This window comes from Cygnus olor, chromosome 1, assembly GCF_009769625.2.
Source record: "Cygnus olor isolate bCygOlo1 chromosome 1, bCygOlo1.pri.v2, whole genome shotgun sequence".
NCBI lineage: Eukaryota > Metazoa > Chordata > Aves > Anseriformes > Anatidae > Cygnus > Cygnus olor.
Window position 1 is genome coordinate 153762656 of NC_049169.1, and position 67859 is coordinate 153830514.

The 67859-nt window shown below is 43.6% G+C and overlaps 1 protein-coding gene across 1 annotated transcript; it reads right to left on the bottom strand.

The window, feature by feature from the left end:
- Positions 1-28478: 28478 nt before the first annotated feature.
- On the bottom strand, positions 28479-60291 carry RAP2A (RAP2A, member of RAS oncogene family). Its single transcript, XM_040538455.1, has 2 exons — positions 59919-60291; positions 28479-32448 (listed from the first exon to the last, which is right to left on the bottom strand). Exons 1-2 carry the CDS (start codon positions 60230-60232, stop codon positions 32211-32213), a joined length of 552 nt encoding a protein of 183 aa, XP_040394389.1. The 5' UTR covers positions 60233-60291; the 3' UTR covers positions 28479-32210.
- Positions 60292-67859: the final 7568 nt, after the last annotated feature.

The window sequence follows — 67859 nt, forward strand, 5'->3', positions numbered from 1 at the left end:
TGTCAGAAGGAAGAGTTGTGAGTGAATGGGATTTAACACAGCGCTGAGCTCAGGCAGCTGGCAGCTGTGGCTGCTCTCTGACACATCCCACAGACAACTGGCCACCAATTTACATCCAAGTAAAGACCTCAGAAACTTCAGGCTCTCTTCTGGCTCAAACATGTCCCAAAGGAAGGCTCTGAAGCGTGGAGATGACCCATCTCCATGGCTCACATTGGTTGCAGCCACCTTACACAGCACTCTGTGAGGTGGCACAACATCTTTGTTCCCTCATCCTGCTCCAGTTCAACTGCTCATGTTCCTTTTTTTGTTTGTTTTGTTTTTGTTTTTAATTTTTAATTTTTAAATTAAATTTAATTTTTGCCCCAAAAGCTCCAGGTGCAACTTCCAGGTTGTAATGGCCCTCCTGCTCCTCATGCCATGGTGGCTGCTTTGTTGAGATAGAAGAAATGGTTTTGATGTAATTGCCTATATTGGTTATTTTTCAAATGACTACTTGAAAGTTTCACAAAATTAAAATAAAATCAGCTTGCTAATGAAAATCAGAACGATGCAAGAACTGTGACCTTGATGAAGTTTTCCATTTTTAAGTATATCTGGTACAGCGTATTTATGCCTAGTTGCAAAGAGTGCCTAGGGAAGGGTGCTATGAAACCATCAGGCATCAGCAACCAGATAAACCACCATTGTCATATTTTGTGCCCACAGCATCCAGAAACCATGCAACACCACAAACTTCAAACCGCTGTTGTCCCATGGGAGAAAAGTGAAAGGGGATGGCTCTAGGGCCTCTGGTAATGGACTAAAAGTGAATGAGAACATCTCCTTTGCGTTATTTTATCGTGCTTTAAATCTGCATGGTGGTCCTCTTTTCCACACAGTGTGATAATTTCGGTGGATTTATGTACTGGCAGCCAGAACACAGAACGTACGGAGAAATTCACAGTGCTTCTTTAGTATAAGAGATATCATGCCTGAACATGCCAGCAGTTATTTTCAACATCTCAGCTCTGACACAGCACTCCTTGAAAGGTGAATCCTACAACGGGCTCCCCACCCAAGCTTGCACAGGGGTCTTTGCTGCTCCACAGCTGCATCGGCACAGCTGCTGCCATCCTGGGTGGAGCAGGGTGAGAAAAAGGAGTTTGGGACGGACAGAGCTGGCTCTGCGTGCTGCAGCAATGCCATACTCTCTGCCTCTGAGTGGGCAGCAACATCAGTGCATGCTGCAGACAAGTGTGGAAGGCAGCTTAGAGGAGCAGGCTGCTTGCGCTGGGGGCAGTGATGGCAGGGTACAGCAGCATGCCTTTTGCTTTGAAGCATTGTCCTGGTTTGTTAATGCATAATTGCAAGTGTTTCCAGCTGCACCCCTGTGTTGGTGGGCATGCTACAATCAGATTTATTTATTTTTTTCTGAATAGAAAGGAAATCTTGCAAAGCCTTGCATTTTGCTGCCATGCACGGGTCGTCACCAAACCACTGCATCATCGTTTACATGCCTAAAATATTTCATCTGTTTCTTGAGTCCTGGCTGGCTCTGCATGCCAGATCACCGAAGATGCACCTGGATCTTTGCGTTCAGAGCAGAGTTAAGTCGCATTCTGTAGCTGAGGTGTTTTAGCTTCTGCGTAGTACTGCTCATGACTTGCAGTCCTTGTAGTCACCTTGCTGCCGTACTCTACAGATTTTTTCAAGTGCTGCAGTGCTGCTTGTTACTAAGTGGAGAACATGGCTGAAAACTGCTTTAAGGAGGGGTTGTTGTAGCTCTGGAGCAGCAGCATCGGGGCCCTGTTTAGATTTTTCCTCTGGTGCCTTGTCTTTGACTGTAGTTATGCAGAGAGGAGCTGTTTACTTATTTTGCATGGCTCCCAAATGTCATTTAAGCTTTATTAACAGGAGGGTTACAACTTCCCAGATTTCTAATTAAGGTCTTCCCTTCAGTCTATTAGCAGTGCTTTTGTGGACATATTCTTTAATTAGTTCTGACTTCCTGACTCCAGTGCAAAGTAGTTTTTAACTACTGTCTGCAATGCCCACGAGTGGTGAGTCAACCTATTAAAAATTAAAAATCAATTTTACCTTCACCCTATAGAAGTTTGCCAAATGAACCAAGCACTATTTCATCTTATTTTCATTATCGCAGCATCTGAGAGTCCGGGTGGTGACAGGAGCTGTACAAGTGGAGACCAAAGGCAGCCACCCCACCACCGAGGGGAGATGGGTGGTAGGAGGAGCTGTGAGATGGGCACCATGCACTTGGTAGGACGGGGATGCTGAAGGCCCTGGGTTTTGTTCTCTGACACAATATGGGTGCTGTCCTGGGCCCAGCAGCCAGCTTCTCTGTGGGAAAGAGACACCAGAGATGCTGACCCCCAGAAGCATCCTGTTTGTTTACAGCCCTAGGAAAACATGTCTTAGAGATGGGCAGCAAAACCCTCTAGATAATGTCTCACCTTAAGCTCAGGTCACCTTTAGCAGGTCACCCTTCAGGGAGCTAGACTGGTAGAAAAGTCCCCTTGTGCTGGCTGGGGACTGGGGCAGGGACATGGCTGAGCATGGGCTAGGGTGAGGAGAGAAAGCTGGGGCTGAGGAGGCCCACCATCCTCCCTTACAGCAGCCACTAGTATTTCATCAGCTGTAATGTTTAGTAAGACTACTCCTTTGCATGGTCACCAGAGTGCCCACAGAGGCTGGAGAGGTGAGGACAACCACCTGCAATGAGGAAGAGGATGGTTTTCCTGGCACATTGGTAGAGGTTGACATCTATGCCCTCAGACTAGGAAAATGTTGAGACACAAAGACGTGTCTGGGCCCTTTGTTCACGCTGCCGTGAGTGGCTCCATGCTGGTTCAGGAATCTGCTCAAAGCCACTTGCACGATCAAGGCATTTCTTTGTAACCTGTTGGGGCCAAAGATGGTCTTTTATATATATATATATATATATATATGTATGTATGTATATATATATAAAATGCTTCATATCCTTGTAGCCACTGCAGGCAGAATAGATGATTGCAGCCCACTGAAATGTTCATGTGAAAACTTTGTTGTTTCAGTCCTGGTATTCACCTTAGTGTTCAGACTTGGTTTTCTGAGTGCATAATTATTAATGTAGTCATTAAGAGCATTTCCTGCTGTGTCAAAGCAAAGGAACAGCTCAGAACTGAGCACAGAACATATCAGAACAGAGAGTCAACTAAACGAATGAGTTAAAAGTGCAAAAACATCTGTAAAAAACAGGTCAAGAGGAGTCTAATAACAGGGAGCACTTCAAAAGAGATTTATTTTTCATTTTGGGGATATAGTTTTAAATAATAATAAAAAAACTGCAATCTTTATTGATTCTGCGTTATCTAGAAGTAAGGATGAGTTAAGGCTTCATAGTCTGAAACATAAAGATTGTGTTATGCATATCATTTAAAACATACTAGATTTTGTCAGATGCTCTTTAAAAATGATAAGTTATTCACAAATATCGACACCATTTGTCAAGATGTAATACTTTAGATAGACAGTCTGCTGCAAGAAGAATAAGAAAGTATGGTCTCATTTGCTTTCTGGATTGTGGCAATAGTCTCCAAGCATTCTTGCTTTCAACAAGTAGAATCTGAATGGTAAAAATTGTTCAGTAAGAAATTATGAAATGCTGGGAAAGAAGGCTTAATTCCAGGGCCTTTACTGTAATTTTATCTGAATGCTTTCAGCTCTAGGATCAGGGCCAGCAAGTATGGAGGACTTTCAGGGCTCTGTGAATGGATTTGAAGAGGGTATAAATGTGTTTGACACTGGAAAATAGCTTGGAAGAAAGACCCTGATGCTGGGGCTGACAAGGAAAAAATGTATGCTGTGAGGATAATAAAACAATGGGACAGGTTACTCTGATAGGTTGAGCAGTCTCCATCCATGGTTTGGATGATGGAAGAACATCACCCAGCGGGACAATGCAACCCGGACTGATGCTGGCATTGACCTCAGTGTGAGGTAGGATGAGAGACCTGAGCTGCCTTCCCACCTAAACGACTCAGTGCTTCAGCATGGATGGGTCCACCACAGCCCACAGTGGACGTGGCCCCATAGCAAACCCCCAATCCCAGCCCCCTGGTGCTGCCAGTTTGGGGTTCTCCAAATCCATCCATCTCATAACAAGCTGGAGCTCCCAAGGGCAGAGTATCTCCATCCCTCACCGAGGCAGGGCTTGTGCATGGCCATCCCCACACTCAGTGGCCACCATTATGTTGCTTCACGTGTCAAATAAGCTCAGCACGCGTTGAATAATCATGCTGTGAGGAAGGGGAAAACCCACCCATCACCTCGCGGCCCGCCAACCGCTCAGCACGGCACTGCTGATTACTCAAGCAGGAGACGCCAGGAGGGTTTTATTGCGCCTCCAAAGCTAAAGCCTCATTTCCTCGTGTCTCCAGCAGAGCATCCCACCCGTTCTGCAGATCCTTCGGCAGTATTACTCATTTGTGGCTATCAGCCACACTTTCCCAGGCCTCCCCTCGCAGCTGGTAACTGGGGGAAAAAAGCATGCTGTAACAGAAACGGCCTGTGTTTCTAAATCACAAACATCACCGTTGTGTTGTGCTAACAGCCATCATCTTTATTTTTAGGATATTTAATCAATTTGGATGGTTTCAGGTATATTTTAGTCAGACCAGCCTGCTCTAACTTACCTCCTAGTTCTGGTTGCCATGGCGTAACGATGCTTTAGCTAAAACGACTCTTTTAGCTAAAAATAAACCTTCAGCAACAAATGTATTAGCCATGCACATGCACACCCAAAACAAAAACAAAAAACAATCCTGAAGCACTTTTCTATGCACCGATTTGTATCCTGCCCAACTGGGGCTCCTTGGGCATCAGCTGTAGAAGGCCCTGGAAGGGTGCTCCCCGCCTCCCCTTCCCTACTTATGGACCTTTATATTCTGTCTAATGAAAGAAATGCCTGCAACAGTGCAAATATTTTTTCTACATGGCATCAAAACTGAGAGCATCTCCACTAAAACTACTGCAGGTGGTAGCTTATAGGTGCAGCATGCCACGGGGATGTTCAGCTTGTAAAAACGGCGCTGGCACGTTCAGAGGGGTGTTTTCTTTGGCTTTGGAGTACCGACACCTCTTCTGCTGCTGGCAGCACTGCCGTGGGCTCTCAGCAGTGGGGAAAGGGCAAGTCTGGCCAGGTTTGTCCTGCCCTGCCTTTCTGCCTCCCCGCCGAAATGAGTTTGCAAGCCGCTGACAGGGCCCTGCCAAGAAGCGCTTGGGCCGCGTCAGCCCAAGCATGCCCGTACTGTGGCACGGGGGAGAGCGGGCGGCTTGCTCAGCTCCTCTGCCAAAACCCCACAGAAAGGTAACGCGGAAATTTCCGACGCTCAACCAGAGAAGCAGGACAGAAGCAAGGACACCGTTTCTCCGCACGCCTTTGTGGAAGGTTGGGCTCTCACCCAAGCGGCGCGTGCTTGCTGAGTCCCTGCACTGCCAGTTCTCACGCTCCCGTTTTCAATATGCTGCGAGGCCGAGCCTTTCTGGGATCTTGGCCTGGTTTTGTAAACACTGCCTCACTTAACACAGTTAAACACAGCAGGGGCAGGAGGGACTCCTGCCCCCGAGGGTGGCTGCGGCTGAACAACTCCTGTCCGTGCAGCAAGGCCACCTGGGCTTGCATCAGCACCGTACCGCTAACTATATTTATTGGTATATAAAAGAAAAAAAATACACATATCTAGTCACATATATACATACATAAAAGTATATATATGATGTTGCTGTCCTCTTTTGTATCTGCTTTAACAGCAGAAAGGTTGGTGTCACTGTGCCTGCTCACCCCAAGTCCTCAGCTCTTGTGGTGGCAGCCAGCAGGTGGATGCTGATGGTCCCATGGTTAAAGCCCAACAGGTTTGGGGCAAGGAAATCTCTTTCCTCCAAGGCATTTGGGCTGAGGCTAGGTAGCTCAGTGAGTGCTTCCCAGCCTGTAGCTGAGGCACATGCTTGCAGTGTGCTTGTGATGGGTGCCCAGTGCCTCTCTGACAAAACCAGATGGAAAACAGGAGTTTTCTGTTGTTACCAGCTCTTTTAGTCCGTGGGGTGCCCTGGGGCTCACCACTGGTGTGAGATGCCTGACCAAGCAGGCTCACCAGCTGAACTCCTTGTTTGACCTGTTGCTAATGGCAGCATTTTAATAAAAAATACCCAAACCCTACCTGTGAGAAGAGTGAAGCGTTGCCAAAATAGGGCTGGACTGAAATCCCACAATCCAGGCCCTCACTTTCCTACGGTTCTTCCCAGAACATGACCCTTGGGCTTGGAGCTTGTATTTGGGTAAGAACTCAGGCATTTAGGCAGCCACCTCATTCCTGCAGCCTTTGGGCTTCTGCTGCCGCTGGGGAGTGCTCTCATCCAGCATGCGTATACGAGGACAAGGCCGTGCTTTGCTTTAGGTGTGTTGGTCTTTCTGGCATTGTCACTCACCACACCACGGCTGGGGCAGCATCGCCACTGGTGACCTGGAAGGCTGAAGGTCTGGAAATGCTCTCCAGAGACATACTCACTGGTCCGTTCTCCCCCAGCCCTCAGGCTTCGATGCTTGCCCTGCATCTGAGCAGACCATCCCCTGTCCTCACTACTAACAGCAGCCAACCTCATTACTTGTGGTGATGAGCTCTTTGAATACTGCCTTTTCTCATGTCTTATCGTCACAGGTCCGGCAGAAGGAATGGAAGAGCACAGCGGCTGCTTACCACCCGAGTGGTGCTGCCAGGCTCATGGTGGAGCTGAGCAAAGATGCAGGAGAAGATGGAGTAAGTGCTGGGGCTGGGGAGCCTTATTGCACTTCTTGTACCAGCCCCGTGATAATGCCACCACCCTCCCCAATGAGGTAATGGGATCTCATGAAGCTTCTTCCTCCTCTGAGCCCTGAACACACAAAAGGATGTTTGTGATGCCCAGATCTTTGCAGACCTTTGCTGAGCATGTGCCAGAGGAGTCCATGGCTGCCTCTTCCCCACATGGCTCCTGCAGTGGGTGGGCACCAGCTCAGCTGCAGGGAAATTTCTGGCAGGGCTGGTTAATCTTGAAATTGCTTTTGGGAAAGACAATGAAAAAATGCAGATCCGTTTTCTGCCCATGCTCAGCAAAACTGTCGGGCTGGGCTTACAGAAATACTCCTCTGCTGCTCTGCTTGGGTTTCTGTTTTCCTTCAGAGCTCACATTTTTTCCTTCTGCTTCACCAGGTCAGCCTGCAGTTTAACACGAGCTTCAAAACCCCCAGTGCGGCATTTAATGGCTTTCCCAGATCATCTTTCCTATCTTTTATTCCACTCTTCTCTTTGCTTATCATATCCCTGGTCTTTTCCAGAGTAAGTCTCACATCCATCGCAGAAGTCCCTTCCCTGCTGCAGTTGTTTATCCCTGGTTCCTCATCTTGGAGCCAACTGTTTTCTGGATCAGCTTTCAATAGGGGAAATCATCTCCCTTTGCAGTGCCCCAAACCTGAGCTTGTGAAGACAAAAATCCTTTTGTTGATTATCAGCACTGTCATTGTTTGGGCTTTGTTTTTAGGGTTTCTTTCTACCTTTCTGCACAAAGAGAGGCTAAACCCACTCTGATGTGCTGCCTGCCACTACTGTTGACCGCTGGCACAGTCATGAGTTTCACTGCAGCCAGAGATTTCTCTGCATTCAGCTAAACGCGAGTGCATGTATTTGCAGGCTTGAGAACAGAAAAAAAAAAGACAATATCTCATGATAACTTACAGATATAGATTTACATATCACTAACATAATCCCTGGGGAGGGTGAAACAAATTTCCATGGGTCTGGAATGAGGTCATGCAAGCTAAAAGAGCCCTGTACTTCCCCACTCTGAGCTGCCCATCAGTTTCTGCTGCCACCTGACCAGTGGACCTAAAACAGCAGGAGTGCCTCAAAAAGTGGCACACTCATGGACAAAAGATCCCTCAAAGCTGTTTTGTGAGCCTCCTGCTTGGTGAGCATTTATTCAACCTCTGTTGCCTTCTAAGCTTTACAGTTTTACCATAGAAGAAATAAATCTTCAGGGGAAAAAGAATGAAACAAAAGCAGTTTGGAAATACAAATATTCAGTGCTTTCCTCTAGCACTGAGAAACAGAAATAAAAGGACACAGAAAAGAAACCAAGCTCTCAGGTAAATACAAAGAAAAGAAGGTGTTAGGAAGCAAGAAATATATTTATTTGAGTTTATTTAAACAAACAAACAAAAATCATCCTGATTGCTTCTTCAGTGAGCATGGCAGTGTGTGAAAAGAAGCCATACACTGGTGCATGCTTGGAGATCCCTCTTTGCCAGCAGTAGCCACATTAAAAGGATATTATATCAGGTCAGAAAGACAGCAAACGTGTGTTAGAGTCTCACATCGGCCCCAGCAGGGCAGATTCTCAGGATTTTAATGACTTCCTCCTTCCATGAGCCACTCATGTATTCACAAAATTGTGCTCCTGCTCCTCATCCATCACCCAAGAAATGTTCGGCCCCCGGCATGCTCCCAGGATGACACTGCCCCCTTGGTCAGCACGTGGCTGGTTCAGTGCCCAGGCAGCTGCTTGGACAAGCTGGACATCACCTAGAGGCTGCTGGCTGAGGATCGAACCTCTGAGTGAAATACCATACTTTGTTGTTTTTCCAGTGGCCTAAATACTCACGGTTTTATCTGGTTGCTGGTATTGTTCTTTTTCCTTTGGTTTCACTCAAAGGCCCATATTTCTGTTAAAGGCTGTCAGGGAGATGCTTTCTTTAGCCTAGCACTGTCCTTTGTAAAATCATATCCAGAACAGGTATCTAATGAGGTCAGGCAGAATACAAGTGTATTCATGTGCTTGTGACTCACCCTGACCATTACTGAGACGGTGTTTGCTCAGGGTGTGACTGCGCTTAAAACTACAGGTAACAAGCATTGAATGTGTATATATATATATATATATATGTATATATATATGTAAATATAAGTAAGCATGTTTATATGTATGCATATGTGTATATATATACATGTATAAAATGCATAAATACCTATTTACATAAACCAAATATATATGAGACAGGGGTTTGGTAGCACCACAGGCAAAGGGATTACAGATCAGCTGCAAAAGCACACATTGCTGTCTGCTGGTACTGTGAGTAGGTTGGCTATCAGTTGGACAGTTTTGTGCTTAGCTGCCAAATTAAGAAAGCTGCTGTTTTCCCTGCATAAAAGTGTAAGTAAAAAACACAGAATGAGGGATGCTCTGATGACCTTCATCAGATACCATTGAACAGCATCTGTCTGGTGGCACTTGCACAGGATACCCGGTACCCAGGGTGCCTGAGTCTGCCATACCCCATCTTCTGCACCAGCAAATGCTATTTCTGAAAGACTGATGAGCTCCTGGGAGACCTCAGCTCTGCCTGTTCACCCCCCTTTGTGTCTTAGAGGTGGCAGAAGGGAAGAAGGCAGCTCTCCAGCAAAGACCAGGGCCATAGTCTCCATTGGTGTGGTGGGATGTCAACACTGGCCAATTTGAGAATCTCAGATGGCATTAATGCATCCAGAAGGTTAGGGAGGGCTCCTGGCCAAGACTGATGCCCCCACATCCTGTTATCAGGAGGTGGCAGCAGTCACGGGTTTTCAATTTGTCTTTTTCCACCTGGTATGGTGCCAGAGTCTGGTGCAGGGCAGAGCAGCCCTATATGACCCAGCATGCTCACGGGGGAGAGAAGTCTCCAAACTTCTTTGGGGGAAGTCCAAATTTCCAGCTTGTGACAGATTCCAAGATTTTTGACATTGTTCTCATTCCAAATTGAAGCGAGTTTGAAATTTCCCCAGAGATCACATAACTGGTGGAAAAAGAATCTCTTTGGGGTCAGAGAAAGAAATCATTTCAGTTCAGAGCTGGGATCTTTTCCATCAGAAAAAGATTTTGGAGCATAATTTTTGGAAATATATGTCAGAAAATATCTGTTTCTCTACACATCCCCATAGTAAAAGAAAATTTATAAGGAGGTAACATTACAAGCTGCTCAAAATGTTTATTTTTAATTTTTTTTTTTACACCCCCCCCCCCCCAAATTAAAACCAAAATCAGCATGTTCTAAGAGCACAGCATTTGCAGCTTGTAAGGTAATCAAAATATTCTTATAACACAGACACCTTGACGAGCATCATCCTAACTTCAGTGAGCAGTTCTGGTGAGTGCACACACTCTCTTGAGCTCTTTGAGCTGGGTGCAACAAGGGCTCTGCTGTTAAAATAAAGTAGTAAAAGCACAAAAAGTATTGAAGAACAAGGGCAGAGATTCTGAAAAATGCAGCATCTGGAGTGAGGAAAGGAAGTGAGGGGATATGGGAAAGCAATCCCACAGAGAGCCTTCTTCCAGCTGTCCAGGTCTACGTGAGGAACTATTGTGTGTGTTTACAGAGATTGGGGTGGAGATGGAGATGTCTGTAATTTTTTTTCTCTTCTGAGATCGTGGATCAGTCCAGAAAAAGAGTGGGTTTGGAGAAACAGCCACAGCAATACTTTCTAATATTTTTTGCCTCTTTTTCCTTGATCTTGCTCTAATTCATCTTTAGTAGTAGAAGTAATGCAAGACTAAAGCCTTAATTCTCTGCATACCTATTGGCTTCAGTAATGCTGTCCATGGAGGAATTATGGACGGGCTAGGAAGGAGCTACAGAGCTCAGAAATAATTGAGTGATGTAGCAGCAGAAGATCTCACAGTTCATTTTGGCTTGCACGTTGCTAAAAGAGGGCCAAAGTGTTTTGGCAGTAACGTGCAATGAGGTGTGGGACAGTCAGGAGGATCAGCCCTGTGGAAATGCTGTGACATACCGACAGTCTCTGTGCATCCACTCCAGGCTGTCAGTACCATTTTCAGTCAAGGTTTTCCTGCGAGGACTTATAAGACATGGAAAATCTTTTGTTCAGATTGAGACTGTCTTGGGCAATGACCAAAACACCCCCCAAAATGTCACCGTGTGGCAGGGACGATACAAGTGGACGTTACTTCACCTCCTCTCCTTCTCCTGTCACCCCACCTGCCACCTCCCAGCACCGGTATCTGTGTGGCCCTGCCGTGCCATTGCTCTCACAGGAGACCAGACATGGGGACCATTTCTAAAGGTACAATAGTTGGGTGAAGAAAAAAAAAAAACAAAAAACTTTCCGTAAATGTTCTCTGTTTATAGCTTCCAAAAAAGCAAGAGAAGAAAAATCACTCTTTGTAAGCTACAGTAAAAGGAAGGTACAGTTGCTAATATTTATGCTAGTCTTGCATTAGAAATCTGTATTTTTTTTGGCAAACACCAATACTGTGCATGTCAACAAAGCCATTCAAAATTAAGTTACTGAGCACCAAAAATAAAAATGGTCCCTGATGACAGAGCAGGGCTCAGCCCTTCCTCCATAAGCTTGAGGCCATACAGTTGCCTGCTTGTTATGAATACAAGCCCTTGATTCCAATACCTTTGCTCTTTAAAAAAATAAATAAATTACTTTTGAGATGGGCTTATTTAAAAAAGCTTGCAACAGTGCCTTCACGCTCACCCACTAAGCCCCAAATACCCATGAGTTTTCTGACCAAATTGCCTCTTTTTTTTTTTTTTTTTGGATGCTAGTTTTCTCCAGGCCTGGATTTACTGGAGGGAGGGAGCTGCTCATCTGCAGAAGGTGACGTGCTTGGACCACATCAGAAGTGGTTGAAGTAGCCTTCTCTTGCTTCTCAGGTGCCAGTCAGCAGGCTGTAGGAGTTGAGGGAGAGGCAACAGGCTTGCTCCCACATTTACAGCCAGTAACCCGTAGTTATCCCACGGGCCTACGGACACCAACCGCTGGAGCCAGGAAGCCTGCCCTCTGGCCATCCCTCGGCTGGCTCATGCTGCATTTTAGCCCTGCTTTCTTCCATGTCTTCAGCTATTTGGTTCACTCAAAATTTGTTTTACAGGGTTGTAAACCTCTTAGGTTGGATTACTGAGTGTGTAGACAGCTTGGGTCACTCTCTCCCATTTCTTACAATTGCTGGATTCCCATCTTATAGTATCTATCTCCGATTTGACAGATCAGAAATCCTTACTATCAGGCTGGCAATTTCATGGGCCAGTTCCCTCAGCATTGGGAATGGAGATTATCTGGTCTTTTTAGCTGGAATATATTAAACTCTGAGTTTAGCTTCAGTCTGCAGCAGGGTAATTTCCATTTCTCTAAACATTTCCATTAGTCATCCTGGCTCTGACCCTACAGTCTAGATAATTATTCTTATTGAATTGCAGAGGCAAGCTAGTCTCTTATTTTTTGAGACCTAAATAAATTGTTACTCCTTTTAACCTGAGCAGGAAGCTGAATGTCAGGATCTCACAGATAATTTCATTTAGGAGGGGAAATCAACGGGTGAAATTGAGTGGCTTTGATACAGTTTTGTTTGACTGCTCGAAGGGATTTAGTAAGTCCAGGACGAAAGGCTCTACTGGGTTCCTGGCCAGGGGCTGCTGCCACTGCGGCCACCCCACCCCAGCAGCAGCCAAGTGCCATGCCTCCAGCCCAAGCATTGAAGATCCTGCACAACTTCTTTTTCATCTTTGAGAAAACGAGATTATGATGGTTGGACCAGATGATCTTGGAGGTCTTTTCCAACCTTAATGATTCTATGAACTTCTTTCAAGTCCCTTAAATGAAAGGATAAGCTGCTGGTTTCAACCTTGGCTCAGCAATCCTACAACCTTAGCTTTCCTGTGATCCCACCCTTGCTGCAAATGCCTCCCACTTCTTCTTGCCCTGGTTGTATGTGGCATATGTGACACCTTCCCTGGCCACCACGTGCTGTTCCTCAACCTCTCCTGGCTGCCAGAGCCAAGCCATCCTCCTTAGCCTCTCTCTGCCTGCTGAGCACTCTTCTTCACCATGCTGTCCCCCTGGTCCAGGGCCACCAGGAGAACGTACAGACGCCTGCATCAATCCTTTGACTTGAACCCAATCAGCTCATGTCCACTCGGTGCAAGGTCATCTTCTATTAGGAACTTTTCTATAACCTGCAGTATATCTAACTACAACTAACAAGCCATTTATCTGTCTTTAAAATAGCTGAAAGTAATGTCACCCTTGCTTGGCTCAAACACACGTGAGCTATTGCATCTGAGAATATTTGGTGCTGCTTATTATTGGTAGGGCTATTTTCCAGTTACTAACTGTGTACTCCAGCTCTCTGTGAGGATGCGACTCCCAAAATCATCTCTTCCTAATGAAACCACAGAGCTCTCTCCCACTTCTAACTAAATCCAGCACTAGGAGTGTGCAGCAGAGCCTTTTTCACAGTCCCTGTTTCCTTAATCTCTTGCAGAACTAGCAGGTAGTAACACACTCCTCTTTCTACTTTGGTTTCTGTTTTCTTTACTGTTCACAGATTGGTCACCTGTTCTTTCTATCTATCCACCTGGCATCTTCTATCTACCTGATTTATTTTTATTTATTTATTTTTTTTGAAACCCTTTGCTCCTGGAAGGAGTCCTGCTCCTGGAAATGCCTACTCTTGCAGCAAGACTGGCGATGTTCAGCTCATGTCCTGCTACCAGAAGGGCTAATATGTGTTCTCTTTTTCCTGGCTCCCTGGGGAAGTGCAACCACTCCTTTCCGATGTTATTATCAATAACTTATAAGGAAATGCTGATTATCTGGTGCGAGCTAATCAAGCTGAATAGTAGATTAACTATGTTAATTCACTTTCATTTAGATTTTATTGGAATTCAATCCTGCTTAAGCACTTAGCTGCTGAACTTGAATATTGCCTACTTCAACCTGTGAGCAAACTGCTGTTTATGATCCACTGGTGTCCCTGGCTTTTCAGGTTCAAGGCCATGGAGGCAGGTGAATCCAAGGAGAGGTGAGTAAGAACAAAACTGGTGTGGCGATGTGAAAACAACACTTCGGGACAAAAGGCTTCTGCAGACACCAATGATTTTGTTCTTAAATCCCTGTGGATGTTGCATTGGAATAGGGCAAGCGTGCTCATATGATCCTTAGCAAAGCTGCCTGCGTGGTTTCCTGCCAAGGGACAAAAAGGGGTGTCTGGGCTGGGATTCACCCTCGGGGGTGGTCACCTAAATGCACATCTAAATGTAGGCAGCAATGGGTGAGCCAGGTACCTACACCCTCACTGGGGTTAATGGAGCCTGGAGAATGATTCAGATGACCACACCTGAGTGTCCACTGGGAGGTGAAAGGAATAAATTTAGGAGGCCACCATCTGGAGCTGAATCCTTCCTCTGACGGCTGATAAAACCTTCACCACCTCCAAGGGTGTTCCAAATGACGACGCCTGTAAACCCAGACATGTTGTACATAGAGGCTTTTTCCAGCCAAAAGCTCATGGTTACCCCCCCACACATACACACTTATCCCATCCCTCCTCGGGCTGGAGCAGCTACCACTGCCGGGTCCTGCTCCCCACCCCATGCCTCTCCCACTGGAGATGGAGGACGACCAGGGCAGGTCAGCACAACAGCTTCAGCTGCAGCTACAGTGGCCAGGAAGTTATGTGGTGCTTCCTTTCTTTTAATCGTGCAGCTCAGTGTCTGGGGAGAGAGCCTGTGCTGGGTGGGGAGAGCATCTGTGTACGTGTGTGGTCCTGTCCCTACCTCTGTCTGCCAGGGCAGAGCAGCTTCGTGCTGCTTCCCTGTTTGACCGGGTGCCAGCTAAGCCACCAGGGAGGTGCGTTTTCCTTGCCATTACTGCCACATCTGATCTCTGCCTGAAAAACAGCTCTCTGTACCTCCCCTCTGAGTGCAGGTAGGTTTTGTTTGCTGAGGCGGAGGGCTGCAGAGCCTGCCTTTCTGCACTGCAGTGCCAGCAAGCACGTCTCACAGGGACATTTATCCCTGATTCTGACTTTCAGACTTTTATTTGCTTCGAGATATGAACAGAGAGACTTTTATTTCCACGATTTAACCTGTTTAACCTTGTTTGTCTTCTAACAAATCCCATTTAAGTGCTGTTCTTTTTATTTCAGTGGCTGGTGCAGAGGAAAAAGTTCATCGGGAGAGAACTCCCTCTGCTTGTGCCAGAACTCACTGAAGGAAAACAAGCTTGGGGTTTGGGTTCCATTTCTTTTCATTACAGAGAGGCCAAAGCAGTCTCAGGGCTCTTCATTTCCCTCATGAAGCCTGCAGGTGATGCCCTGTGGATAGGAGCCATCCACCTTGCAGCCACGCAGTGGCAGCACGGGGGAGGACGGTGGCAGGGAGCAGGTTGACATCTCCAAGCACCTTGACCCATCTCTGCCCTGCCCCACAGCCACGTTGGGGTAAGGATGGCTGGGGACAGCCCATGTGCTGGGGCCACATGTGGCACATCTCCACGGGACACGTCCATCCCCAGGGAAAGTTGGGACACCAAGCATTTTAGGAAGGTACCCAGCTCTGTGCTGAGCACCTGCGGCAAAGGGTTTTGGGGGCAGGATGCTCCTCAGCGTGCACATCGCACTCCTGCAAGGCAAGAAAAGGGGGAGGGAGCAGAGGCAGGGGAGAAAGGAGCCAGCTGCCTTGTGTATGAAAAGATTTGCCAAGCTCCCATGGTTGGATTTAATAGCTGGGTGCTCCGCGCCCTGGAGAACAATGTAATTTATGTCATTCCCGCTAACGGGCTGGTTTGATGGTGAGGGCTTCACTTGAGTTGCCTAAAATGTTAACAAAGGGGAAAGTGAAAACAAACATGAACGCCGTAATAAAAATTATGAGGATTTTGGGGAGACTGCCAGGCACATTTTTCTAATGGTACAAAGTGGAAAGTGGCTCGTTTTGTCTATTCTAACTCAAAGACGTGAAGCTGGAGTTAGAAATAGAAGGAAATAATTAGGCTTTGCTTTAACTTCACAAGTTGCTGGAACATAAGTCAAGTCACCTCGTTGTGCCTGAACAGCAGAAGAGATGGTGCATTTTTTTCATTCAAAATTAATTTCCTGTTCTTGAAAAATGACTTCATGAGCATCTTTTTAAAGTGCTTTGGGGATGGGAACGGGCAGGGGCAAAACGGATCCAAGGGGTCTTGTTCTTCCTACCACATCTCGACAACCACAGATGTATTCTGCAGAGGGCTGTGCCTTCCAGGGCTGTTACATCCCCATGCCATTTCGTGATGGGCTGAAGTGGAGCTGAGGGAGATGGACACCAGCAAAGCCCTGCTCCCTCACCTGGCCACAGACGGCAGCCCCGGGGTAGACGTGAGATGCTCAGCATCCCACTGCCACCCAGCCAGACCCAGGTTTGGTTGCTGGTGACGGTGACTCTTGCCACAGAGCAGCTCTCAAGCCGTTCAGATCATCTGCTCCTGCGCTTTGAAGGACAGCTGCTCAAGCAAAGAGTAACAACCCGGAGAAATTATTTGCCTGTAAGCACAGCATCACAATGTGAGGCCCAAATGAGCCTCTTTTTTTGGCAGTGTTGCCTTTTGCATATGGCATACATTAGACTAACTCCCAGCCAGGCACAGCATCTCTTTACCAAGAAGCCACTTTTAAAATTTAGATGGTTTTTGCGGCTCCTGTCAGAGACCAGTTTATGGGATGGGCTAGCAGTGAGCTTTTCAGTCTCATGTGTACAAATACCTGAATACTTTTAGCTGAGCTTTAAAAATACCACCTGAGCATCACCAGTGGTGCAAGGACAAGCACGGGGCACACAGCAGCATGCAGCCAGCCCTGTGCAAACCTGCTCACAAGAAACATCCCTTGTGGTCAGTGGAACCACATTCTGTCCTCTGGCTGTCTCCTCGGTGGAGATTTCCAAGGAGGAGGTGGCTTCAGTGCTGGGGACAGCTCAGGTTGGGCGCTGCATGGAGATCTCTGACTCAGACACGCTGGTTGCCAGAAACCCACTGGCTGGCAGGGTGTTTTGGTCATTGATAACCGCAGCATCTAATGCGAAACAGCAGGCGTGTTTCCAGAACGAGATGCTGCCATTGGCTTTTCCTTAAAGGACCCAGCCCTGCACTTGGTGGTGCTTCGGGAAGGGTTGCAGCCATCCTTCAGGGACCTTTGTCACATTTGTACTGCAGCTGCATTGTCGTTCCCCCTCCAACTTTCTCAGCTGGACTATACTCTGATGCTCTGAGCTACGTATTTTACCAAATATGTGTAATCTCACTAACCTCACTATTTCAGTGTTATTGTTTCCTTGACTGTGGTTATCAAGTGGAATATATCCCACCGCCTTGCATCTGTGCTGTCTCCACTTGTTTTCCTTGTTGATGTTGGAACGGGATGGTGAACGGGCTCTGCTGGACCTGCACGACTCGCCGACTGCTACACCTCCCCCTGTCAGCCCCTTGTATCGGTCTCATCTCTAACTCAAACAATTCTCATTTTTCCACTGCTGACAGCAGAAGTTTTGCCTGTCATTGATCCTTATCAGTCCTGTCTCTGACTCTCTCTGCTGTTCCCGATGGATGCTGTGAAATTGTGTGCTAGTACCTCTGCACAGTATTTCAAGTAGGGGACAACTTATTCGTAAAGGAGCTCTGTAGTTTGTTGATTTTCAGATTTGCTGTCTTTTTGGAGGCTAGGTTACCAAACACAATTGGCTGGATCCAAACAACTTGAATTAGTGTAGGGCATATCGTCCGCATACAATGAATACTTTCAAGTCATCCCTTCCCCCGCACGTTTTCAGAAGGATCTCCACCTGCCATCGCGCTGTTTGTCTGGTTTTCCCAGCTGTCAGCAAAGCCACCGGTGTTTATGAAGTTAACTGTATATTTTGCCTCCAGCCAGCCCTGCCCTGGTGCTGCTCTGCTCCAGGTCATTAACAGCTCTGTTAATCACGGCTGCCAGCCCAGTAGCAGAGCCTACCCAACTCCTCACCTCTTGCTACATTAAAATAAATCACTCCTCCCTCCCGCCCCCCCCCCCTCCCCCCCCCCCCCCCCCCGTCTCCTGCCTGTTTTAGTTGATAATCAGAAACATCTTTTGCCTGCTCTTGCAATTTCAGCGCCTTGAGTACCTTCACGGAGCGAGCAGGGCTGACAGATCTGACAGTGCCAGCCAGCTCCTCCGTCTGCTGGGTTTTGCTGACTAAGTCCCAGTGCCGTCAGCGCCGAGGAGGGCACGCAGCCCAGCTCCAGGCAGGGCGGGAAGCGGTGGGAAGATAAACTCCTCGGCAGCTGTCTGCGGAGCGAGTAGCATGGCATTTAATCCAGGCACGGGAACGTATTCCCCATTCAGCACTGGCAGTGATATTTCCTATGCTTACAGCCAGGCAAATAATCTGACGGCTGTCCTCGAAGGCTTGGTGACTGCTTTATCTATGTTCATGAACGTCAAAGGTAGCTCTGGGCAGCATCCCATCCCACCACCCTGTGTGATGCTCAGTCCCATCCCAGGAAGGCATACGGCACCTTCACTGCCCAGCAAGCCAACCAGCAGGAGAGCTCACAAACGGGAGACTCTTAGATGCGTGCAGAATACGCGCTGGAAGTGAATTTCGAATTCATGTCAAGCACTGGCACGAGGAAGTCTCTTCTAAAAAGCTGTGCTCAATCAGGGGATAGATATACCTCATGACCTTGCATCCAATCAGCACTGCCTGGGTGACACGAATCTCAATTAGTCACAGCAAAGCTCGCAGCAAACATTAGACGAGCCTTTGCTAAGCTGGAAGGCTTTCCCTCAAAACCTGTGGCATGGAGGAATGGGTGAGCATGTTGTCACTAGAAATTATTGCCAGCCTAAATGGGCAAGAAAGACGGAGTCTGTAAGGGCTTCCCAGAGAGTGGATTTTAACTTGAAAATATTAGAAGAGTGCAATGAAACATGAAGCCCAGCTCCTGACATCCACTGAAGGACAACCCCATCAGTAGGGAGGTCTGATGGGGAGGCCATGTTCTGCTTGCCGCCTCAGAGGAGCACGCAACTCATCACCCGCCTGAAAAGCACCTTGCTTCTCTTCACTGAGGAAGAAGAATTTCTTTTCAAAGAAGAACTTCGTTGCAAAGTCATGTGCTTTGCAAAGTGAGCGTGCCACTTGCTTAGGCTGCTGTGACCAGAGCCTTCCTGGTGGCAGCCTTCATCTACCCTGTCACAGACCAAACTGGAGGTGGCAGGCGAGGCCTCATCACCAGGTAGCACATCTGTGCGTGTTCCACAAGATGTGCTGCAGGACAGTATTGCTGCTTCCCACTTTGTGGGTTTTCCCTAAAGTGCTGTTTGCAAAAGTGTGGGAAAAAGCTGCTGGAAGGGCATTATCACAGACGAGGATTCCTCTCAGCCCCTGGGGCTTCCCTAGAGAGATGTCTTGAGGGATCTGTGATAAACACAAACTTTCCCTTTCTTCATGACCAAGGCCTTTAAATGACCTGCTGCTGCTGAGAGCAAGAGAGGACGTTTTTCAGTGTGTCTGGTTCTCCATTTCTTTAAATGGCCTCCCGAGTCTCACTTCACTCAAAATCAATGCCGTGGACCCAGCAACATCCAGGATGCAGGTGCAGCCAAAGCCAAGGTGCCCATGGCTCTGCTGTGGTGCTCATCGGTCATGGCCAAGTGCTAACAATTAATTAAATTAATCAATATTATTAATTAAATAAATTAACCTAGAGGGAAAGCACCAGTTAAAGCCTAGCTGGGATCCCACCTGATAGGACCTGCAGTGGTGGGCTGCAGCACTGACCAGCAGTGGTTGCCCTCAGTCTGAGCCTCCTCTTCATCCTTGTCCAACTCAAAAGCAGGTGGGTGTAGAGCAAGATGGATTTTTTTTTTCTAATTTTTTTTTCTTAAAGGCTATTTCAGGCAAATTGATTATACCAGGAGATGTCAGCTGGCCTCAGCCTGGAATATTTTTTTTTTTGGAGAAATTGTTTTTAGCACCTCTACAAAGTGTTTGCCTTATGGTACGTGCTGGGGGAAAGTGCCTGCTTGAATCACTTCAGCAGGACCTTCAGAGAAGCTCTCAGAATTGACAGTTCTAACGGTGAAGACAGGCATCTCAGGTATCACTCTCTCTCTCCTCTTTAGGAAAGAAAAAATATTTAGAGGTTTTTTTTTCCCTTTTCCTTTCCTCTGGATTGCCATTGTTTCTGTAGGAAGCTCACGCACTGACTTCTCTTCTGTAGCATTTTTCCTATTGCTTGCTTTCCAGCTACAAACTTCTCTATCAGTAAAAGCAGTTATTATTATAATGAACTTCTTTCCATGTTTCTCCTGTGTTTCCCCTAGGGGGGAGGCAGGGAAGCTTGTGTCTGTCTGTGGAGTCACTCTCTCCTCAGCCCATTTGGGATATCCTGTGCATTTGTAAACCAGACTGCATTGTATCTGTAGTCTGAATAATTGGCTGTAGGAAGATATACATCCCTGGGTAAGGACTGAGGAAGCTCCCAAAGGGCTTGCTATTCATCACCATGCTGCCAAACCCACCAGCTAGTTAGCTTTTACATATCAGGTTTACAGCACATCGCTCCATTTATTTTATTTATTTTTTTTCATTTTATTTTTCCCCCATTGCTGAAGCATTCGATATGTAGGATAAAAATGTATAAAAGGAACGTGTCCCCTCATTGCTTCCTCTTTTCCAATTCACCAGGGCAGAATACAAAAACCAAAAGAAAGCATTTTATATTCCCCTATCTATTACAGTTGCAAGCAAAAATGTGCTGTTGCACACAAACGCACCCTCCTCAGTTTATAACAGCTCTTCTTAAACAATCCTAGCCAGTTTATTAAGCCTGACCTTCTCTTTTCCTGGAATCATAAGGCTTGGCCCTTTTCAGGCCGTCCCTTTCCAGGAGATTCCCCATTTGAGCACTCAAAATGCTTTGTGTCTCTCCTCACACACAGCACTAAAAGGACTGGAATACAATTGCTGTTTACCCAGCCTATTTTTGCAAGTACAAGGCCTACAAAGCTACTTCTTACTTCACTGGGATTTTAAAGCAAGGGAAGAAGTGAGATTGAAACTGCAAGTTTTTGTAACAAACAAAAATAATGCAAACTTCATTTCCTGCCTTGTTGCCTTATGCTCTCCATGTGCTAATACCCTCAGTAGCAGGGTGGTTCAGTGCTTTTCCAAGTCCCTTTATTTTCAGAGTCTAATTTTTATTGTCTTTTATTGCTACCACATCTGTGCTCATCACAGGAGGTAACCTGAATTGGAAATGTGAGGCTGGGGATCCGCTGGGCCATGGAGTGCTCCTTTGGGTGAGCAACTCTCTCTGAGACTTCCCACGGGCGTGAAATGAGGCTGTAATGCACCCATTTTACTCAAGAGTTATATGTCAACATAGACTAGAATATCAGTGAAGAGAAGCCAAAAAATTGTGGGTTTTTAGGTAAATTTCCCTTCAAGATATTGCTGGGCCATTAAAACAAAAGGATGGTGATCAAGTTTGTGTGTGTGTCCAGACAAATTACTGATGGATCAAAGTATCAGCAGATAAAAGGCTTCTTATTCCCAGACTTTAGCACAGTATGCATGCAGAGGTGTCTCCCTGCTGTAACAGGAAAAAGAAGCTTGAAAGGACAAGCCACCTGAGATACTTTGACCTTGGGGCCCTGAATTTAACTAACCTTTGAGACTCTCAGCCAACTGCTCATTTTTTCCAAAGACCTTTTACAATAGCAGCACACAAGAAAGAAGTTGGAAAAAATCAGTCTTCTTGGCTGGAAACTAACCTTGCTTTAACTGAGGATCAACTACTACCTTCTTAAAAACGTACATTACCAAGGTTATTTTACTTTTTGACAGGCTTTCAAGATAGGCCTTCAGAAGCCTGCTTTTACCATCAGCGGCTCACTGGTCCTGGCAAGAGCACATCAAACTCTGCTGCACTGCAATCACCAGGTGGGGAGCCATGCCAAGTTTTGCTCGATTTTTTAATTTGGCTCTTCTGTAGGAGTCTCAGAAAGCCCTCTGGTCTTCATGGCCCTTCAGTTATCTGCAGGAATAACTCCTGCTTTGCACTCAAAGCTAGTTACTGTGGTCAGTACCGGAACAGCTGACACTGAGCAATCTGCAAGTGATGCCAGTAAGTCGTGCACATTGAGGGAAATACCCCCATCCCTTGAAGAGCCTGAGATACACTGGTAGAGAGACATTGAGAAGGAGGGAAAACATCCTATGTGCTACTCTGATGCAAGGTTTGCTGTCATCTCCTGTGCCTTCAGTGACTTGTGGGTAGGCAAGTCCTGAAAACTTCCAGAGAACTGACTTCTGCATTTTGTTTGATGCCTGAAGAACAAAGGATCTGTCTTGGATGTACAGCAGACATGCTGAGGGCCAGGGCCTAAGCATGGCCAGGCAGCGTGGCCCGCAGCTTGAATTTTGGCAGCAGCGCATGGACTTTGTCAGGGTGGAGCACAGGAGGAGCACACCCTTGAGAAAGCCAGCCATGAATGGTGGTGAAGGGTCTAGAGGGCAAGACTGAGTGACTCAGGTCCCTTGGTTTGTCCAGCCCGGAGCAGAGCAGGCTGAGGGGAGGCCTCATGGTGGCCTGCAGCTCCCTCACGAGGGGAGCAGAGGGGCAGGCGCTGAGCTCTGCTCTCTGGGGACAGCGACAGGACCCAAGGGAACGGCATGGAGCTGGGACAGGGGAGGATCAGGCTGGGTGCTAGGGAAAGGTTCTGCACCCAGAGGTTGGTCGGGCACTGGGACAGGCTCCCCAGGGCAGTGGTCACATCACTGAGCCTGACAGAGGTCAAGAAGCATTTAGACAACGCTCTCAGACACATGGTCTGATTTTTGGGTGGTCCTGTGTGGAGCCAGGAGCTGGACTGCATGAGCCTTGAAGATCCCTTCCAACTCAGGATATTCTCCAATTCTATGAAATACTCCCACAGTGCAATGTCACTTGCACTTCACAGTGCTAGAGGCCAACAGAAGCAGGACACTGCAGTCTGGGTCATCAAGGCACTTTGCTTTTGGTGCAATTCAGCAGAATTACTGCATTAAGCATCCTACCATCCAACAGTGTGGATTCTGTATTATCCCACAGATACACCTTTGGCAGCATGTTTACCTCAGCCGCTGCATGGTTGCTTCATCAATCACATAATGGACAGAGCTGTTACAGAGTCTGTCCACACAAAGCCAGGGCAATGGGAGGTCTGCTCTAAGGGGATTAGAGGGGGATCTCTGCTTAATTAGTCTAAGAGGGCTGATCTCAGACATTTCTTATACAGAGTAAAAGGAGCAACCTGGTGATCTTTGGATCAGTCAATTACTCCACATACCACAAGGCTTGATACAGACAGCTCTGGCTAAGACTTCCCATCCAGAAGAAATGTGGTAGCCTGAAAGTAGTTTGGGCCCATAGAGACATGTGGCTGGTCAGGAGTGGTTATTCAGCATACACTGTTTTGCAGTTTGTGATGGACACCTTGCACCTAGCCCTCCTCTGTGATGGACAGCACCTGAAGGATGAAGAGCACCTGAAGATTTTTTGTAAGGAAGTTACAGATTTAAGTGATTACATAGTCAATTAAAATAGCTGTGTATTTCTAAACTTACGAAGCCCCAGCTGTGGTCTGCAGCAAAGCTTTGCTAAAGACTGTGAATCTAGCAGCTGCTGCAATGCTAATCCAGCTTTCTTGGTGCTCACAGCACCACTGTTGGAGGGTGCCACTCATCACCCGGCACAATTACTGTGTGGTAGACATCGGTCATTAATGTGTTTCTTTGCAGGGAGACTTGCATGTGGAGGAGAAAAGAGTTTTATTACCACCCTTAAGCCCAGTGAAAACCTGCTTTCATAATCTTTCTATACTTGATCAGAGATCTTTATGGATAATTTTGATATTGCCATCTGAAGTCAGTGAGCAGTCAGAAACCCTTGTTTTTTTTTTTTTCCCCTGTAAGCCTTCCCCTTTCCTTTCTTTTTATTTGCATTTATAGGTGACAAATAGTAGCTGAGACTTTATTTGTTGCAAACACCAGGATGAGGAAATGGGAATGGGCTTTATTTTCTGTCTTGTTATTTATTTATTTATTTATTGTGGTGGTGGTATTTTTTAAACTTTAGATCAACATGCCAAAACTGAGGGGAAAAAATGGAAAATATTAACAGGAGGCAGCATTACAAACTTTTTCAAAATAGGGGTCTTCAGTTCTTGGAAAACATTGCCATTTATAAGTAAGCAAGCTAGATGTATAGTTTCAGTGATCTGTAGGCTCTCTGTTCATTTCTGAGAGCAGGGGATAAGCAGCTTCTGCCATCAGCTGCTGCTTCCAGAACAGTTTGCTAAAGCACGGCTGTAAAGTGCAGTCAAGACAAGACATAAAACGAAAAAAAAAGGTGCATGTGTGTGGGGAAAGCGTCTCTTCTAATGGAAACAAATTGCTTTCCACATAGAAAAAACCTGAACCTGGGGACAAGATGCTCATCTAGTGGCATAGGTAGCCCTGTTGCTATTCTTCCTTCATACTGATAAATATGATGTTTTTGCCATTTTTTTTCTAGACAACCCAAAGAGCTCTGACACTGGAGCTGCCACTTCCTGATGGGGAGAAAATATTTATTACTCTTCAGACTTCTTGTAAATATGACAAGTGACCCAGAAAATGAGCATTTTGATTTAGATCTCAAGCAGACATGCAAGCCCCCTCCCCAGTCATCTCAGTGTGTCTCCAAGTGGATGTTGCCTTCCTGAGTTAAAGATGCTTACCTGGTGGATCAGCTCTCACTTTAAAGGTAGAGATCAGGGATAATCTGGGTAAACCATCATGCATAGTGGAGCAAGTAAACAACATGCTGCAAGTGCACACCCACACTTAATGGTCTTCAAGTGTTTGAGTAAGCAAGTTCCCAGAAATAACTGCAAATACCACCTTTGTCAAGAAAGGGTGCTTGAGTTTATCTTACGAGAAGTTGCCAGCTCTTAGAAAGACTTCTGGAAAGTCTTGAATCTTCACAGCTGCATTTTTCCCTGATAAATTAAGCAGAACCAGCAGAGTTTTTATCTCCTTCCATCTTAAAACACAAACCTAAATATAAAATCAACAGGGTCGCCTTCCCCGGAACAAACCTACAGTAGAGCCACACAGGAAAAATGTGAACTTCAGCTAAAACTGATTGAGAGAAACACGTAGGCCTTTACAGAATCCTACCCCATTACAGCAGCACCTGAGGCTCTGTGGAGAATTTGAGAAGAGCGTTGTTTCATTTTGCATTGAAAGTCCTCCTTCATTCACTCGCTATCAGTCAGACACTGGTGTGTCATCCATTTTGCTTCGCAGAATGCCATCTTTTGTGATTGATCAATTATTTGTGTCCCTGCAATCAAAATCTCATATGGCAAATACTGTAGAGGTTAATTTATCGTCGCCTTAATTTAAGAGAGCAAGACTTCCAAGTGAAAAGCTGTTTGAAAGCTTTTCCTGTCCCAGTGTTGGTCACGAGCCATCAGGCAGGTTATGCTGATGTGCTCAGACCAGGCCTCTACTCCTGAGGCTAGTGAAGTCCACCCCCGAGTCCCTTCCTAGGGGACCTCACTCTCAGCAAGCCCATTTTCTGCTTCTTCAGCAAGATACATTAAGATGTATGGTTGGGAATCCTCCCTGCTGAACAGTGTCATCCTACTCTTTCCCACTCTATTTCTCAGCTCCCACCCACTGCATGTAAATATATACGGCAGCTTCTCTGCAGATCCTTCATTCCAGCTAGTACGAGGCCGCCTGCTCCTTGCCTTCAATCTTTCCCTCACTCTTCCTTCACGAAGAACCAGCTTTAAGCTACCAGCAGCAGAAAGACTTGCGACATCGCTTGCTCCAAGCACTGAAAAAGAGTGGGAAGAAATTGCTTTGCTCAGCTGTTTCCATTCCAGGATGAACGCTCACATGCACTGTGCAAGGTGCCTTGCACACAGAAGTTACTATAAATGAACTACAAAGGGCCAAAGCATTGCCTGCGGCAGCTGAAGACTTCGGATGCCAACTTCTAACTTGCTTTGTACTGACTAAAGTGTACCCCCACCCCCCCAGCAGCTTATAAATATGTCCCAAGACAGTGGCTTTAGGGTAATTTCCCTATGGTTCAAACCAGAAAGGTGTCAGATCTTAAACTATTTTAAAGGATTTTGCATATTCAGAATGATGCATCTTCCTTTGTTTTATCCTGAGAAACAACTGAACCATTTCACTTAATATAAAAAATATATAAATAAATAAAATAAAAATTAAAAATGCTGTAATCCAGTGTATGTTCTCAGCTGTAGGAGGTGTGTTTTGTTTTTCTGAACTGTGTTATACAACAGGAAAGATAAGGTGAATGTCTCAAGTATTTGAGGATCACATTTTTCTTTTGGTTATTGAACTGTACAAGGACTCTAAAAGAATGAAAAATTCAAGTATGTAGAATATTTCCCATTACTGTATCGAGGCAGCTTTATATCTCTTTCAGCTAAAAGAAATTTCTTGTAGAATGCTACTTTAGAGATCCAGTTCTCTGATATACCTGGCTTTAAATTACCGTGTGTTTTAGTGTAGGAATACTTACAGACTTGTTCTGCCATAAAGGCTGTACTTCTCCCATTGTGCTTACCACTCTCTCCATTGACCTTAATTATTTTTCTTCAACAATCTTCCAGTTGTATGTTTTCACCTCTAGGCAGATCCATCTCCAGTCCCAACCTACCACCTCACTTTTCCATCCTTCAGAAGGATTCCTCTGTGGCTGCTGGACCTCGCACGCGCTCCTTGGAAGAGCAGGCAGACATCTTACCCGGTTGCCTTCATACGTGGGCACTGCACCGTGGAAAGCTTGAAATAAATTCTCAGTGATCCCCAAACTGTTTCATATTCAAGTCAAACCAAAACGTGCGTGCTTGTAAGTACACAGGAAAAAACACCTCTATCAGAGCAGGATGAAGATTTGCTGTTTCAGTGATTCCAGTACCGCACGGTGTCTGGTTCACAGGAATATTGCTCCCCTGCCACCCACTTGCAGCCCAGCCTCTGAATGCAGCCTCCCGTCTGAAAGTCAGCGTGGGCTGTGCCTGCTCCGTGCCCAGACAGAGCTAGAAGAACGCCAGTTCCTGCTTCCACGCTGTGTTGGTTTCGCTAGGCAAATAGGCACAAAGTCTAGCAAAGCTTGCACAGCAACAGCTCTGAACAGCTCTAGGTAGTCCAGCCAGCGAGACAGGGCTTTTACGGTCATTTTTCAAGCAAAAGTGCCGTTTAAAAATGTTAAGAGACCGCATGATGAACATAACACGGGAGCTGAGGCAAAGAAGGGAAAAATAAAAATAAAAAATCTTAGCAGTACGTTAAACTCATGCAGTACTTTCTATCTGCAGTGTGAGAAGGTAGAAAGTATTGCAGCTAGATCCAGTAAGACTGATACCTGTGCAGGATAGATAAGACATTTATTTCCAATCAAAACATTTTACAAACCTTTCGCAGAGGCAGCTAGCTTCCTGCACTAGCTAAAAGTAAAAAAAATAAATAAATAAAGAGGACTCAGGGAAGGCATAAGAGCAAAACATTCAAAGATTTCTAGTTGTTCAGTGTTTGTAAAGAGCACATTTCATCAACTTTTTTTTGAACTCTTTAGAAGAGCCCAATGAGTTCATGTTGTCTCTGTACAGGTATTTTCTTGGGCAAATTAAAAAAAAGGATATTAATAAATGAACAGTATGGCAAGAACCCGTCCACGAAAGCTCCCCTGGAACTGTTTTACAGAATGAATGGGCATATCAGAAGCACAAAAATAACAGTGTGTGTCAGCCCTCTATACTATCCATGGAACCAGATGTGCCAGCCTCAGGCTTCATGTTCCTTATGGCATGCACGACATGAAAGCAAGAGAGCATCAAGCACCCATCATTACTGAAAACAGTGTATTTTAGTGATACTGGCATGACCAAAATGTAACTGCTGATCAATGCCAATTAGCTAGAATAATCCTGTTAGCGTTAGCTCAACTGTTCATTTATCTCTGCAACGCTAATTGTGTTTGAAGTTCTTTCTAACACTGACTCCTTTTGTACTGCAATGAAAGCCTGCAAAAACACTCATCAATTGAACAGCTGATACAGTGAACAATCCCCTTCTTCTTTCTTTTTTGAACCTTTGGAATCCTCAATGTTATAAAAGTACCACTGGATATTAATTGTATCATATATAGACCAAGTTCATGCATTGTTTTAATCTATTTTACAGGAACTATCATGCTTCTCCATAACAAGATATGTGTCTTACCAAATACCAAGTCTTACTGATTGTTGTGAGTGTATGTTCCTCTAAGAAAACAAACAAGAAAACCCCACACCTTTGCTTTGGTTCTTTATCAAGCATTAACTTAAATCACAACATGCATCCATCTGTTAAAATGAAAATATATTTTTTCTTATTGCTTCTTAATTTGTACTAGAAGAGCATTTTGGCAAAAAATGCTTCGCTGAATCCCCGAGTAATTGACAGCATGTTTGAAATTACTGGGCAGCTCTTGTTATTAGCTTTGGATGAACTTTATGACCAGACCAAAACGGACAATACGGAAAATCCAAGGGAGGTTTCATTAAATAAATTTATTTGTTAAAATAATTTAACTCCAAATACAACTGCTGAGTTTGCATTGAGTTCTATGTACAATTCTTGTTTTATTTGAAACATCAAGGTTTAAACAACTGACATTGTTACAAAACAAACTGTTGCCCCATTTTAAGTTGCCAGTTGTATTAGAGCTCAACAATTATCTGTGAAATACATTAATTCACCTCTGGGAAACTCCAAATCAACAGCGTTAAGCCTGGTTCCAGCACCCACTTCAGTCTTTCTTCAAACCCTGATCAAGAATTAACAGATGCACAACAATGCAGATAAAGCCTCCTGCAGTTGTCAAACATTTGCTTTTGTCGCGGAGTTTCACAATTAAAGCCTAGCCAGTGCTTTGACAGTACACTGGCAAAAAAATAAAAATAAAATAAAAATAAAAAAACAAACATGCACAACCCCCCCCAACCAAATGGCTGACATCTTTAGGCAACATTCTATACAGGAAAGCAAATACCAGTAGTTTTCCCACAGAAAAGTAATGGCAACTGTAGCACTAGGGTTAGGGAGAGGCTAGAACCAGAACAGAAGTCACCAAATTGTTTTGATGCTTTGAAGGGGGGGCGAAAAACAACAACAACAACAAAAGCAACTACGTGTAATACTTGAGATCTGACTCCCGTTTGTTTGCTTGGACCAGTTCTTGTGTGCATTTTTAAGGGAAAGAGGAAACAGTTGCTATCACTATCATCGCTTAAAAGAATAAAAGTTGCAACATTATATATATATATATATAAAAAAACAAACAAAACAACAAAAACACAAAAGAACAGGAGAAATGCTGTCTTTGTAGAAAAGGACAAAGCTCTACAAGAACAGCCAAAGGAAAAAGCGGGTCTTTGGAACAAATCATAACATTTTAAGGCATGTTATAAGAAACTTTCCAATACTATAATTGGTAATCCGATCAGGGTACAAATTAAACAACGACCAATGACTCCCACGGGGTGGCCACAAAACCGCCGTGTGGCTCACTCTACTGCGTTTCTGCTACCCCTAGATTTTGGGAAAAATCTGTCAAGTGCAACTGTCATTGATTCAAGCTCCACTATCTTCACGTTAGTGGAAATACAAATAGTGCATAACTACTTCCTCGGAATTATACGAAAAACAACACTTACGCTTTTCCCCCCCGCAGTATTTATATGGTAGCAAACACAGCCTAAGTTTTTGAAGACGTAAAAGTGACTGGGAAATATTTTCACTAATATTTTCTGTAAGGAATTGTACTGTGCAATTTTTCCTATATTAAATCTGTTTTACAATATGAACTCCACATTAGGCTGTTCATACCGTACTTTATGCCATTTTGTGGTCAATTAACAATTTCCAAGGTAAGATTGTTAATACCTCTGCAAATACTGTTGCATAACGTGCACTTCCAATTAAGTATTTTTAATTTTTTTGAGTGCTTATACAGCGGATCTCACACTGACAAGCTATTTGGCAATTTGTGCTGCTCAATGTTTCCATAATTTCCCAGTCTAGATATCTTAAAAACTGTCACCAAGCAAGACTCCAGCTGTTGAATTGATCTTGCTTAAGCATGGTGGCTGACACAACGGGCGGGGGGGAAGAGAACATTCATACCATCTAGTTTAGGCATAGAAGCTGTGGACCCAAACTAAAAGCCTACGTTTGCTATATAGTCAATGGAAAGAGGTAGGTGCCTCTAGGAGGGCGATTCGGAGCACCCAGGACGGGCATTCAGATGCCAGAAATAAATGGTGTGAATACCTCTCTAAGAGAAAGAGCAAAGCGCGGTAACAAAAGCTCCGTAAGGTAGACGGGGAAAAAGGGCTACATTAACTTTCGAGTAAGGCGTCATTTTTTGTGACATCTAATGCCCTTCCAGACGTTGGCTGTGGAAAGGTTTTGAAAGAGTAAGGGCAGAGATGGCCAGTTCTCTTCCGTTAACATGATTTCCTTTGTTTACCATCCACCGAACTACAATTTAAAACGTTAAGAATACGTATGCAAATCTGCAAAGCGTGTTGCACTTCAGTTTCCTTTGTAGAAGATGAGAGCATTTTAGGCAGTTCTGCAGATGGAGACAAAACTCTCGAACCTAACTCCAATTACAGCATTTCTAAGGGCCATATACACACACACGTACACACTCAACACACACGCACACCCCAGCACCCCTGTTTTCACTCATTGAAACACAAGGAACTACACTGTTACTGCACAAGATTGAAAAACTAATGAATGCATGGTGTTATTTAGACCACAGGCTCAGTGACTGTATTTTTATGGCCAATTTTACCTATAAAAGATCCAGCTCAAGACAATCTCTCCAGCATTTAAAATCTAAACATTGTGATTGAAAACTTTTCTATACTTTGATTGTAAGACTTCAGAATAGGTATTTCTGTGCCATTAGTCATGCAAATGATAAATACTTCACTGCTATGAAACTAGCAAGCCAGAGCTCGAGCATCCTTTCAAAATAAAACATTTGCTCCCACCATTTAACACTCCAATAATTGGGGAAACCTTTGAATAGTGTGTCAGGCAATTAAAGAGCCATTTCCACGCTCACCTAAGGAATTATAACTGTAACTATTTCACCTCTGAACTAAATGATTTCACGTGGTTATCCAATTTGCGTTTTCAATATTAAAGCTACGAAATAGCAAACATGATTTTCAAAGGTTAGTTAGGGATCACACCAGAGAACATAGCCCTTCAAGGCAAGAAAAACTGTTGTCTTCAACAAACTTAAAAATGCAGGATGTTCATACTGTCCCATGAGGTTTCTGCAGAAGGGAACATATGGATGCAACATGGCTTAATTTTCCTTACAAGATGGTACTAGTTAAACTATTAAAGTGTTCCTTGTTAGTAAGGCTCAGCAATTTTTTCATCACAGTTGCTTCCTCCTGGTTCAGTAAAGTGATAAATAAAGATGCTTCCTGCTTTGTAAACAGAGGGTTTGTTTGGCTTTTTGCAGACCAAAACCTGAAGCGATCCTCCATTTTTGAGCAGCAAAACAAAAGATTTAAAACATTCCAACGCCGTACTGTTTCTTCACCTGCCACTTCTTTTCGGATCTTGCCTCTCGTTTCGCACACCGATGGCAATGTCTTCTATTTCAAGATGTGGGATAAAGTGTTGAAATAATAGCATCACTTTTGAAAAAAATCCAAACTTATACAGGTCTCTGGTAACCTCTTCCTCTAACACTGTCAGAAGTTCAGGTGAAATCAACACATTTGACTGAACAAACTTGGCCACAAGCGATAGCGCACATCTGAAGCACAGCAATTTGAAAGACTTGGCTCTCCTTTTGCGCTTATGCTAGATGTGAATGGTCTTCAGTGATAATTTTCTCCACTGCTTCTGTTTCCCATTTCCAAAGGGTTTCTAACTTCTTCGGAAACGGTTGCTGTTGTTGCCGTGTGACGTGACAACACGTGTACGCTCAACTGGAATGACCCTGTAGATCAACTGGCTAGGCCATAAAATTGCAGGTGCTCAAAGGGAAAAACGGGTGAGATGTGGTCATTTAACCCAATTATATATCCAGAGTCAGTGATTGACTTTCAATGCTCAGCTCTGAGTTAATGATGCTACTTCACTACAGATGTATTTCAAGTGACCCACAAACCAGGAAGTGAAGTAGACAGTTTTACCACCTTACAAAATTTCTGCAAATTAAGTCCAGGTTAGGTCATTTTTAATGCTATTGTATATTACACGCAGAACAGCATGGATCATCTTTGTCTGGCTGTGCTGCATAGTTCATTTGTCTAACAATTTCCGCAAAGAGCTCATCCACCATTGTTTTACTTTTAGCAGAGGTCTCCATGAAAGGGCAGCCCCATTCTTCGGCTAAGGCTCTGCCTTCATTCGATGACACTTCTCTCTCGCTTTCCAGGTCCACTTTATTACCAACCAGAATTACTGGCACTTTCTCATACCTGCAGTTAAAAAAACACAACCAAACAAAAAGAAAGCAGCAATCATTATATTTCAAACGAAACGACACTCAAAAATGTAAACATCTATTTACAACCAGTACAGACCAAACAAGAAAGATGTTTGGACAATATGAACGTTCTACATTGGAAAAAAAAATGCTTCACATGTTTTGCATCCTAGCCATTTGTTGCACATCTCTTTCCCCCCCAAACTTTTTTCTTAAAATTCAAGGGAATACTTCCTCCTCTGAATGTTCTTTGTCACCAGGAAACCTGCCTATTATTGCCTTTTCTATGTTGTTAATCTCAGTTAGGGCGCAAGAACAGGACTGTGGTACTACCCTCTCTCCAACATTACATCTTCCTTCTCCCTGAACAGGTTTCACATTGTATTTCTTGCTTATGATAAGGAAGATGCATCACTCCCCCTTTCAAAGGTAACTTTAACATCTACCTTCAGTTAATATACACAGAACTCTCGGGTGAACAATAAATGGGAGAGCACCAAAGTGCCAGTAAATTCATTTGAAATTCCAGGCAGCCCACTACAAGTTCTGTCTACACACAGAAGTATTATATAAAAACATGCATTAACTAACACAGAAGATATAGCTTTTCCCTGCAGCATTCACATCATTATATGAGTTACAAAAGCTGAAAAGAAAATTAAGTACCAGGCAATACTATCACAGTTCTGCTTCATCACCAACTTGGACAACACAACAGATCATATAGGCTCTGCAGGGTTTTATTATTTTGAACCTCTTTGTGAGGGGATCCTTGCCATTTTTATTATTATTATTATTATTTTAATTAAAATGCCTGTCTTGTTCTCCCCCCCCCCCCCCCCCCCCCCCCCCCCCCCATCCTCCCATGCATAAAACCCTTCTTTAAACATGGATCTAAGCAAGTGTTTAGTCAGGTTTTAAATTTACATATTTGACATAACAGAGAAGAAAACACTGGGCCTGTTTCCCAAATGCTTTTACACTGGTTTTCTCATAAAAGCAATGAGGACTAAGAGAAAAACCGATTATGGTTTTTAACACTTAAACTAAACTAAGATCCAGGAGAAACAAGATGGTGGGTTCCCTCCTAATTTAAACCTGATTTTCTACTTTGCATTAGCTGTTTCGAGTCAAATGATTTGAGCACGACATTCATTGCTAACATGTGCAGCAGTTTAAGATGTTAGTGTCCTAAAGCCACCTATAACAACTTATCCCTCCCTTCTTTCTGCCTCCCAGGCAGGGCAGCAGAGCGGAGTTGGTGCATGTGCCTCCACAACTTGGTGTGACCCAGCAATGGTGATGAAATTGGGCTGTCAAGACTCTGCACAGAAACAGGGAATCTATATGTTCCTGTCAACTTGATCTCAGAGTCAAAGGAGAGAAGTACAGGAACTTCTCACAGCACCCCAGTATCTAAAATTGGTCCAACTATGTCATAAGGTGCACGTGAAATTCTAAGCTTTGTAATGTCTCTTCGCTAACTCTGAGAACATCACTTAATCCAGAGTCTAAGGCTGTGGTCAATAATTGTAGAGGATTCCCCTCACTTTTTCACCATTTATCCTATCCTCGTTTATGACCTGAGCAGCCGCAATCCATTTCTTACTCTCTAGATGCACAGTATTTAGCACAATGATACCTTTGGAACTCTTACAAGAGCTAAGCTGCCATTAATTAAATACCAAAATACACACAAGCATCTTGAAATCTGTCCTCCTGCGTTTCAGCACATGATGGCATAGTCTTTAATTACATAAGATGGATGGTGTTGAACAGATAATACAGCAATTCAGTGTTTTTTTTTTTAATCTTTACTATCAACGTGCATATGTCTTATTTTATTTGCTGTACAGCATTAAAAACCTTTAATGGAAGTAGAAACAGCTGCATCGTCACTATGTCTTGAATATCTGAGAGCCCCAAATGCGAACCTTTTTCTTCCAGCTTCTATAGATATTCTCTTTCTTCTCAATTTTACAAGTGGGAAAACCTGAGAAATTCAGAGTAGTTGCTTGAGAAGCATTCAGCAAAGAAGTAGCTGAGCCAGAATTAAAACACAGGATCACCTCTCTTCTTGTTCTGTAAGATCACTTCAATTTGTTGAGAAACACAGAGGGAAAAAAAGCCCACACACTTGTTGCAGATTTACAGATAGTTCAAATAAAACATTTTAGTGCTTAGAATGGTTTGAGAACCCTAGAAAAGCTGGGCAACTAAATATCCGAGGATCTGTGTTCTGTGAGTGCTTAGCATCTGGGAAATAGAGGGACAGAAATACTGAAGCTTCATACTAGAGGACAAAAAGAGGAACTGATGAGCTGAAGAGATAGATAGAAAAAGTTTAACTGTATTTATCTGCACAGGACTAAGAACTATTACATGGAACAGACTGAATCACCTTTCTGTATTGCTTTTTCCTGCCTTTAGGGCTTATGTTTGCCCTATTCACTACCTACCTTCACCATGTAAAATGAGACGAGAATCCTACAGTCAACAGCCTTATTTACCTCATAATCTGGATTCATCCAGTGACTTTATAACACTGAATTGTACAAAAAAAATGTTTCTGCAAAACCCTCATGTTGTTTTACTCAAATACTTCCTCAAAGGGCAAAAATAAGGTTGCTCTTGCAAAACACACATCTGTATTACATATATACATATATATACATGTAGATGTACATATACATCTACATATACATATATGCATCTGTATTACATATATTTTAAAAGATACATTGAATGTATTAATTCTGATTATAGTCTGGTTTTGTACATATATATACACAATGTATACATATATTCTGTATGAAAAAAGTTTTAGTCTGTCTTTCTACATACAAAAGTTGTTATCCATCATCTAGAATAATGCAAACTGGAATATCACAAATAATCGGAAAACAGTCCGTGGACACCAAGCAGAAGACTGGCTGCAGTATGGGCTTATTAGCTCCAGTTCAGTATTATTCAGTATCACAGAGATGTCTGTGCCTTATATTGTCTGAACATCAAGATGACGATGGACCGACTGTGAGTTGGGCTGTGCCACACCTGACCTAGCAGGCCTCTGCAGAAGCTACGTGGCTCCATGTCAGCCCCTGCTATCTTCAAAGGCCCTCCTAAGGGTCTTTGCAGCGTACTTCCCAGCTTTTGGGTTCTGGTAACACATCACAGAAAACCTAGAAGTCCTGAAGCTGGCTCTTGACTAAATGGCTCTGCGAGATCTGAGGTTCAAGATGGCTCTCCACTTTCGTCTCCTGGAGCTGCCAGAATTTCCTGCCTCACTCAGCACCCAGGCAGATCTGTTTCTGCTGAGCATGGAGGAGCTCCCTGCTTCCACTCCCTCCTTGCAGTGGCAGCTGATCCCACAGGAGGCTACTTCTACCTGTTCTCAGAGGTCTCACTCACACAGCTTCGGCCTGCCCCGGGTTTCGGCACGCTACTGAGGTGGTGGGCAACAGCACGGGCCTGCCATGAGAAAGGGCGATTTGTCAGATGCGGCAGAACTATGGGATTTTAATGAAATTTGAAGGGAAGAAGAACATCTATTTCCCCACAGGCTTTTCACCCTGTGGATTTCAGTGACCCGATAGGAAGCACCTTCTTTATGAAAGGAAAAAAATAAAATAAAGAGCTGCTATTAGGTTAACTGGCACCCGAGCAGCAATGCAGAACATTCCCATATAACCACAAAAAAATCAAACCTAGGATTTCACAAATCCTTCCAAAAGCTTCAAGCTGGATCTAACCCACTGACAAACACACTCCTAAAACAGACAGCACGCTCTATATTCCATCAAATTCTGTCTCAGCTTTCAGCAAATTCTGCCTCAGCATATACCTATCAAATTGTGTATCAGCAGAGCAAAAGAGGCTAAAACCTATTACCTATACCTGAGCCCATGAAAAAAAAAAAAACACACAAAAAAACACCACCACCAAATTGCTGTTGCTGCCATCCCAGGATGTGTGAGAGGGCAGCTATCCACCACGGGAGCTGTGCAGAGGTCTTGCATTTCGGCATGGCCTGCTCCCCCCTGCCTGTCCCCGTCGTGGTGGAGAAACGGCACGTTCCTGCCCCTCGTTCCCGGAGCAGAAAAATCCAATTTTCTCAGCACTGCTGAAAAGCTCTGAGCAGCACTGATCTTTCCTAATGAAAAGGATGAGGGCCACCTGAAAATATGAACTGCTGCCAGTTTCCTCTGTATCAGTGCGGTGAAGTATGTATTCTAGGGCAAACATCAGAGCTTGAAAGAAATATACTCCAGTGTAGCACGGGAAGACCTGACTTTTCAAGACCTCAGGAAGAAATTTTTGCAAGACCAATTACATGTGTTTGCAGAACGTGTTTAAAGAACAAGGTACTTCACCCTGCTGAAATGATCTCACTGTCTTAGGCTCCAATCTGATGGGTACAGAGCAGTGGCAGCTCCTGAAGATATAAACCCGACTGAGATCATTTACAGCCCCGTGAAGGACACCGGTGCAGAGTCAAATACCATCACATCTAGAATGTCACTCTAGCAAGATTCAGTCCTTGCTCCTTAAAAGATAACCAATATGTACTTACCAGTCTCAGATAACTTTATCCAATGCCAAAAGACTACCCTGATATCGATCTGTACAAGCTTCTGGGACCAGCAGGCCATAGTAAATCCCCCCAGTTTTCCTGAGGATGGACACCATAGCCACACAAAATCAGTAAATACATAGACTTTAAATGTTTAATGCAGCTCAGCTATGCACCGCTGACCACACAGCCTTACATGACATAGTGATAAACAGTTTCTACATTTTATCTTACCTCACATGGCACGTCCACCCGCATTTCTGTTTAGATTAATATGTATACTTTGAGTAACAGCTTAATTAACTTGTTAAACATTTAGAAAGTCTCTAGATGAATGGTATGTAAATGACCTGCATAGATCTCTACCTCACATTTTTTCTAACCTCCAGTCTTATTCAGAGAGAAAAACATGGGCAGTACAAACATCACATCTGAATTTCTTTTACATTTACAAGGTACTTTTCAGATTTCTGGTTGAAGCTGTCACTGGAGAAAGATGAAAAAGATGACATGAAGCGAAAATAGAATAAAATGAAGAAGAATAAATAAAATGAAGAACAAAAAATTAAGAATTTAAAAATATACACCACGACACTGATAAACAGATCTGACTCCCTTAAACTGTACTAGAGATTGTCCAGTATCCCTAGAACAGGCAAATAAATAAGTAGTGCACTGGAACAGAACAGGAGAAGACAAAAAGTGCAAAGGGGTTCCTGCTTTTTAATTAACGTTCAGGAAATGCTGCATCTTTTCTAGGATTTTTGCCTGAGCTCCATACGAGAGCTGAACACGTTGAACCAAAATGCAGAAGCTTTCTGTATAATAAAAACAAATTAAGAGAAAAAAAGATATGTTCTTAAAGACTATTTTTATGACTACATTAATTCCTGTTGAAGTTTATGGAAAGATGTATGGATTTCTAGCTTTACGTGTCAAATACTGTGACTGCTGAAATGTGAAGATATCTATCCATGATAACTTTTCCTAATCATCAAAGGAGTCTTAGGTTTGAAACCACCTTTATCTTCTTCTTTTGCACCACATTTTATTCCGTCCTCCTTTTCTGAGGGTGTTTCTGGCACTTTTCATAGTATTTCAAAAAGGAAAGCCTGTAAAGTGGTAAAGATACTAGGGAAAATGATGATACAAATATTATCAGAAGGTCAGGAAAATAAGCATTCTTCACTTTAGACTTACAAAAAAATTATGATAACAATCTTGCCAAAAGACACAGTAAAATAGTTCTGGGAAATATGAAATAAAGTACCAAAAATAGCAGTTAAATCCATTAGATTGTTTACAAATTCATATGCATCTATTACTAAACATTATTTTGTAATGCACGTACAAACTTTGATTGCCTGCAGTAAAGTCTGTCTTAACTTGAAGTTTCCTCAACTAGGGAAAGAATTTATTCTGAGTTTAACTATCAAGACTGTTTCTAGCCCTTTCACACAGTTTCTTGGATATTTAATATAAAATCCTCAATAGTTACAAATCACTTCAGCTGCAGAGAATAAGAAAAGAGACAGACTGTTCTCCAGTCTGGTGCTGAGCCTCTCAGACATGAGGACGAGAGGAAGCAAAGCTATGGAATCATCAAGTGCAAACATGCAAGCTGAAATAAGTACTTAAAGCTTCCAATTCTTGAACCAAAGCAACGGGAGAAAAAGAGATACCTATTCTACATTTGTATTATGTGTATATATATACACACTTCTAAAACATTACTACCTTATCTTAAGAAATTTAGGTAGAAAGGACGTTTCACTTTTTCCACACCCCAATTCCTTACATTTTGGTAGTTTTAAAAAAATAAATTAACATTATGGGTTAAATCAACAGCACATGCCCTGTCTGTAGAGCTCTATCTTTTCCCTGTGGAATTCTACAAATACACACGAATGAAGATGTGCCTGTACCTGTATACATAGATCAAATGTGTCAAGAGAATTTTATATATATATATAAATCTAAAAATAAGTAGGTTTTTGCAAAGTTTGAACTTTCCACATTTTGCTCTGTGCAACATGAAAATTATTGCAGCTTCTCGGGTAAATCCATACCTAACAGCTGTAAAACCCACACCACCATGATACAAACGAGTCATTCCAGTTTGCCGATTAATTGCATTTAATATTCAGTTTGGTAAGCTATATTGTGTAAGGATTTAATTAGTTAAGCAACAACTCCCAACTAAAAAAAAAAAGTCTTAAAATCATTTTTTATAAATGAGTAGATGTTAAAGAGCTTATTGGAAGTCCCACTGCAATTAGGTGCCTGAGTCATGAATTATTTTGCTATACAGAACAGCGTATGGCCTAATTGCGGGACTAGGGATCTAACATTTCATTCTAGGCTTTGACATGTACTCCCTATATAGCCTTCGGGAAACGAACTCTTCAGATGGGTAGACTTGAGGATAACTGTATACAGTCCGGTTAATTGTACTTACTCATAGGGCATCAAATTAAATAATAATTGTACAATGACTTGAAGAATAATATTAGTATAATAAATAACCACCACACCACATTGCTCTTGAGAAGACTTCAGAAACCATCCTTGCTCTTGTACATGAAACCTGCTGGAAATAATCACCTCAACTTAAATTAAATACTTTAAAGGCCAATTCAGTTCACTGGTTGTTATAGTCCACTTACACTTTCCAGTTTGGTTTCAAGGTCTAACTGAAGTCTCAGCCAATCCTAGTTTCACTGAAATTGTCCGACAGGCTCACCTTTGGTACTGTGCCTAGGTAGTATTAGAGGAAATAGTTGTCTTCCAACCAAAAGCCCAAGAAACAACAACAAAACCCAACGTAATGAAGCCCTATATACATACACATACATGTCTACATGCACACACACGTATACACATACATACACACAAATTCACATATGTATTCACACACACACAAATATATTTGCTTCCCAACTGTTCCTACAAGCGCTTTTTAATTTAACATGTTATTTCTTGGTAGCTTACAGCTGAGAACTTGCTAGGGACACAAATGGTGGATGATGATATCCTTTACATGTACTCAAACACCACCAAATAAACCTACATTCCTTAGCTACAACACATGATGTGTGTCATCTATGTATGAAGGACACTGAAGAATTTTCCAGGCTATTTCCAGTCACGTCAGAGAAAAATTCTTATTTACAAAAGATTTTCCACACCTAAGATCTCATGTGGGAACAGAACAATGACAAGCTCCTTCCAGATGGTCAGCCTGTTTCTACAGGTCACTGCAGATAAAGCCTCTGCCGGCAGCTGCATCACCTGCTTACACAGCAGAACAGCAAAAACACCTGAAAATTCAATGGTCTGCCAACATGCCCCATGTGAGAAAAGATTATCATTCACTTTAAAGTACCAAACCAGTCCCTAAAAAAAAATTACTGATCATCAAGTTCCTTGGGAGACCTTCTTCTCAGCAAGTTCACAGAAGCCCATGCATGCTTAAACTGCATCCAATGGCATTACCAGTTCCCCTCAAAGAAAGGCTCTGGCATGGGAAGAGGCAGACAATCAGCCCTTTTTGCACTGGGGATGACAACAGGGAGCCTATGACCCAAGTAACACCAGGTCTTACCCTTTCAGGCACTCGATAGCCTTTGCAAACAAAAGGTAAGCCTTCACCTTAAAGAGCATACCTTTTCCTAAGGTATCTATCATTCCAATTCATATCTAATGCTGAAATCAATTATCAGCACTGAAAAGACTCTAAGTGATATATAACATCTACCTGCTTAGCAGCAGGCTTGCTGTGAACACATGCATACAGTATTTCAATCCTTGCATTCCCTCTCTATACCACTCAAAAGTCTCATCTGATAGCAGCAATAACCACAAGCATAAAAGGCAAGGCAAGTGTTTTTTACCTGACCTTTTTCTTCATAACTAGTTCTCTTGTTTCTAATATGATACTTCCAAAGCAGCAGGAAAAATCAGAATGTCCTACAAACCTGAGATTCTCACAGGTGCATCACTTTCACTTAGTTTCTGCCTCATACTCAGTTTGTGTTGAAAGAAGTCTAGTTATCACAAAGCCTATGAACAGATAAGGCACAGTAGGGTTGCTTAAGTACAAAGCTCTTGCTCAAAAATTGCAGATACTCTAAATCTAACCACCTAGGTTAAAATAAATAAATAAATGCTGCTACTACCTGTAGCAATGGCTCAACATCTTGAAAATTAGGCTGCACGTTGAAGTATTTGTACTTTGTATCCATAATTGAAAGTTACTCTTAATGACTGTATTAGTTTTCTGACCTTAAATATTTTTAAGCCATATGCCACGGTAATATAGTAACGTTTATCGCAATGGGCATGACTGGATGTGTCAAGGGTTTTGGTACATACCAAATGTACAACACACAGAAGATACTACAGTTAAAAAGAACAGAAAATCCTAGAGACTACCATCAATATTTGATTTCTATTTTAAAGTCTTCCAGACATAACCACTTAGAATTAAATTTTCTGCAAAGTGTCAGAGGATAAAACACATTAAGTGAGAGGAGCGCCAACACACAACCTGGGTTCAATACCATACCCTGCTGAAGACTTCCTGAGAGATTTCTCACAAGTCCTTTAAATTCTGTATCTCTATTCTCCACCTGGAAAAACTGCCATCAGCCTTCACCTCAGAATGCCTAAGGCACGTAACCACCGTTGAGGCCTTTCATCCTTGGTCACCTGAGCATCCTGAAGGATTTGCTAGCCCTTTGGCTCATTCTCCAAGAGAAGAATATCCTGCACCCCAGCTGTTCTCAGCAACCTGCTACGTAACGGCACAAACCTTCAGTTTTTCTTTACAAGCATTCAGAACGTGTACATTAAGACAGATTCAGCGCCAACGTCAAGCTTGCCAGCAAAGACAGTACAGCCTTTAGATTAGGTGTGCCTCAGAGCAGGAGCAAAGAACAAACACCAGAGAGAAAAGCCAGAGTTGCTACCTCACTTCAGCTGTGCAGGCTGGAGCAAACAGCAGAGCTCACGGTATCTTAAAACATTGACACTCAAGGATTTGTCCTCCTCACGTCTCCATACAAAACTTGCACAAGGTCAAGAAGCCTGCCTACTCTGACAATGTGGGACTGAATACAACCCTTTGCAAAGGCAATAAAAAAATGCATATAGGCCTCTTGAACATCATACAGCAAATCTACAAAGCCTAATTTTTTCACACTTCTAATTTATGAGATCGCTGTGTTCATAAAACGTAAGTGACCCTAGCGGGTGCTACCATTTATCTACCAATACATGCTTTGTCACAAGAAGCTTCTCTCAGAACCATACCTTTTGAAATGCAAACTTTCAGATGGATTACTGTAATATTATAAAAGGTACTCTAAACTTACTGCGCAAGGAAGCACTGCCAATGAGGGGGAAGGAAAGTTGCCACATAGATTTGTGCCAATTCAAATATAGCAAAGGGTATGCCTGTAGCTGGGTTAAAGAAAAATCCGAGATCAAAATTTTGTTAGTATTCCACCTGGAAAAGCTGAAGCAACATCTAGCCCTTTTGTAAGGCACAGAATCTAGCAAGAAATGTATGTGAACAATGGTAGGCCTACTTTCCTACAGATTTGGTCGATGCTGTATCTAAAGCTCCAGTTTTTCCTTCTGCCTAATACTCCTTCCATCAACCACTCTCCAGTCCATAATTAAGCTTGAGCACATGCCACATTTTTTTCCCCACAACCTGAGCACCAACATGATCTCTTTCCCACCTACAACTCAGCAAGAACTTAAATCATTACTTAGATCTCTAATTCTCTCCAGTCTTAGAACCCCAGCATCACTGGGGAGGGAGGTCTCTGATCCAACTCCGTGACCAGAGGAAGGTCAGCTAGGAGACCTCGACCAGCTCATGCACCTGAAAACCTCCAACGATAGACCTTCCACAGCCTTGTTGGGAACTTGTCCCAGTATTGAATTTATTTGGACTTAGCTGCAGAATTAAAAATTTACTGGCTGGTAATGAAGGAAGATGAGACAAGCAGACAACTGAGTTGCATAAAGCTGGCCTCAACAGAGAACGGGCTGAGAAACAGATGCCAAAGCTATACAAATATGTATAACTACTAGTTTATGTAGAGGAATTGACAACCATACCTACATAACTCAAGGTAGGCATATATCTTATCATTGTGAAGGCAAAGTGACTTAACAAGATTTTCCAAAATTAACTAGAGCTCCCTGCATAAGTTAATGGTGACTTCAACCTCTTTATCCATGTTAAATCTATAGAAAGCGGAACTTATTAGTGAATACACAAAGTAAAAACTTTGGCTAGCATATTCAAATATGTAAGCCCTTTAAAAGGGTCAAAAGACCACAGTCCCGTAAGGCCTTAATTCACTCTTCAAAGTGAAAACGCTCTTATATTCCTTTAACCAACTCATAATCACTGATCAGAATCCAACTATAAAACTTATTTAAATAACTATTCTAATAGGATTTTCCCTAGCTCATTAAAATTACACTTTTACAGTCTTTGAGAACAGGCCTAACAATTAATTCAAAACCCTCTTAGTAGCATCACCTGCTTCTGAAGGATTAGAATTTAGGAACCATCACGTTGTTCAGTCCAACGAGAACCACACAGCTTCTTCTCGACATCAAGCTAGGAGCCTTCTTACTCCAGTAAATCAGGGCTGCTGATTTTTACCTCTACCCAAACATACTCCTTTAGAAACAGCTGCAGGCCTGGATCACAAAACTCATAGACAGCACAGAACAGCCCAGGTTGGAAGGGACGATCACCAAACGATCACCAAGTCTGATCTCAAACACCTATGTCCCTGGGTAGGCTTAAACTCACCTCTGACAATTTGATTGCCACTATCTCCATGGTCTGCACGATCAAGCACTGCACGTGGCTATAAACTGTATATCCACAGTGCCTTTTACTTATTTACTTTTAAAGAATTTGACCTTCTGCGATGAACTTAGCTTCAAGTCACCTAAAGCTTCAGAAAAAAAATATAAAAATAACCGGATTAAGCAGCAAACAACCAGGCATAAATTTCTGTTCTCCCATCAGTCACCACGTAGATGCTCAGGCAGATGGATACGAGAGTGCATGTGACGTGGCACAGCCTGAAGAGAATTTGAGAGCCTAGCATGAAGCAGAGGCTTCCTTGTTACCCTAGTAACCAAAGAATAATACAGCTTAATGTCCTTCAAGCTAATAAAAATACCCTACACTGCTTCTAAGAAAATTTTGCAAAAATGCTCTGCTGAGACAGATTTTCCTCACAACTGTACTATTATATTACAACTCTGGGTATTATTTGTAAGATGGGCTATTTTACAGAAACTCTGAGCAAGTGGCAACACAAGAATACCAAACCCAGGGAAGAGACAGAAGTCTGACTTTTATCATTTCGTCTTTTACTTTAGAAGCAGTATTATGATTTCATATCCTTTTGATTATAATCAAGGCCTCTTTTACCAATGTAAAATTTGTCTTCAACAAAAGAAGCCCAAGAACTTTTGGGTTACAGGTCCAACTGCTTCATTAACAGGTGCTCTGGAAGCCTCTTCACTCCTGCTGAGTTTCTACCAGAAACTCTCACTTCTGACTTGAGAAAGAAAACCATTCTGCCACGACCACAGAAAGTTGGTGGCCCTCATCTTAAAGAAAAACTTATTTAATTACCATAAGCTTGGTTTAAATAATTTGAATGTTCAGTCAGACTGCTTTGGATGAACAGAGCACCAGGAATGTTTCTTCTCCACAGTTTTCAGAAGTGGCCTCTATGTTTAACAATTCAACTACTTAACTCCACAAATAAAGAGAGCACATCAGCCAGTTAAGTGAAACTGTTTCCATATCTAAAGATCAATAATATACAAATAAAGACCTTCCAAAAATCTTGTGGGTTTTTTGGGGGTTTCGTTTTTTAAAAGTGCTTTGGTTCACCACCAAGTATAAAGTAGTACCTCCCAGCATACTACCGCTATGCTGAGAATAGCGAGTATGATTTACTAATAACCTCTCTTCTATGTTGAGCATAAACTTCTGAAATAAACTTATTTGGAACTTATTCTTTCTACATAAAGACAAGTACCCATTACAGAAAAATACCTCACAAACTATTTTATTCTAAATCAGCATCCTGAATACATTGGAAGAGCTGAAACAAAAAGTTCAACCATTCTAGCACCCAGAACTTTCCTAGGAAGAAATTAATGTCTATAAAATGACACCAGATATAAGGTATCAGGTACATAAAATAGTAAAATGTAAATATTTTCTTCCTTATGTATATCTCAAATCCAATATTTGTGTAAGTATTAAAAACGTCAGCCAGAATGAGGAACTTGGGTATACTCAACATCCCAGATGTTGAGCTATTTACGTTTCAACTCATGTACAAATGTTAATTTATGTGGGTCTGGCCAAGGTTATAAAAGAATAAAAGCTACCTTTTCCCAGACAAGTTTCACTAAAACGATAGACAGGTGTTTTATTGTCTATGAAGACAGCCCACGGTGTCTTCCCCAGGAGGGTCAGAGCCCAGGGCTGCTGGCATGGCCAGCTTGTGGGCTGACGGATGCTGCCATTGAACAGGAGGTAGCTTGGTTGGCAAAAAGGATGTGCTTCACTAGCTTGTGGTGAGAAGAACTCGTGCATCTGCGTGAGAGGGGAAGGAAAAGAAAGGAAAAAAAGACTTTTCAGCAAAAGACCACATTGTTCAGACTGAGAGAATTTTTTTCAGAGGGAGGAAAAAGAAGCCAGGCCAACCTCAACCATTTAAGATGTTGCGAATTCCCATGTGGACACCAATCTTAGTATTGCTTAAATTAGTGAGGAAAACGGTTACATTTATCTGAAGTGGGATCAAACAATGTGGCTTTATACTAGCTCAACTAAACTTGTTCAGAACGTAATTTAGTGATGAAATTTTCATCCAGGAAGGATGGCAGTTTGTATACTGAACACTCAAAAGAAGCAGTCAAAATGGTAAGAAGCCATTCGAGAAAAGTTGGGTTTCTTTTAAGAAAGAGTCTATATTTAAAGGAATCACACACCCAGTGTCCATAACACCTTCTTTGTTGAATCACTAATTGGTAACCAGAATTTCCTGAAAATAGTCCACTAATTATTTTTTCCACATTAAGTCGTCCTATGCAGAAAGGCCATTTCAATTAATATGAAGGTGTGCGTGGGGGTGTGAAGCCCAGGCTGTTCCCAGTCCTTTTAATCTAACCGCGTTTCTTGCTGACAGACGAAGTCTTTCAAAGGAAGGTGTTTTGATCATCTCTGGGAGAAGAATGTAGACTTCAATTACCGGCCCAATTATCCCAGCTAGGAAGGCAATACAATTGCTTAATTTTAGAATAATAAGTGACTTTCAAGGTGAGCCTTTTCAGCTTTCATCCAAGACTGAGATTTCCATTGTCCCTCTCCGGAAGACTGAGCTACCACGACTGTAGTCACTATTTTTTTTTTTGAATAAAAACCATCTGCAGGAGAATTCAACATCCCCTGAGTTCAGTGATTTGCCACCTCTAGGTGATTTGTCCTCTTTCTTGACTATGCTCATGTCAATGTTAAAAAATAAACCATGAAACTTTTTGTTTTGGGTATACTTTAGCCAAATACAGTTGCTAGGGTCGGAACAGGATAAAGAAAAAAAATATACAACATCCTTCAATAAACAGCAAATTATATTAAGTGATCAAGCTCTTGAGAATCCATGTAAGGAATATGGGGTAGCCTACTAAAAATATATATATCCTATTTTCTTTCCTAAGATAAGTCCACAAGGTGGAAATTCTTTTCAGAGATGAAAACTGTAACCACAGCTTTTTGCTGAATCTGCCTATGTCAGGCCTAGGGATGCATCAGTAATCCCTGCAGTATGTGGCTTGTATATCACCCTCCCTCCCTCTTCCTTATGTTCCAGAGCAATCCCAACCTTTTAAGTTCAAGTATCCTGACCTCAACTTTCTGCACAACTCATTTGCCTTTTCAGAATACAGTTATACTGTAAATTTTGGTAAGTAAAAACTGAATTATGTGAATTTGTCTAATCAAAGAGTTACAGAAGGACGAACATTTCCATCATCATTATCAGACCATCACAATGCTAATTGTGAACTTCTTGTGGGAGAATGCTCAGCAGATAAAGGTATGTGAACATGTCCACTTCAGGAGAACAACTGGGGGTTTGTAACGTCTCCCAGTGTCAGTCACCTCCTTCCCTTGAAAAAGGACCCCAGTTTTAGTTACATATTCATTCACCTCATGTGTCCCAGATAAAACCATTACCATTGCCCTGTAGCTGAACACTGGGGAATTACAAATGTAACTGACAGTGTAAGTGAAGAAGACGCAAAGAGCATTAGCTCCAGCCCATCAGGAGGCTGTTCAAGGACTGCATTTGCTCACTGTGGTTCTTGAAAAATCACCCCAGCACAGGTGCAGAGCAAGTCCAGCAATCCTCCTGTTTGCTGAATCAGAGGTCAATGCAGAACACAAAGTATAAGGCCTGGAGGCAGCAGGGCTATTTCCACAATAGCTGCAGATCTTTAAGTAAAAACTGGTACTTGGAGTGGTAATAGGAACAGCATTTCTTGCCAACAGTTGCTGACAGACTCATCTGATGAGCAGATTCAGCATCTGAATGTGGTTGCTATGAAATCTGGTTACAGAGAGTGCTAGAAGTAAAAGGGTTAGAGGAGGTTTGACTAAAAGCTGCTAGATGGTAAACAGATTCTTCAGGGATTTGCAGCAGCTACATAACAGCACAGTGATACTTTAGCAAGCAACCGAGGCTACACAAACCCAGCTGGAAAGTCTATAATGTACCTAGTGCCAGACAGAGATCATTAGATATCCATTCAAATAGCGTAGGAAAAATTACGATCCAATCCATGATATTATTATTAAAAGCAGCCCAGTGTTCCGCAAACCTAATCCCATCACGACATAACCAGATGTTCACCCCACTGAGAACAGGCAGATCAGCTTCTCCACAATTTGAATAGAATTTGGGAATATCTGGATCCAGTGAAATTACCTACACTTTCTGCAATGTGGTTGAGGATCAAAGAGGAGAAGGCTATTGCTTATCTCACATGGCCAGCCTATAACTACTGGAGAAGCAGATGACAGACAGCCTGCTAAGAGTCCACAGCTTTTAATGTTAAGTGAGGCTCCCAGTATCCAAGCTAGGGGAAATAGAAAGGAGATGCCTGTGAAGACTAGTCTACCAAATTTCCTCAGATTTGATATTTCGACTTTAAAAGCTGTGAACTCTCAACAGGCTATCTTGATATCGTTTGCTCGCCCAGTTTCTTCCTACAAAGGAGTCTACCATCCCTCAGACAACTATTTGTTCAAGGATAGCCACACAAGTAGATTCTACTCCAAATATAATTTAATAATCAGCAATGTAATATAACCAGTGCACAGAACTTGTTTTTAGAGAAGGAAGACATCTCAGAATGGTTAAATATATTCTCATGGAAGCAATGCAGTTTATCCTAGGGACTGACAACAAAGAGCATAGCAGAAACACAATTTTCAAAGGAGAGAAAGAACTCTAGGCTGTCCAAAGAGAAAGGCTTCCCCATTTTGCATTGGCAAGTCTCTGTGTCACAGCATTCTGGGTTTATTAATACTTAAACCCAGAAGAAACCTCAGCCAGGAAAGGGTCCCATGCAGTTCAGAAGTGTGATAAGTTGATCAGCTAGCTGATCAGCTCCAGGTACAAGAATTGTCAAGCCCAGGCTGTGGGCCTTGCAATCATCAAGACTCTGGTTACCCGCTTGTCCATACTAAGAGTGTTCACACAATCGTGTGGTGGAATTCCACTTCTCAAAACATTTCAAAACATGAAATAGATCTGAAAAAGCAGGAGGTGAAGTGAGGAAAACCATTCTGGTGGCAAACACAGCTAGGCCTGAGGTAGGTAAGCACACTAGGCCCCCAGAAGAATTTAGGCAGCCATGTCCAAGAGACTGCTCCACAGAGCCGCTGCCTGCCCGCTTCAGCTCCTGACAAGCAGCATCTATCTCAGGCTTTTTTTTGCCGAAGCGATACAGCTGCTTGCAGGCTTACAGCTGTGCAGGCCAAGCCGAGCCGTACGCTGGAACCGCAACAGGGTCACACACCTCAGCTCTCCTGGGCTTTGTAGATTAGGCACGCAGGCAGCTCAGCCCCTCGGGAGGCCTAATTCACTGAACGCTCCTCTGTGCATCTAGGAACACAACAATGGTAGAACACTCAATAAAAACCACAGCAGATATCACTTCCATGCAAAACCATGGGAACAAAAAAGAAGTAGTGGCAATGCTGTTTCATGCATTGGACATGCACTTCATTCAGTCTGGGGAGTTTCTCACCTGCCTTTCCCAGAAGACTGCCATAACCACCATGCTACAAGCAAAGCTGAGGAAAAACAACAACTCTTCAACCCTCCTGTTGAAGATGAGCCACTATTAAGGCATATATAAACACTTGAAGGTAAACTCACAATTTCCAAGGGAACAGCAGAAAAAAGATCAGGTGTACTAGGTAGTATGGACAGTGACCTAAGGAAAAATGCCAGGGACTGAAACCCAGAGATCTCTTGATACTGTTTATACAAAAAAGTCACTGCAAAATGCAAAATCAATATCCCAAACACTGAACAATCACCAGAAGACTCCCCTCGCCCAGGTGACCGCAATATTTCAGGCAAAGCTCAACTGTTGCTCCATTACTGCACAGTGGTTCCCATTTAATCCCACACTATTAGAATTTTTGAGTGTTTTAATTAGTGAGAGAGCCTGCTTCTGAAGAGGTGGGATACTAGTAAGGAGATAGTTCAAGGAGTTTGCTGCAAGAGGACCACCCACCTCAGAGCACAGCAGATTCCTAAAGCTCTTTTGCAAGACCCATTTCTCATTTAAGTTCCTCCCTATTTCTCAATGAAAGTGAGAAAAGAGAAGGCTGACACTGGATGTAAACAAAAAGGGGGAAAAAAAGCATCTCCTCCAGTGCATAGCATACTCAGAAAATTAATGCCAGGATTCACTGCATCCATTCTGCTTCGGACAGCATCCTGCACACTTCGTACTAAAACGAAGCCATCCCCTCCTTGCCCCCAAGTCCCCTGCTGCATACTGAGGAGGTTATCTGTTAAAGAACCCACAGCTGATGAAACAGGTTTAAGCTGTACTACATCGATCCCCTCTTCCCCCCAAAATCTTATCGACACGCAAGCAAAAGCAATGGAAGAATTCACTCCAAATCGCTGCCTGGCTTCTGATTGCGGATCGCAGCACTCATCCAGCAGAAGGTGACTCATGCTCCTCTCTTCCAGGCATCGTAGGGAGTAACCTGCATGTCAGCCACAAAGAATCTGACTGCTTCTGAGGCAGGCAGAGCAGATGCCTTCCTTAAGCAGCGAGACAGAGAGCCCAGGTTTGGTCAGACTCCGAGGCACTCAGACTAGTTAGGAGATTTTTGTTTTTTTCAGGCTATGAAAGGCATCTGAGAGAATACTCCAGAAGAAACCATGCGAGGTGATCATCCTTCCAAATTATTTTCAAAAAGACTGAACTCCTAATTAAAAACCACTACCAGCACCGAAACAAAAACCCCACCACCTCTTGACCAGTTTTCAGTAAAATTACTACAGTGAAAGAGGAGCAAAAATGTGAACCTGGAGATTACCACTAGGAAAGCCCTTAACAACATCAAGTCTTTATGGCAGGAGAAAATACATGGATTGAAAAAACATATCTTCTTAAAATACATTATAGTGGCAGTATACAAATAAGGACTGCTGTCCAGTGGTTCACAAGACACACACCTGCAGGACTCCGTGTCACGTCTAAGTGCAGTTAAACACAGAGGTGGGTGGGAAAAAAAAAACAGATTTCCCCTCATACCCTTTAGACCATTTGCCTAAAAAATTATAAAAACAAAACTCTTCAGCTCCATTATTTTGTTCTGACGAAAACAATGGGCTTCCAAAATTTAAAACTGAAATTGAAAACATGAAGAAGAAATTTCAGAAGAAAAGCAGATCTTCAGAACAGACTTCATTTATGCATTTCTAAATGGTTCTTACCAAGTTCATGTCTTTTTTTTGAAAGAAAAAGCATACCGGATTTTTTTTTTGCATATTTATAAAATGTTTCAAGTAAGATTTTGCAAAGCAGTTAAAGATGTTATAGCAATGCGAGAAACTGCAAGCAGATCTACTCCAAAGAAAGTAGGTTGATCAGTCTTGGCTTATCCTCTATGCTGTGAAATGTATTAGGAGTAAGAGGGCAAACAGCACAAACATTCTCCTACCAAAACCAAAACTAGCTTGTCACAGCAAGTTCACTTATAGCCCAGACGTGATCTATGTGGCTATTTCTTGAAAGTATCTTTTCTTGCAACTCATCAGAAACCCAGGACTGAAGCTTTTCTTCACAACATTCAGAGCACTTCAAGTTCAGTGCCCTTATCCAATTCACGGGGATCCAATTCATTTCCAGTTCAAATTAAATTGCCATGTGAGTATCAACTCAACCACAGTCTCGAACACTATTAATCTTTAGTTAAGGCGGCTGGCTACCTGTTAACCAGAACAATAACGGGAAGACATGAGGGTGGGGGGGTGGAAACAACACAAAACCACTAACTAACCAACCCTTACTTTACAGAATTATTTCAGCACAAAGAATGATCCTCATCGATTACGTTCCAATACTTTAAAATGCTTTAGTCGCGTCTCCTCATTACCCTGATTTTTTGCAGAAGACAACAACTGTATCTTAAAAGATGTTAAAGCTCTGTCTACATGACCCGAGCAATGTTTCGAAAACAAGCTAGTCAACTCTAAAAACATTTTTCCCTTTTATGTCCTTCACCAGATCTTTCATCTAGTCTAGCCTTTCATCTAACCAAGACAAAAATTACACATCGTCACCACTGCACCAACTAATTGAGCTAGCCCCATGACATTAATGTTGGGAAAGGATAACATGCTCCTATCACACCTTTAATTCTCTCGTCTAGACTAGGATTTAAGACAACACAGCTGCTAAAACACAACCTATCGACAAAGAAAAGCATTTGAGTTGTACTCATCACTGTAACTGTACCTAGACTATACCGTTTGCCTTAATGCAGCAAAAACTGAAGACCACTCTTGTGCTGGAAACCTCTGGCCAAGAAAAAAAAAAATAAGCAGGAAGCTAATGAATAAGAGGACATGAAGAAGCAGATAGCTATAGTTCTTGTTACCTTAATCACATAAATCTTTGTACAAGTCACTACGTGCCAAGATAATTTAGCGCTGCAGTCCCCATTGCTTCCCAATTCTCTCTCAAAACGTTATCATCACATACCACCTACACAATTTACAAGGAGGGGAAAAAAAAAAAAAAAAGGAAGAGATGTTTTAACAACACCCGCAATATTTCTGAGATGAAATAACCAGTAACCGCAGGTTTGCTCTTAGTTGCGAAAGAAATCTTGAAGTGAATTAAGTGAAAAACTAGAAAAGGAATGGATTTAATGATTTTTGGGACAGCCACCCCCTCAGACATTTCAAATTTTCTTCATTTAAAAACTCTCTTAAAAATAGAATGACAATTGAAGTCTCAGTCCAAAGAGCATGCCTGCTAACGGAAGAGTTTTAACAAAACATACTGTTACTCTGAATGTTTTATTTATGACCCAAACAACAAAATTTGTTTCTTACACACACTAGCCAACTGAAGAGCAGACAATCACGGTTATTTTGAAAGAAAACACGCAAGTTACTGCCAACTGTGTTGGCTATATAAGAAAAAAAAAAAAAAAAAACGGTATTTAGAGAATTATTGTCCCCTACATATCAAAGGGAAAACAGAAAATCTGGTAAGCAATGACTTTTTGGATAGAATTTTCCAAGTAATCATTGCAGAATCTGTCAAAACAGTATAATTAAGAGCAAGATAGAAAATATTCAGCCCCAAGCATTAATGTACAAAGTCCAGCTACTACTGTTCTAAACTATGAAAGCCACTGAAGTCACTGTTATATTTGATCTTTAATATATTGAACAGCATTTTTACAATGCAGACGTGATCAAGTAACACTGCAAGACTGAAAACAAACTTAAGAAATCTTGCCACATACCGTTCTACCGTTTGACAATTCTAGCTATCCACATGTATTCACACACCTCTACAACAACATGAACTGCAGCAGCAATTAAGACCTGAAGAGAGAAAATGATGCTGAGTGATACAGGCATCATTCTAAAAAAAAAAAAAAGAAAAAAAGGAAAAGAAATGCTGTTCTCTAAACTAGCACAATCTAAACTAAACGTGCATACAAAAGGAGCACGCATTTCAATAAGTCCAAAGGAACAGGTAAAAAGCAGGAGGGCCCGGGGAAGTGGTTGAGTCACCATCCCTGGAGGTATTCAAAAGACGTGTAGATGCAGTGCTTAGGGATATGGTTTAGCAGTAGACTTTGCAGTGCTAGGTTAACGGTTGGACTTGACGGTCTTAGGGGTCTTTTCCAACCTAGATGACTTTATGATTCTAAGATTTGTTTTCAGTGCCCATATATGCAAACTGTCACATCATTTTACCTTACAAAGGAAAATAAATAAATCTTGGAAAATATCTACCTATATGATTAGCTGGGGAGGGGGGAAGCAGACAAAAAAAATATTAGAAGACTCTAGTTAAAGGCATTGTCTCAAATTTTCACAGCTTCCACAGAAAGTAACTCAAAGTAGCATGAATACTTCAGATCATCACGAAAGTGAGCGGAGAAAGAAGAATCATGTGAACTCTGCAAGTACGGAATTCAGTTAAAAAGCTTCTACAGGAAAACATTAAAGGTAGTATGTTCCAAAGATGCATGAACACTTTGAAATATTTGACTTTAAGACCAAGCTGAGCAATTTTAAAATAATCTTCTATGGCTTAAAATTGCACACTGTCAAGAGATTTTTTTTTTAGGGGATTGTCTATGTATGAATTCTGCAGTTAAATCAAGAAACCTATAATTTTGTCTGACAGAATTATTTCATTAACTTCATATTAAAACAAAGCTAGATTGACTAAAAAAAATCTACATTCTAAAGAGCCAGAAAGAAGTCTGGTAAAGTTGTTTGAAAACCACAAAGGGAAACTAAAGTTTAAGACATTACTGTAAAACTTATTTAGTCCTGTACCCTGCAAACAGGTATTCCTTCCATTCTAGACATTTTCTAGGTTATAGTTCACCAGTAAGACATAAGAGATGTCTGAACAGCTGAAGAATACGGTGTTACGTAGAGGGTCAACTTGGTAAGACTGCCAACTTGTGTTTACCACTTCTTTATATCTCCACAGATACATAAAATATTTGCATTTTCTTCTTCTCACTCCATAAGATTCTCACCTGAGAAACAGCTATCTGTAGTGTCCCCTCCAACAGGGGAAAAAAAGGAGAAAAAGGGCCAGTATAGGTCTTGATTACACTTTGAAGAAATTTTAACACAATGTCTGAAGCTTGCATCATGTCAAAATCCCATACAGTTTCCTGCATTTCCTCAGAAGTAGGTACACCTGTTTGATGGGATTTTAAAGTCCATTAATCTGTTCTTGCAATGAAGCGCTAAGTTTCACCTGACAAGCACACAAGAGTGGCTGGCAGCTTGGTAAGCCATGCAGCAGAGGATGTGGACCGTGCTCATTACCTGCCCTGCCTTTTTCACTGAAAGATGAGTAATCAATCCACCATGTCACGATTACTGGAAGAAAAAAACAAAAACAAAAACAAAAACCCCAACACAAACAACCCACCTCTTGCTAAAAAAAGACTTAAGGATTTCAGTCTCTTCATATTTCTACCATCCTACATGGATAGCGTCTGAGAAAGTCCCTACACTTTTGTTTCGTTCTTTTGCATACAGTACTTTAGAAGGAATAATATTTTCCAAGTTTTGTCTCTACCGTTTTGCTATTTCTTCCTGGAAGGCTGGAGCCATACTTGTTGTCACAAGTGTTGTAGCTGCATTTCTTGAATACTGCTCTAAATGATTCTCAAAATTAGAATAACAGTTTCCTAAACCAAAAAGAGATAAAAAATACATAAAACCTGGAACCCTTGACCAGATGACCTCCTGAGGTCCCTTCCAACCCAAACAGTTCTGTGATTCTGTGTAAATTTTGTGACACTGTAAAATTCACTGCAGTGAGAACTCTTCAAACCAGGCTGAAGAGCTGAAGAATAAATTCAACTATTTAATCCCTTCCAAACTCTATTGACAGTCATTTGTATGATGATATTATTGAGCTTTAATAAGGAACCGGACCCTAACCTGCTAAGTGATCTTTGAGTAAAAAAATATTTAATTTTCACAGCACTTGGAAAACAACATTTTTAAACTAGACATTTGAGCAATTTGTAACTTCAAGTACAGATTTCAGACTTAATCACCATTAAGACACTAAAAACATCAATCATCATTGACTCAAGATGCTGATTTCACAATTAATAAATTTCAATAATTGCTTCTCTCGCGTGTTTTGAATTGCCACATAGAATCCCTAGACCGGGAGGCAGATTTTCATCCTGATGATAAGCATTGCCACAAAGAACACTCAACTCAGCCACATTTCTGCAGTATTTCATTGTCATATATCTATAGTGTTCAGTCTGCATTTTCAGTCAAAATTAATGTTTTCTCGTCTTTGCTTCGTAGAGAAATTAAGCAATAGATTATTTAGAAGTTTTATATTTACTCGTTTTCCCACTTCTGAAATAAAGCGTTTCCCAAAACTACTGCCTGATGTAGAATCTGGTGGATTCTCCAGAAGATGAGCCCTACAGTCCTGTCTTTAAAGCACTGGTCTGCAGAAACCACGACAAGAACAGCAAATTGACTTTGTAAGAATTTTACTTCTGTGCTTTAGACTCTGCTGGAATAACAATACTTTGCTATTTCACGGGGTTCTACTAAAAACATCCTACAATCCTTAATATGCCCAGACTGAGAAGTTACATTACTGAAAGCTACACAAGAGCCTAGAGTACACAGTCGACGACGTTTAAGCATCCCTCATGGGAATAAAACACTGGCAAAGTCATATCCAAAATTAAAATTCAGTATATGGTAAATATCAGCAGGTTGGCTTCAGAGAGCTTTCTAATCACATAACAGACAAACACAACCATGTTAGAAGTCATTCAACTCTGCTCTGAAAAAACAAACAAACAAGAACCCCACAAAACCAACAAACCACTATTCCACGCTTCTTAATCTACATACTTGCTATTTCTTTGTGAATCTCGATATCTCACTGGGGTGTATCACCACCAATCTGTTTCATTTGACAGCTTCTGCTCTCACTTCGCTGCAGACCTTCAGCCGCACGGGCCCACTCACCCAGGTTAGCGCTGTTCTCACAAGTTAAAAAGTTTCTCCAGAAAACAGTTCTGTCTGCAGCAAAAGAGCTCTTTGCTGCCAAACCTGCTAATCCATTCTGGGAGGAAAGGAGGTCTCGGAACTGCAGTACCTACAAATGCCCAGATAACATTTTGTGTTTCTCATCAGGAGCCAGTAAGGCAGCAGTCAGTTTCAGTACACAAAAAAGCTAAAGGGAACTGAGCGCCCTTCAAAGACACCACACGAAAAATACTACGCTTCGGTACACCCCATCTTCCCAACGCTACCATCTCTCAGCATCTGGAAGTACAGATCTGCAAGAATGCGAAGAAGCAAGGCTTAATGGACATATCTGGCACAAGTGGGATCCAGAAACTGGTATGAGGTGCCTGAAACACGAAGACCATGGGGTTTGACTGATGCATTTTAGAATAGTATTCAGTTGTACCGTGAGGTGTTCACGAGCTAAGTTTATTTAACTATCATCATTGTGATAACTGCTTCAAACAAGTACAGAGGAGCTCTCAAGTTCCCAAACCTTTGGCTCATTCTGCACAACCCACCGCCCCTCATCAGGGCGCCCCGTGTCCTCCATCGCCCCCTCCTGATTACACCCCTCACCCAGCAGAGCAAGGCATCCCCTGCTTCCCTCACCGAGGGCACAGCCCCTTCAACAATTTCCTTCTCCCCGGGTACTAACCCTAAAGCACGCGCTCCAGACAAGCAGGGCTGGCTGCAGGCTCTGCCACAACAGCTGACTGCAGCGGTGGCTGCTTCGTGCAGCACAAGCCATGGCCAAGTCACTCCTCGGGCACAAACCAGTGTAAGGAGCAGCGTCCGGAAGAGGAAGCTCAGCAGCTGTGACTTTGTACCACCGCGATCCTTCGTCCAACGCTGGCAGCACGTGTAAATGTGGGAAACTCCAGCCGACAGCACTTCTAAAACCTCTCCCTTCTTCTCACCTGTCTGCTCAGAGCTGCTGGAGGCGCACCCGTCCACCTAGCACTGACAGGGCTCCTTCACCGAGGGCAAAGCGCCTTGATTCTTTCCCAGAGAAATCCAGACAAAAACGCTTGGCAAAGAAGGTGGTTTACATTTCAACCAGCATTTTCCAGGAAGGAACTTTAATTACCTGCTTAAAGGCTACGGAGCCATCCCCTGCTCTTTTTGTTAAAGGTGTGCACCACGCCTGAAAGGGCTGCAAGGCTCCCACAGTACGCAGTACAAAAGAAATCCTCACTTTATAGTCGCGCCACTAGGAGACTCCTCTGGAAACTGGGAGACCTGGATTTCGGTCCCGTTTCTGAGGAAATCTATGCATTTTTTTTAATATTAAATAGGCATTTAATGGGAAAAGAAGCTGTTGTCAGCTTGGTTATCTGCTGGATAGCCTCTAGGGACTGGCTTCAGAGTTAAGTAAAGGTCCACTTTTTCCCTCTCCTTTGGCCATGTAAACATGTCACTCATTCCTGTAAAGCAAATCAACTTCATCGGGTGGAATGAAGGATTCCCTTAGCTTAGTTTGGCCTGGTATGTGGTGGTCAGGCCAGGGAAGCAGAAAACTCAAGCCTGCATCTCTCAGCCCGAAGAGGGAATTTCACCCGGCTTTTCTACTTCTTGGGACAATAACTGTAACTACTCTCTAATTATATAAGAACACAGGAATTCTTCCATCAGAAAAAGTAAAAACAGCAAGGGCACGTAAAATGCAAAGGTACCCACCAGCTGGGGACCTGGTCAATCAGTTTTTGGGTACAATGAAAGTTCAGAGACTTATATCGTGGTTTTGTATCGATATAAGCAGGTACTTGCAGTTTTCAGGTACATCTCCTCCAAAACACCTAAGTAAATGGGACCGTGATTATTTACCTCTCATTAATGCATTTGTGCAGCTGTAAATTATAAATTAGAACTCCTTGCACAGACACATATCTGTACATCTGCATTCTTCCAGCTAAGCTTGCATCCTTTTTACTGGCTAAATGAACGGCACATCAGGTCTTAGACACTGCCTTTGAACTTGCATCAAGTTGTAAAACAAAGCAGCAAAACGCACAAACATAAGACCAGGTAAGTTGACTAGGGAAGACCTGGTACACTTGCTGAAATCTTGTAATTCACTCTTTAATATTGCAAGTCAATATTACATTCCTTTCAACTGCACCTCAATTAAAAAATTCAGGACTGGCCAGAACCTGGATTTCAGCTGCTTTTAGATCGCTTTGCATAAGAGAAATTTAGAATTAAAATACCGCTCGGATCTCCTTCACAAAGTAGCTCGCTGACAGCCAGAAGTTGAAGTCTTGCAGTAAGAGCCATGACAGCAGCAAAAGACGAGCGGCGTTCAGACCCACCCTGAGCAGTGCTGAGTCAATATAACTATGGAAGTGTAAGGTGCTTTCTGTTCTGCTTCACCTACCTACGGGCTGTCAGCTCGGGTCTGAAGGCAGACACTCCGCTGCAAGGCACAGAGCACGCTGCAAAAGCTGCAGCTCGCGTTCAGGCACTGAATGTAGAGCGATGATTAAACACAGGAAAGCCAAAGGCATTTACTAACGAATAAAGTCCACCTTAACTACTTGGAGAAAAACCGTTCTGCTATAAGGTACGTGTGAACGATAAGGATCGTAAGGATACAGAAAATGCATTTTCCCTACTAAGTTCAAAATAACTTTGTTACATCAGCCTTCAGAAATCCCCCTGTTAAAAAGTTAGGACATATATTAAGAAACACCTCCTGTGAGAAAGTTGTAAGTCTCCAGAAACATCTGAGCTTCGCCTCCTCCCTCGCCTTTCCCCTCCTCACCCTCCTCCCCAGTTTCAAAACACATCTTCCAGGGGCCTCGGTCTGGAGCAGCGGCTCCTGCCACCAGACCATTAGCCACTGCCGCCACTACACGGTGAGCTGCAAACCCGACGGCTGCGGTCCAGCTGGGGTTATTTACAGGGGTTGCCCTTTCAGGTGGCCGAGCCTCAGCTAAAACCGGTTCTGTGGCACCAGCCCAATCCCCCTCCATGTGGGAGAAGAGATGTGGGGCTGCGATGAGCTGATAGCAGCATTTTCTCAGCCGTGCCCTGGCTTGAAGGGTTGCCACGATGTCAGCCCTGCAGGCTGAGGGGGCCTGACAGGGACCTGAGCATCACGTACCGGCATTTCACCCTGCACCGGCATTTCACCGTGGTGCCAGTGGGATATTTAGGATACCCACCGGCGTGTGCAAGGCCTGAATCTCACAGCCACCACCTCCTTAGGGAGGCACAGCCCGGTGACCCTGCGCTTTGAGGAGCGGGACCTTCAGGGGCATATCTACGCGTCTAGGCAAGGAGGGACATCCCCACCCGCCCCGATACGTGTGCGTGGGGTGGGACAGCACCCAGAAATGCCCTCGCAGAGCACCTCGGGCCCCCATCCCCACCCCGTTAGGGGTGCCCCCGGTCTTCCAGCCGCCCGCGGGGGGCTGCCATGGGGGAAAGGGCGTGCGTGCGGCCCCGCCTCGTCACCTCTTGACGCGGATGATCTGGTCGCGCATGGGTCGGATGTCCTGGAAGCTCTGCTGGTTGACCAGGCTGTAGACCAGGATGAAGCCCTGCCCGTTCTTGATGTAGAGGTCCCGCATGGAGGCGAACTGCTCCGTGCCCGCCGTGTCCAGGATCTCCAGCACGGAGGGCGACGCGTCCACCTCGATCTCCTTGCGGTAGAAGTCCTCGATGGTGGGGTCGTACTTCTCGATGAACGTGCCCGTCACGAACTGCACCGTGAGCGCCGACTTCCCCACCCCGCCCGAGCCCAGCACCACCACCTTGTACTCGCGCATCCTCCCGCCGACCTCCACCACCCTCCTCACCCTCCTCCTCCTCCTCCTCCTCCTCCTCCGCCTCCTCCCTCGGCCCGGCCCGGCCCGGCCCGACCCGCGCCTGCCGCCGGCCCCTCCTCACCCCCCCGCCATCCGCCGCCCCCTCCCGCCGCGGCTCCTCCCGGCCGCCGGGGCCGCGCTGCCGGGGCTGCGGCGCGCCTCGGGCGGGGCGCGCGCCACGCCCCCTCCTGCCCCGGTCGCCGTGGCAACAGCCAATCGGATGCGACAGCGGGGGGGGGAGTCACGTGGCATCACCCCCTTTCGCTCTTTCCTCCTCCTCCCCCGCCCGCTCGCCCGCCCGCCCGCCGGCCCAATGGGAGAGCGCGGCCGCCGCCCGCGTGACGCCCTGCCTTCTGCGCTGTCGCCGTGGAGACAGCGGCCCCGCCCGCGCCTCCGCCGAGCCGCTCGGCGGGCCCGCTCCGCGTACACGCGCTGCGCGCCGGGGCCAATCAGCGGCCGCGCCGCCGTCACGCGCAGGGAGGGGCGAGCCAATGGGTGGCGGCGCGGGCGTGCGGAGGGGCGGGGCGGTGGCGCGGCCGGAAGTGTCTGTCAGAGGAGCCCGGGGCGGGGGGGTTGGCGGTTGGCGGCCGTTGGGCGGCCGTTGGTGCCTGCTGGGGGTCCTGGCAGTGTCCGTTGGGGATCCCGGGGTCCCAGGCCGGCGTTTGAAGCGCGTGCTGATGTAAAATGCGATCAATAAAGTCTGTTGAAGCGGTCCTGCTTGTGTGTCCTTCGTGGTGGTGGTGTGTGCTCGCAAGGAGTGTCGCTGTGTGTGTGTTACCAAGGGGCGCCCGCCTCGCCGTCCCCTCCTGACAGCGGCTGGGAGCCAGGGAGGGCAGCCTGAGGGAAATAGCTCTGAATTAACAACATCTGAAAGGAAAACACTCGATGAGGAGATGTAAGCTTCTCGTGGGATTCAGAGTCACTCTGGAAAGATGCGTTTATATACGTGTCTTTCCACCGTGAGGCTCCTTAACCCTTTATTTTTGTTCTCCTAATCATCACTGGCCAAAACAATTGAATATATAGAGAAAAGACTTTGTTTCCTTTCAAGGCTTGTGCCTCTTCAGAGCCAGAGTCAGTCAGGTAGTTCCTGAAAGCTGCCAGAAAAGCAGCTCTCCCCCGGGGTTAGGTTCCTGGCTGTGCTGTTCTTCCCTTTGCTTTATCACGCCTTCGTCTTAGGTAAGGCACCTGGTCCCAGCCTGCGTTCCAGGCGAGTCCGGTTCTACTTCCCCACTGACCTATTTTCATGTTTTCAAACTTAACGCGGAGTTTTCGGCGGCAGATGTATTTCTGAGACTTTGGTGAATGCTTGTCCCCTTGCTGAGTCTTTTGGTTACATGCTGCCATATGCAGTGCTTTCAGCTTTGTGGCCCTCTGCTGTAATAGCCTGTCTTCTCTTCTGTGCATTTCTTCTCAATCCGCAAAGCTTCAAAACAAATTTATCTTAGTAGGGTTCCCGTAGCTTTAGCCTGTCTAGAAGAAGGAAGGTTATTTGCTGGCTGCTAGCAATGCCCATGTAGTAAAAACCACCAAAGCGAAACCAAACCACGCACATCCATGTGATGTAAATACATTAAATAACAACGATACACAGGATTTTTACGGGACTGTCAGAATCCATTTGTAAATGTTACTGAGCCTGGCTAGTGTAGTCAGAAGTGACTAACGTTTTCAATGAATAATCTCATTTCTGTTTGTTTCTGACTTGAGACCTTCGAGTAACAGAAGTGAGCCTACAAGATCGTGTGGTAGCAGAACATGCAAGATGCTGCACGTATGGGTTAATGAGTGTTTGCGCTATACATCAGGGCACTCTCTAGCAGAGGACTGGGAAAATACCTGGGTTTATTAGTCAGTGATGAAAGGAAGCTAGCGATTTAATGCCATTAGGAAAAAACAAACATGACTGTGACATCCACAAGGTCAAGCTGCTCGGTGAGGTTAGTGAGACATTAGTGCACCCAGTTCTGATGAACCATGTCCAAGAAAGAGGGACGTGTACAAAAATACACCCGGCAGGGTTACTGGAATAGAGCAAAGCTTAGCTACAAGAGTACACTTGGAATATTTCTCTGGGTAAACCAGCAGAAGCAAATGTGGAGGAGGCACACGGCTGCTAGTAACAAATAAGCTGGGGCAGAATGAAGGCGTGGGCATTTAAGCTAGCAAACACCACAGAAGAGCATGGATCTAAACTGGTTGTGAGTCTAGGTGGAAAAGAGAGATCTCAGAGGATGGAGGGTTTGGCCTTACGTTAAGAACAGCGAAAGATGAATGTGTCTAACAGGCTTTAAAACACATTGTGCTTCAGAATAGGAGGCTGATGTGCAATCATAAAAAATAGATGCAATTATCTGTGTTGAAGGGAGGAGACGGGGGCCTCCCTTACGCACCCTGCGACTAGAGCAGGCTCCTGGAGCTGGGTATTTCTCAGAGAGAAGCTGTTGACTGCTGGTTCAGGTCCTCAGGATGAGGATGCAATGGTTCAGAAAGAGACAAGAGAAGCGTGCATGCTGAACAGGGTTATACCAGGTGGTCTGGCTCATAGGTGGTCGAGTTTCAAGCATTTTTTCACATAGTGATAGTGGGGTGATGTGTGCAGGGATTAAAGAAACTCTTAAAAAAATGAAATGTAAGGGAAATGAAATGTAAATATGGCATGGAGGATGGAAAAGAAAGGGCCGGATGGTCAACTGGAGGAGGTGCTGGATGCCCGGGATGGACGACTGTTCCCAAGGATCTTGTAAGGCTAAAAGCCTTACCATTGCCCTGTTTTTTTAGCCTTCACCCTTGGTCAAAGATGACAACATTGAAAATTCAGCTGGTCCATGCTGGAGCCTCTGCCCTAAAAAGAAATGCGGGTATCAGTGATGTGGAGTTAGTTATCGGGAGGTGGAGGGCATGGGGCTGCCCGCCTTCCTTTTATGCACACTGCTTATACTTTTGCTATTCCCTACCAGAGAAGGTGGTGGGGTGGGAGAAGCGTGTTTTGGGGAAAGAGAAACATCCTGCCACCAAAGACTGAACTGGGCAAGGCTCATCCCTGCAAATATCTCGTCCCACATCTGACCGGCAGACAGACGGTCTCCTTTCCCAGCACGACCTCCTGGAGTTATCTAGTCCCTCTGTGCTGCACGTCTGGGTTTCGCTGGCTTCCCAGGATTTAGAAACTTCAGACAGTTTTATTGCTCACTTTGCAAGTCTTTTATGTCTTGTATTGAACTATCATATTTCAGACTTCAGCAGCCTGTGGCTAACCACACTGTCTTATGATAGGCTGGAGTCTCTCTATAAATATTTTTTATTTTATGCAGAAAACAACACGCTGTTGCATAAGTTTCACGGTAGCTATTGTAGCCTCTGACTGCACATTAGAGTGTGTGTATGAAAGAGGAACAAGGCCTCTAACATCTATTTTATGCCATAGCTAAGGTTTGCTAATTTTTCAGCAGTAACAGTGCCATTGGCAAGATGGAAAACAGGGAAATCTGAGTGCTGATGACTGTCTCCTGACACTTAAGCATGACAGAAAGGATAAAATAGAGCCTGTGTATTCTACAAACTGTTCTAGTGAATATATTTGCTTTCTGTGGCTTTTCTGAGTGCAGGTCAGTAGAACAACAGTGACATCCCGTCTGTGCTTAATGCCATATTTTTCTGTTGAGGCTGGCAGAGCAGTTTTGTCGTCACATGGATCGCTTCTAGCCATGTGTAATTAGAGTATTTTAGGAAGTGTAGCCAGCATTAAGTGTTAAGGATGAGATTATGTTCAGCCTTTCATCTGATACTTCTTGCCCAATTAATTGTCTGATTAATTGTCTGCCCGTAAAGTTGTTATCAAACTCAAGATACAGCTAAATGGGGTGAAAGGTGGCTGACTTTTCTCACCCTATCCTTAGCATTTTTAGGTGGTCACACTGTTAATTTCCTTTCCATCCCTGCATTGACCATTGACCTTGTCCCCCATTATTTATTTATTTATTTATTTTTACTGACTGCAGAGTCGTAGGTGTTTGACATCTTTGTCCATGAAAAGAGCAGCTGTCTAGAGGGAAGGAGGGCAGGAACAACCTCCGGGTGCTCGCAAAGGGTAAGGAGGTTGGACCCGAGCCCTCTGCCATCCTGCTTGGCCGTGGCACAAGAGCCGGATTAACGGGGAGCCTGGAACCTGCTTTGGGGAAGGTGCTTCACAAAGCTGAGGTAAGCACTAGGAAATTCTTGGCAAAACTGGGAACTGAGTGCTTGGACTGGGTTCCCAGCAGACAAGCGTGCTGAGCAAGGGAGATTGTAAACCAGCTCATCAGAAATGATGTGTGGGCAGCTTTCTCCTTTGGTTAAGTTGCACGTAGTCTACATTTAAGCATTTTTGGCGCTGGGGAGACAAAATCTGCACTAGTGCTAGCATTTCATGTAGCTCCATAGGGCGTAAGCAGACCCTGCTATGCATCTCCCCGCTCCTCCCAAGCCCACACTGCCTTTGTCCCTGTGACACCACTGCTGGTGCCCTGCGCTGAGCCACTGCAGCCCACTAAATCTGTAGAAAGCTAATCCAGAGCAGAAATGCAAACAGTTTTATGATTGCTAGCTGCCCCGGACTCAGCCATGACAGAAGAACAGAGTTAACTCCATCCTCGGCTCGAAACAGTTTAAACCCACACCTATTGCTTCCCACGAGACTTTTTGTTTTGTGAAGTAAACCAAACTAGATTACGTTACAGCAGAACTAGATTGAATTAATGCGTTTTACCTTACAACTGGAGAGGACAACAAGTGTGAACACAATTACTGTGGCTCCGCCAGTAGATACTCATTAAGTTGCTGTAGCTGTCACTTCCAATTGTGTGCTCCTGTCCCTGGGGATTTTTTTTTCTTTTAACAATTTGAAAGACACGGAGACAATAGAAGTAGGCATACCAAAGTCTTCTCTCAGTCATAATTTAATTTTCTAATCAGAAAGGAGCATTCGGGCTTCAGTCTTGTGGGCTTATTTCAGAGGATGACCAGTTTAGTAGCTCTGCAAATGGGGACAGCTTTCTGTTGTTATCATCTCATTAATGCTCATTCCTGGCATTGCAGATTAACCATTCAGAGGAAGGGGATCGCTCACTGAGGAGCAGGGCTGAGGTTTTTTTAACTACTTCGTGCAGTCAGATAGCCATCCCTGTCATGTAATAAGGTCATTGTGTTTAATTGAGAATGGTGGTTAAATTTGAAAAGAATAATTGCTCCTGGTCCCTCTTTTTATTAGGAGTGAAAATCTGATTGAACCATTCCCAAAGCACCAAGAAATCTAAATGAAAATACTCTGTTTTAGCTTGTGACCTGATTTTTATCGTTTTTAGTGGAGTTTTGGTGGACTTCTGCTGATGTATTATGATGTTTCACAACAAAGTTTTCTTTACTCACCATAGAAGCAAACAAGAAACCTTGGTGGTGTTATTAATTTTAATGAAAAGTTTCCACTGCGTATCTAAGTTTTCCAAGAAATACTCACCTGCCAATGAAGCGAAGTTAAATAGCTGTCGTTCATATGTAGGTTCAAAACAGGAGAAGTCAGCTTCAGGATATAAAAAAAAAACACAGTGAAATAAACTAAAAACAGCTAATTTATTATTCTATTTGATTCCTTCTTTCTCCTTATGATGTTCAAAAATAATTCAATCACAAGATTTAAGAGAAAGTGAAGATAATGATAGTCTGTTTTTATTAAGGTACAAAAGTCTTGGAATATCTATCACAAGCCACGTAGACGTATCTTTCTGAGTCAGTCTTGGAAGCAAATGTTTAACCCCTCCTTTGTAATAACCAGAGTGTGAGCATCAGGGCCTTGTATTTCACAAGCATTAGATTTTGTACATGTCAATAAAAATAATATTACAGTTACAGTATTTTTATGTAGTTGTTTTGAGCAAAATATCCAGGACTGAATTATTTTTTAAGATTCCTTAATTATTGTGAGTTACACTGTAAATTAAAATAAGCTTTCCAACCTACTTTTCTTGTATTTATGTCTTAAATGCAAGTTTCCTTAAGCAGGGCAGTATTTAATCATCTCAGGTGTTATCGAATCATAGTTTAGATCATTTCAGTATATGTCCTAAAACTTGCTTAGTAATTTTGGTGCATGTCCAAGTAGACACATTTGTTCTGGATACTTGTTTTTGCATTGTCTGCTCTAGGCAGAGAAGACTACAGATTGCTCTGCAGGGTACCCAAAGCACACAGTGGGTGACAGTGGCCTGACAGGGCCCTAAAGAGGGGCAGATTTTAAGGGCAGACTGAGGGGTCTGGGGGAAGATGAGATCATGCCTTTCCGAAAAATACTCAGCAGCCAATTTGTCTGCAGGCGTTGTGCGGACCCTCCCTCCCTCGATACGTGCATGTATGGAGGTAGGAGGTAGCTTGGGATATGGGTGTGGGGAGGCCGGACTTGCAGGTAGATTAACCTGTCTCTTCCTAGCTGAAGGTCTCCTGAAGGTCCTGAAGGTCCCCGCTTCTGGGAGCCTATTGAGCCAAACCTCTGATTACTGGAGCAGGAATTCCTAACTAAGTGCTTCGAAACCATGAATTTCAGATGTAATCAACATAGGAGTTGCCACAAAGATGAGCATTAAAGGCCTGAAAATCATGAGGGCTCAGATGTCTTTTAACACCATTGGATTTGCTTTTTAGTCTTTAGATATTATTGCTTTTCACTGCTTACTCATACATTTATTTATTTATTTTTAAATGGAAGTCACGTGTTCTTGATTCAAGTGGCTGGTGCTTTAAGAAGACCGAATATCATAAATTAGTGATAAAACCAGAAGTTTTGGCAACAGGGACTATTGACAGGATAAAAATAGCTTAGTTATCATTTTGAGCCTGGGGAAAAGATTCATTCAGAGGAAAAACGACAAAGAAACTGAGTTTGTGAGGTGTACGAAGCTCTCATTCTCTTCTTTAAGTCTTCAGTGCTGTACAGGAATGCAACCCTGTGACTACTTTCTAGCACATTTTCAGAGCTGTGTTATACTGGGAGGCCTACTTTACAAGCAGGAGATACACGTACGCTGCTTTAGCAAAGAACCACAGTTCATTTCCTTGACGAAAATGATGCAAAGAATTAGCTCCAGCCTCTCTTTGCAGTTTCTCTCGGGACTTCAGTGAGAGCTGCTATAGCTGAAGGTAAATTATTGCAAAATAATGGGGGAGCAACTTAGAATACGCCAAATAAATCCGGAAGATTAGATTGTCCAAAATCATTCAGGGTTTTTTGTATAGATCTGGTCTCATTGCACAGAGCTGAACTTTATTAGACTTTTTTTGGGCAGAATGAAAGATGATTTCCTAGCAGGTTGGGGATGAATGTAGTAGGCACAGCAGATGAGTGATGAATCTGCTGGAACTGCCCCTGGACAGTTTTCTCAAAGCAGTTAGTGTCTGCTAGTTCCTCCCATCTTCCTGGTTCTCCTGTCATCTTCCAAGTCAGTGCTTTACTAATGCTTGAATGTCTTGTCCAGCTCCTCAGCAGTGGAGGAAAAAATGCATAACCTTTGTGTATTTACTTAAGAGTTTGATGTAGCAGTGCAACAAGGGGATTCTGTCA

Coding starts and splice junctions, on each gene's coding strand:
- RAP2A (XM_040538455.1), bottom strand. CDS start 60,232: ATGCGCGAGTACAAGGTGGTGGTGCTGGGCTCGGGCGGGGTGGGGAAG. Junction 32,449..59,918: donor CAGATCATCCGCGTCAAGAG/GTGACGAGGCGG, acceptor TTTTAACTGCAG/GTATGAGAAAGTGCCAGTAA.